Raw genomic sequence first — 72,089 nt, 5'->3', positions numbered from 1 at the left:
TGGGATTTAGTGTGGGAACATTTCGAAGAAGTATGGATGTGGACAAAGGGGAATTTTTGGAGAATAGATTTGTAAAGTAAGTTTATAGTAAAGAGAACGTTAATTCATGTATAAAACATAATAGTAAATAACTATGTGTATAAAAAAAACTTCAGCATATTAGATAATTACTTCGGTAAAAAGTGCAGTCGTTAGGTTTACTATTTTGCGATTAGTTATTGATGCAAAGCGCGGACTGACGCGGGCGAATGTTGTTTTGCTATTGGCTGTTGTGTAAACTGACCAATGGTAAAGCAATATTCTTCGCGCGCCTTTCTGTGGTGGTAGAGAGGAGTCGGAGCCTAGCCATGAAACAGTTCGGACGTGTGTAGTGGTAGTTCCGATGGAAATAATAAGTTGCCGGATCTAGCAGTGTTTCATACATCAAAAGTGTTGTAAAGTGACGGCATAATTATTCCGATGGGTGTGTAGAAATTTCGGAATTTTTAGGTGAATTTTGTGACGAGAAAAGACATAAATTCCACGTGGAGTATTGAGCAGGTCGTTGGCTAAAAACTGTGACTGCATTAGGTACCGACAGACTTAATCTTTGTCGAGAATTCTCAATCAAAAACAATCCGTATTTTTGTAGCTATTACGTTTTCGGAAAATGCAACACCATAAACTTGCTAACGTGAGTGAAAGGGATTGTTCAAATGGTTCAAATGGCTCTGAGCACTATGGGACTCAACTGCTGTGGTCATAAGTCCCCTAGAACTTAGAACTACTTAAACCTAACTAACCTAAGGACATCACACACATCCATACCCGAGGCAGGATTCGAACCTGCGACCGTAGCGGTCGTGCAGTTCCAGACTGTAGCGCCTTTAACCGCTCGGCCACTCCGGCCGGCGAAAGGGATTGTGAGTGACTGTGTTAAGACTAGCACGGGCTTGGAAGTGATACTTGTTCACTTAAGTTTCAGAATATATTAACTAAGGACAAAATTTCCAACCTTTCATTTCGTGTGAAAACTTTCTCCCCAAACGTAGATTAGTGACTGGTTCACGTCGAAGTACAGTAGGTTTTGCTCGGCTTCCCTACGGATGATCTGCTGAGACAATGTTCACAGGTTCGTCGTAAAGGGACGGAAAGAACCGCCCGGCCGCAGTTACCTTAATCCCTCATGTGCTGCCTTGGGTTACTTAACTTTGAGTTTGTATTAACATTTCGTCTGCTGGTAGTGGCAAGGCAGAGATAGGTTCACTCTGTAGGTTCATTAGTGCCAACATAAATTTGGGGTAAAGGCAGCGATGATGCACCTGTTTGCCAGGGGTAGTTTGGGGTTGGTAAAGCTTCCCCTCCTCTCCAGGGCGGAGGAGAACGACCGGTGAGGACTGCCGTGACAAGGGGACTCTGGGGGAAGCTTATGAACTGGGAGGACGGAATCGAGGGCGATCTTCTTCTTTGCCGCCAAATTATTTGTGGGATAAGGTATACTACGTTGTTATTAATCTGCTCTTTTGCAGGAGGAAGTAGTTATCATGTCGTTAGGACCATTAATCTTTTTGAGAAAATTTGCCTGTAAAATTAAAATTTTCAGTTAGGGTTTCTTTTCCAGAGGTGAGCATGGGGGCTCACGTTATCCATTTGTAGCAATGCAATCAGTTAGTGCCTTCAGCGTACGAGAGTAGCAGAAGTAACAAAAATCATGTAGTTCCAGTTTTAGCAGTAGTGTTTTGCTATTTTTAATTTCTTACTGATCTTGCTAAAGTAACACGGGGTCTTATACCCCGCCTAGTTAGCTTAACACGTGGTCGCAACTGATGATGAGAAATTTAGACGACGATTCCGTGTGAGACCTGTGTGTTTCGTGTGAGTTACTTAAGTCTCTAAGCGTGCGACGTAATACTTTGGCAAATTCATAAATTTTGTGCACCCATTCTTTGATTCATGTCTACCGCCATTCGCAAGCAGCAACCTAGACGAGGCTCCACGTCTTAACTAACTGGTAAATAATAGGTCGTGCGTCTGAATAATTGTATAGTGTGTTTTACTTTTAAAGAAATTGTTGTTTGTGTATACGAGAGATGTTTGTGTCTGCTTTGTTCCCCCGTTTTCCCGACAAGAATGTTTGTTATAATTTTGAGTAAGGGAACGGTGCTGAGAAGTAATGGAGAGAGCGACAATTCAGGAACCGAAGCGCGGTTCATTAATTCATAACGATTCGGTCCAAGTAACAACATGGGGTGCGAATTTCAATCACTGTCCCAGCAGACGGACTACAGATGCAGCAACGTAGATTCCTTCCCTTTCCCAGTGTATAATATTATAAACGCGACCAGATTTCTGATAGTATAAGCACCTTTAGTGCGAGAGAGTGCTGAATAGAGTTCTGATAATATGGGCACCTGCAGTGCTAGATAAGGTTATTCGTCTTTGCTTTGTTAATTGCTATTATGAGATCGCTTAAGTACCGAGTAAAAATTGGTTATAACATTTGTAAAGTTTCTGGGTAAATAATAAACATGTCATATGAATTTAATTTCATGGATTCAGTGATTGATCAATACAGCCCCATCCTCTGTAGAGAACAACGTTAGTACTAAACTGAAGTCATGATAATCGGGCTGGAATGAAAATTAACAAGGATAGAGAATATAGATCAGGTTAGAGCCTGGTAATTAGTGACTTGGCCACTAGGTTGCTTGAGCCCTCCCCCCCCCCCCCCTCATTATCCCTTGCGAAATCTTAATATGATAATCACCTAATCAATCAAATACTAACTTCGGGCCGGTCCCCTTTCAATGAATCCTTCCGACCATTGAACCAGGCGGGTAAGCAGCGTGTATATGAGATGCCTTGGCACACACGCAACCGGCACGCTCTAACATACACTGGGAGCGTGGACAAAGATAACAACGGAGAAGGTAACCATTCAAGGTGATAGACGAAAGATTTTGGACACTGTTTCGGCACGGTTCTATTTTGACTGGAGAACGATGCAGAAATCGACGCCGCTTGTAGATATTGCCGTTATTTCCCTTGAACAGCATGAGAACAACAAAAAAAGTACTAAGGCTATTCGGAAAGTAAGCTCCGATTGATAGCGAAATGGAAACCACTGTGATCATCAGAAATATTTTATCTGCAACAGTTAGCTACAGCATCCAGCCACTGCTGTACATAGTCACCACTCCGACTTAGACATTTGTCGTAGCGTTGTATCAAGTTTCCAATAGCCTCGTCATAGAAGGCAACCGCCTTTGCTTCCTATCATCTATAGCCCGTTGTCGATGCGAAAACGTTGTCTTCGTAGCCAGTAATTAATGTGAGCAGAGTTGAAACACAGAGGGAGCCAATTACCGGCTGTAGTGCGGGTGATCAAACAGTTCCCATCCAAAACGCTTCAGGAGCATTTTCATTGCCCCTGCAGACTGTGACCGAGAATTGTCACGAAGTAGGAACCGTATGACAGTTCTGTAATGCGGTCTGCATAACATCAGGCGAAATCTCTCACAAGGCCCTCGTACTTGGCGGGAGACACTATTTTCCACGAATCTTTATGTGCTCACCATGCGCTCAGAAGTGAAAAGAGGGAAATGATGCAACCGACAAGCATACTAGAGGTACTGTCGAACACATATGTGAAAAGCTTTATTAGATTTTCACAGTGGTTTCCATTTCTTGACCGATCGGAACTTACTTTCTGAACATTCCTCGTATCCCAGATTATAGCGACTGTTAACGGAAGTATTTTCCGTCAGGCTCAGCAGTATTACACCAGCAGATAGAGTCAATTACAATCAGTACTGTAGATGTGGGAAAATTCTGTAATGAATAAAAGCCTGTACCCAGATTCCAGACGGTGGCAAGTGACACCTCTAGCCTCTGCGTGCATACGCCTTGGTCTGTGACATCTTATTACACTTAAGAGGACAGTGTGACTCGTATCACCACAGCTTACAGTGACGCCAATCCAGAGAAAGAGACACTAGAAGCATGTTCAGTGTGGTCTTGACGAAGAAAATTAAACATTAATTAGGTCGATAACATAGGAAAGGAAGTACTAAATATAATAAGTGATGAACGAAATCAGTTAAAAAATTCTTACAAGAGTAAGGAGAAGATTGGTGAGAGTTCTACTACAACATCTGGGAATAGTTACTTAGGCGCTGGAAGAAGCGGTAGAGGGGAAATATGTGTAGAGGCAGCCATACACTACACTGGAATAGAGGGTGGCGGTTTTTGTAAACGTGAAAATAACAGCAGAAGGTAGGGAAAGATGGAGAGCAGAATCAGATCATTTGAGTGTCATGACTTGCAAAGGAAACAAGTTCTTTCCTAAAAATTATTAAAAACAAAATCTGCTTGACATGACACACAATTTATAGTGTTTTGATTTTGTTTAATAGAATTACGATTTGTCGTGACTTGTGTAATGAAATCCATATCGGTATAGCATTCCGTTCGTCGTTGCGAATTTGTTATTCTTCGTATACGGTTAGGTTTTGTACATCTTGTCATATACGGTATGTTTCAATATTGCTGTCACTGGCTGGCATAAAACTGCTACATGAAAAAGGAACTTACCGCTATCCTCCAGACCGGAGATACAGCTCACATCAGCGAGGGAAGGTAAATGGTCTAAACGACCCCCATAATTGTACCACCCAGACATGAGACACAGGGAAGGCGCGTTTTAAAACTAGTAGTTTCGCCGATGACATTGTAAGTCTGTCAGAGACAGCAAATGACCTGGAAGAGCAGTTGAAAGGAAGGGACAGTGTCTTGAAAGGAGGATATAAGATGAACATCAACAAAAGCAAAACGAGGATAATGGAATGTAGTGGAATTGAGTCGGGTGATGCTGAGGGAATTAGATTAGGTAATGAGACATTTAAAGTACTCGTAGTAAATGAGTTTTGGTATTTGGGGAGCAAAATAACTGATGATGGTCGAAGTAGAGAGGATATAAAATGTAGACTGTCAGTGGCAAGGAAAGCGTTTCTGAAGAAGAGAAATTTGTTAACATCACGTGTATATTTAAGTGTCAGCAAGTCAGTTCTGAAAGTACTTGTATGGAGTGTAGCCATGTATAGAAGTGCATCATGGACGATAAAAAGTTTGGACAAGAAGAGAATAGAAGCTTTCGAAATGTGGTGCTACAGAAGAATGCTGGAGATTAGATGGGTAGATCGCATAACTAATGAGGAGGTACTGAATAGAATTGGGGGGGAAGAGACATTTGTGGCACAACTTGACTGGAAGAAGGGATCAGTTGGCAGGACATGTTCTGAGGCATCAAGGGGTCACCAATTTAGTATTAGAGGTGGGTAAAAATCGTAGAGGGAGACCAAGAGATGAATAGAGTAAGCAGATTCAGAAGGATGTAGGTTGCAGTACGCACTGGGGGATGAAGAAGCTTGCACAGGATAGAGTAGCATGGAGGGCTGCATCAAACCAGTCTATGGACTGAAGACCGCAACAACAACAGTATAAGAAAAAGTCTGTGGAAGAAAGAGTGAACATGTCTAGAGATTGATTAGTTAGCAACAGGCTACGAAGTCCACTTATGCTAATGCCCACTAGTGAGCAGTACACGGGCCGTAACGGGTCTGTGCGGTAGGTATACACTGCATCGGTGCGCAGCCTTTTATACAGGTCGTGCAGCCAGTAATATTTCGTTCCTCGGCTGCAAGTTACACGTCACCGATTGCCGGTTCAGCAAGCCATACCAGATCAACAAGGACGGAGAGTCCCAGCAGCTGCGTTTACCAGGGGTGGCGGATAGCAGCGCGTCTCTCAGCTGGGTCCTGCAAGTCTTCGAATTGCTTCCGTCCCGCACAAGGAGACTGATCGTCTTGTGCTGCTGTTCATTCAGCGTTTTATTCGCATTCCATCAAAAATGGACAACACCTAGTGCAAGAAAGATGTCAGCTTCACTGAGGAATATACTTCACAAGTTCCGTTTCAGATTTAGTGCTGATAATGCATAACAATACAGTAGCCAAAACGTCTTCCATCACAAAATCGTAAGTTTTAAATTACACGATCCTATAACCGACTTCCATTCATTGCATTTTATTAGTCTAACTCACCTGTAGCTGCACCGTTATCGAGGAAACACTGTATGCTATTTTGTTATCGGACACGATACAGGTCCCGTGTTCGAGTCTCGGTCCTTCACACAGTTTTAATCTGCCAGGAAGTTTCATATCAGCGCACACTCCGCTGCAGAGTAAAATACTCATTCTGAAAACATCTCCCAGGCTGTGGTTAAGCCAAGTCTCCGCAATATCCTTTCTTTCAGAAGTGCTAGTTCTGCAAGGTTCGCAGGAGAGCTTCTGTAAAGTTTGGAAGGTAGGAGACGAGGTACTGGCAGAAGTAAAGCTGTGAGGACGGGACGTGAGTCGTGCTTGGGTAGCTCAGTTGGTAGAGCACTTGCCCGCGAAAGGCAAAGGTCCTGAGTTCGAGTCTCGGTCCGGCACATAGTTTTAGTCTACCAGGCAGTTTCACCAATTTAGTATTGGAGAGCAGAGTGGAGGATAAAAGTCGTAGAGGGAGACCAAGAGATGAATACACTAAGCAGATTCAGGAGGATGTACGTTGCAGTAAGTACTGGGAGATGAAGAAGCTTGGACAGGATAGAGTAGCATAGAAAGCTGCATCAAACCAGTCTCAGGACTGAAGATCACACAAACAACAACATCTCAGTCGCTCGAGGGGGAGGATCGCCGCTATCAAGTTTTTGCCCCTATTCGGAAATATCGTGGATGCGGCGCTATGTCGCGCGGCTAGAATCCATGCACTCTATAGGCACTGGCGGCGTGCGAGGCAAACTGCGCGACTTACTGGCTCACAGAGTAACTCTGAAGCGATTACTAACAAACCTGGATTAATCAGCTGCGTTGCTACACTGTTAAATCAGTAGAAAGAAATCTTACCCGTCTCATTCAACCCGTGGCGAGGTTAAAATTAACACTACTCCTGTAGCACTACTAAATACTCTGTAGTTTTGTTTTTACTCAATTTACAGCTATGAATGACATGAAGTGTTAGTGTTACTATAGGACTGTGTCTTCAAATGACGTGCTCGAGAGCTGCAAGCGGGTGCAAAGTAGGCACGGTCTCTAGCAAGCAGGCGGTAGTCATGGCGACCTCTCACGGGCAGCCTGTGATTCCGCGGACCTCGCCAAGCCGTTGCTTCCTGCCCGAACATGACGTCTTCCATTACGTGCCACTTATGGTTGTAGTACGACTGCGAGACAGTCTTACGTGTGGAGTTGGTAGTAAGTACTTCAGCTTGCTTCAGGTTTTCTTTATCCTACAGATCTATGGGGTTGACAAAAATATGGAAACACTACAAACACAGTAAATAATTAACAAAGATCTGTGCCATCACAAAAGAGTTCCATTTAACACGTTTTATGAGATGTCTGCTTCAAAACAGATGTTTCTTCGTTACCCTGCAAACAAAAGGAGCCACTGGAAGACCAGAGAAATGGTATCCCCCAAGGAAGTGTGTTAGCCCCTTTGTTGTGTAATATTTGTACTAATGACCAGCCAGTTAAACCTACCACAAGATCTTTGATTTACGCAGATGATACAGTATTTGTTGCCCAAGGGAGAACTTTTGAAGAGGTGGAGGGAAAACTAATAACCGGTCTTAAGACACTATCTGACTATCTTGATAGTAACTACCTGTAACCAAACCCTTCAAAGACACAAATGTGTGCATTCCACATACGGAACAGATGGGCCAGGAGGAAACTGAGCTTAACCTGGAGAGATCAATGGCTAATACACCGCGACGCTCCATAACATCTGTGAATAGAGTTAGACCTTTCCCTCACATTCAAAGACCGCTGCACAGAAGTAAGAATGAAAGTCCGTGCTAGTAAGAATATTATTCGAAAATCGACAAGCAACAGCTGGGGATCACATCCGAATGTCCTCCGCACATCTACGCTTTCTTTATGCTTCTCCGCTGCAGAATACGCAGCACCTGTGGGACAGGTCTACAGCCATGCAAAACATGCAAACATTGCCCTAAATGAAACAGGACGCATTGTGATAGGCTGCCTGCAGGCAACCCCGATAAACAAAATCTACTGTCTCTCGGGCGTAGCAAGTCCAGATATCCGAAAGAGAACAGCAGCTGAAACGGAAAGAAAGAAGCAGGAGACAGACTCAGGACATCCCCTGTTTGGACATGAACATCAGCCACCAGTACCGAAATCGAGAAAAAGTTTCCTGCAGACAACACAATCAATTCCGACACCATCTGCATTGCGTAGAATACAACTCTGACGTACTTCGTCATCAGAGGAATATTGGGATGACCCCCAAAGAAGAACTTACTGTAGGCCATGACCTCTTCCATCGAGATACTGGCGTATCTCGATGGAAGATAAACATGAAGAAATGGGGATACATCTCAAAGGACTAGCTATGTGAGTGTGATGAACCTGAAGACCACCACAATCTACTCAACCGCTGGGAAATAGCAGAGCATGTCTCGATGGACGATGGTCGCGAGTGATAAGACTGTTCGTAAGTGGAATTATGGGCACCGCGTGGAATATAATAACGTGTATATATTTCGTAATCCTTGTGTATATGTACATGCATCGTATTCAACAGCTCACGTATCCTATATTACGTTCAGGACACGTGTAAATAAAGAAATAAAACTTCAAACACAACACATTACCATGACTAAAACGGTGTAGGAAACCCGTTTGCACTCAAAACATATTCCAGTCGTCTCAGGACGGATAAATAAAGGTATGCAACGCCGGACAGAACACGAGAGGTGCTTACGCCTACACTATCCAGAAAAATCAGCGGTGGCAGAATACGCCTTAGAAAATGGACACCGAATTCTATTCGACGAAACATCTGTCGTAATGAGAACGAATGGCTTTTGGGATAGCGTCATAAAAGTTGCTATTGAAATAAAAACCTCTGAAAACACCATCAACAAGGACGGCGGTTTGTAGTTCAGCACAGCCTGGGACCCGGGTTCAGCGATGTTAAAACGGGCGCGACGGACGCGGGGTGAAAACATTACCACATATGGCGAGGAAGAGAGCACTAGTGACGTCAGAGCCAGCAATGCGGCTGTACAGCGACGCGGCCACGGCGACACAGCAGTCAGTCTTGCCATTTGACAGTGACTGAGGAGGGCTCGGTGGAAAGCTCCTGGGATTTTAGCCACCTGACGCGGCTGGAAGCGCGAGAAAATTTTACTAATTCACATCGCCGCGAAACCATGCATTCATACAAGAAGGACGCCTTTAAAATCATATGAATAATAGATAAACGTGCGCCGGATGTTCGGTGCTTTGTGTAACAAGGTTTTCTTCTTCAAGATTAGGAATCTGGCACCCCCCGAAAATGCCGCCCGGGGCAGATACCCCGGTCCCCCCCCCCCTCCCCCTTTCTAGATGCGGGCCTGGCGCGACACAACACATACAAGCTGCGAGAGCGGACGTTGGCCAGATGACCACACTAAAACGCAACCCCAAAGCCGCCGCTATCCACCGTGAGAGCGTAAGGGCGTATAAGGGTTGTGGCGCGCATAGGGACCGGCCGCACGCTGCGCTATTCTGCGTCGCACAGCGTGCGCGTACGTACCTGCGATTCCGCGGGCAGATAGAAAACCCCGCGCGACGCAGGCGATAAGCGACGGACGGGACCCGGCTAACGCCTGGCTGGGGAGCGGGTTGGTGGGAACACGACCGGGGCGGTATCGTTTTTACATCTGCTGCTACAGGACTCGGTGCACAGCAGACACGTCCCGGGGCGTTCAGACCTCTGCGGGGTAGCCCTCCATGGGCTCTTTCCAACCCCTCGAGACAGGAGTCAACACCTGGACACGTAGCAGGTCGAATCGAATGCATTTCAGCAGGGAACATTTCGTGATGTTATTAAACGGCAGAAACGTGATAACTACTCTGCATCTATTCTCTGCAAACCACCGGGAGGCGCATGGTATAGGGAATGTCCCATTATACAGGGTGAAAAGTATTAAGCCGACAAACTCTGGGAGGTTGTAGGGGACATCAAAACAAATATTTTTCCCTAATTTCATTTTTTCCTACGAGGATTATTTAAACCGCTGGGGGTCGTATTACGCTCTTCAGTTGATAGAGGCGGTATTACGATCTGCAGTTGTTAGAGGCCGTATTACGCTCTTCAGTTGTAGGCAACTGCTGTCCACCAGTGTAGTAGTGCATTGTCTCTGTTTACTAATGGAGCGATACACACTGATATGGTTGGTGCGTACTACATAGCGCACCACAATAGACGAGCTGCACAGCGGGTTTATCAACAACAATATCCTAATCGCCGTATCCCGCATCATACGACCTTTGATGCTGTGTACCAACGTCTGCGTGAGACCAGGTCATTCATTACCTTGACAGGGATGCCGTCACACGGTAAGAACGCTGCAATTTGAGGAAGCTGCGTGTGCGTCGATTCCTGAACCAACGGTTCCCAGAAACGTGGATTGGCAGAGGTGGTCCTGTACCATAGCCTGCTCGATCCCCAGATATGTCCCCTCTGGACTGTTTTGTATGGGGAGAGATGCGCAACCTTGTTTACGCAACTCCTGTTGCATCAGAAGAGGATCTGGTTGCCCAGATAGCAGCAGCAGCAGGAACAATTCAGGATACTCCTGGGGTTTTAACCCATGTCAGACAGAACATGATCCGACGGTGTAACCTTTGTTTACGTGTCAATGGAGGCATTTTTGAAAATCTACTGTAATTGAAATTGGGTTGTGTTAATGTGTTGTCTCTTGGTCTTAAAAAAAATGGAAAAGTGTTTGATGGTTTAATTAATTTGCCGTCAGAGAAATCTTCCTCTACCGGTTTAAATACTCCTCATAGGAAAAAATGACATTAGGGAAAAATATTTGTTTTGATGTCCCCTACAACCACCCAGAGTTTGTCGGTTTAAATACTTTTCACCCTGTACCAATTATATTAGGTTTCCTTCCCTATCCGTTCACATATGGAGATCTGGAAGAATGGTTATGAATGCCTGTTTCCGTGCAGTAATTATTCTAATCTTGTCCTGATGAATGGTTCAAATGGCCCTGAGCACTATGGGACTTAATATCTGAGGTCAGCAGTCCCCTAGAACTTAGAACTACTTAAACCTAACTAACCTAAGGACGTGACACACATCCATGCCCGAGGCAGGATTCGAACCTGCGACCGTAGCAGTCGCGCGGTTCCAGACTGTAGCGCCTAGAACCGCTCGGCCACTCCGGCCGGGCTGTCCTGATGACCCCTAAGCGAGCGATATGTTGGTGATTGTAGTATATTTCTAGAAACAACATTTAAAGGTTAAACTTTATTAATAGATTTTCTCGGTATATGAGGGTAATCCCAAAAGTAAGGTTCAAAATGGTTCAAATGGCTCTGAGCACTATGGGACTCAAATTCTCAGGTCATTAGTCCCCTAGAACTTAGAACTACTTAAACCTAACTAACATAAGGACAGCACACACATCCATGCCCGAGGCAGGATTCGAACCTGCGACCGCAGCGGTCTAGCGGTTCCAGACTGCAGCGCCAAAAGTAAGGTCTCCTATTTCTTTTTATAAGTACAGAACTCTGTTTGTGTGGCAGTTGGTCACACTGTTATGAAGAGTGCTTCACGCGCTGTGTGTAGACATTCGCACGCCGCGCTAAGGTGCTCAGTCTTAGCTTGGCAGTCGTTGACAATGGATCTCCCGTTGGATGTAACGGCAAAGTGCGAATTGCGCGCAGTTATTCGGTTTTTGAACGCAAAGGGCACTGCACCGATTGAAATCCGTCGCCAATTGACGGAAGTGTATGGCGAGTCGTGCATGGATGTCAAAAATATTCGTAAGTGATGTAGAGAGTTTGCAACTGGTCGGACCGAAATTCACGACGAACAAAGGAGCGGGAGACCGTCAATTCCTAAGGAGACAGTGTTGAAGGTTGAGCAAAGGCTGAGTGAAGATCGGCGGATCACCCTGGATGATCTCTGCACGTTGGTTCCTGAGGATTCCCCAAGCACTGCTCACAGAATTTTAACGAAAACATTGAACTACCGGAGGGTGTGCGCAAGATGGGTGCCACGCATGCTGACTAAGGACCACACGCGGCAACGAGTTGATGCTTCCCGCTAATTTCTTCACCGCCTTGCAGCCGAACAGGACCGCTTTTTGGACTCAATTGTCACGGATGACGAAACCTGGGCATACCACTTTACACCTGAGACCAAGCAAAATTCACGCCAGTGGCGGCATCCTTCTTCGCCAAAGCCGCGGAAATTCAAAATAACAGTCTGCCGGTAAAGTCATGACAGCCGTGTTTTGGGATCGGAAAGGGGTATTATTGGTCGACTTTATGCCCACTGGGACGACAATTAACGCTGACATGTACGGTGAGACTCTGAAAAAACTCAAACGGGCAATTCAGAACCGGAGAAGAATGTTGAGCAAGGGCGTACACATTGTCCTTGACAACGCTCGCCCACACATCGCTCGGCAAACCGTTGCTCTCCTGCAACATTTCAGTGGAACATAATCACCCACCCACCCTATAGTCCTGATTTGGCGCCCAGTGACTATCACCTGTTCCCTAGGTTAAAAGAACATTTGGCCGGAAAGCTATTCAGCTCCGACGACGAGGTGAAAGAAGAGGTTCATAACTTTCTGAACAGCATGGCGGCGAGCTGGTACGACCGGGCATACAAAAACTGCCACAGCGTCTACAAAAATACATCTACAGAAATGGTGATTATGTCGAAAAATAGCTAAATGTTCAAGCTGTAAACTGATGTAAACCACTGTAGAAATAAACAGGTCTATGTACTTATAAAAAAAATAGGGGACCATACTTTCAGGGTTACCTCGTAGTTTAGTCTGTTTTCAAGAATCTTACAGTTCAATTCCTTCAGTATGTCTGTGACACTCTCCCACGGATTAAACAAACCTGTGACCATTCGTGCTGACCTTCTCTGTGTACGTTCAATATCCCCTGTTAGACCCATTTGTTACGGGTCCCACACGCTCGAGCAATATTCTAGGATTTGTCGCACGAGTGGTTCGTAATCAGTCTGCTGTGTAAGCTGACCCCACCTCCCCAGTATTCCATCAATAAACCGGAGTCTACCTACTGCTTTATCCGCGGCTGATGCTAAGTGATCATTGAATTTGATATCCCTACAAAATATTACACCCAGGTATTTGTATGAGTCGGCCGATTAAAACAGTGACTCACTGATATTTTTGTCGTAGAATACTACTTCTTTTGGTTTTTGTAAGTGCACAGTTTCACATTTTTGAAGTTTACCCTCTTAATAACATATGACGTAGAAAGCAGCACAACCAGATTGGTCAGCAACAAAAGTCTCAGAAATGATGTTCTTACGAACTACAAATGTACACATTCTTAAAAGAAAAAGTGACATCGGCCCGTTCAAGATGGAGTGCTTATGTTAGACAAATGGAAGAGGGAACGATAGCTAAAGGAAAGCTTCACATAGATGTGAGAACAAGGAAGAGAGGGCTGGACCAAGTGGAGGAAAATACAGGAACAAGAGGAGTCAACTGGGACACAGTCCTGAGAAAACAGTGGTACATGGACAGACACATGTGGCGAGCGCTCCTAAACTACACCCAGCGACTGGAGTGGCAAATCAGTGGTGATCATGAGTTGTATGACAATGTTATCATCATCGTCTGCACTTCACGGAGTAGGCTGCATAGCCCATTCCGGAAATGGTCTTGCCCATGGAGGTCCGTTGTCTAGTGGGCTTGTACTTTCATGGCGATACCAGGCATGAAAATGTCAGTAGCCTATGCATGACAAGAAACAACGATTTCTACATCTGCATCAGCACTCCGCAAGCCACCTTATGGTATGTGGCGGAGAGTACTTTTGGAACAACTGATCTCCCTCCCCCCCCCCTCCCCCATTCTCTGTCCCACTCGCGAATGGTGAGTGCAAAGAATGATTGTCAGTTAAGTCTTTATATTCGCTCTAATTTTTTCTCAGACTTTCTCGTCGTGGTTACATTGCCAGACTCTTCATCGAAAGTGCTCTCTCTAAATTTCAATAGTAAACTTCTCCGTGATACACGACGCCTCTCTTGTAGTGTCTGCCAGAAGAGTTTATTGAGCATCTCGGTAACGCTCTTGCGCCGACTAAAGGATTCCGTGACAAAACGCACCGCTCTTCTTTGGATCTTTTCTACCTCTTTCGACAGTCCTACCTGCTAAGGGTCCCAGATTGATGAACAGTACTCAAGAATCGGTCGAACAAGCGCCTTATCAGCCACTCTTTTTGTGGATGACTTACATTTCCTTGAGATTCTTCCTATGGATCACTGTCTGGCATCACTGTCTTTAATGGGGTCATTCCACTTGAGGTCGCTCCGGATCGCTACTCCTAGATATTTTACAGTAGATACTGTTTCCAGCAGCATCAATGGTGTAGTTGTGCAGTAATGGACTTCTTTTCCTATGTATGCGCAATATGTTACATTTGTTGACGTTCAGGGTCAACTGCCAGAGCCTGTACCATTCATCAACCCTTTGTAGATCGTTCTCGAAATCGATGCTATCTTCTGGCGTTGCTGCTTTTTTATAGACAACCTCATCATCTGCGAACAGTCTTAAAGAGCTTCCCACACTTTCTACTATATCGTTCACACACATTGTAAACAATAACAGTCCTTTCACACTCCTTCGGGTATTCCGAAAGTTATCTTTACTTCTGTCGACTTTGCTCCGTTGCGAGCGACGTGTTGACCTCTGTCTGCAAGGAAATCTTGAATCCAGTCTCAGATTAGTCCGATACTCGGTAAGGTCGTACATTTCCACGGAACGGCACTATGGAACATAAAAGAACGTGTTCTGGCATAAATACAATAGTTGTTTACGTAATAGGTGGAACTTAATTCCCGTTAACTAATATGTTACCACGGCTACTGTTACAGCTTCAAAATCTAACGATGAAAATTAAAACATATTTTTTTCGGTACGGAAGAGATGCCGTATGTCTTCGAGGCTTTAAATTTAAAATTAAAATTTGTGTACCTCATAAGCGACTTGTAATGAAGTTGTGTGCTTATGGTATATCGTCTTAGTTACGCGACTGGGTATTTGATTTCCTGTCGGGGATGTCACAGCTCGTAGTAACTGTCAGAAAGCCATAGAGTAACACAGAAGTGATTTCTGGCGTCCTCCAAGGTAGTGTTATAGACCCTCTGCTACTCCATGTCCATATAAATGATTTAGGAGACAATCTGAGCAGTCGTCTTGGGTTCTTTGCAGATGCTGCTGTCATTTATCGTCCTGTAGCGTCATCAGAAGATCAAAACCAATTGCAGAACTGTTTAGATAAGATATGTGTACAGTGCGAAAAATGGCAATTGATACTAAATAATGAAAAGTGTGAGGTCATCCAGATGAGTGCTAAATGGAATCCGTTAGACTTCGGCTACACGAAAAATCAATGAAATTTAAAGGCCGTAATTTCAACTAAATACCTGCGAATTACAATTACGAACAACTTAAAATGAAAATAACACACAGAACATGTTGTAGGGAAGGCGAACCAAGGAGTGCGATTAATTGGCAGAACACTTGGAAGATGTACAGATCTACTAAGGAGACTCTCTGCTCTACGCTTGTCCGACCTCTTTTCGAGTACTTCTGCGCTTTGTGGGATCTCACCAGATAAGATTATCGGAGTACATCGAAAATGTTCAAAGGAGAGCAACACGTTTTGTACTATCGAGAAATAGGAGCGAGAGCGTCACGGACATGATACTGTGGTGTTTTTTTTTAATTTATATTTTCAAAAAATGGCTCTGAGCACTATGGACTTAACATCTGTGGTCATCAGTCCCCTAGAACTTAGAACTACTTACACCTAACTAACCTAAGGACATCACACACATCCATGCCCGAGGCAGGATTCGAACCTGCTACCGTAGCGGTCACGCGGTTCCAGACTGAAGCGCCTAGAACCGCAGGGCCACACCGGCCGGCAAATTTATATTTTGATTAAATTATTATTCTCTTGTGAAAATTCAGATATCTGGTGTGAGTTTTGCACCACTTGTTGACGGGAAGAGCAAAGACTTCTCAAAAACTTAAGTACTGTACGTGATAGTTTATATGTCACCTGAAATCGTTTGCAGAAGGGGTAGCGTTCTCAAGTTAAGAACAGAGTTCGCATTGCCACTTAATTTATTTGTGTCGTGATCATGTTCGATCACGACCTGATATGAGACATAGCAACTACGAACAGAGAAACCTAAGGGACCTGACAGAACTGGAAATTTTCTTTGCTATACTACACCACACATTAAAAGAAATTGGATTTAAATCACAAACAAGGTAAACAGCAATGCGCCTTCTGCCTTAACTACGATGTTTGGCGACATGCAGTCGGTCCCTGGTAGCTGTATGAAATCTATAAAAACACCGTTATTCCTGTTGCCATTAATAGGAAATGGAGAGCATAGAAATACTTTAAGTAATATGCAGGCACTACAGCATTTGAGAGCACAATAACCAATTTAATTACCTTAGTCAGTATTGCTAACAATAGGCTCTCAATTTTATATCTTGCTGGCTGTTTCTTTAAATAAAGTTCTTTACCATCTTCGACATTTCATCTTAGCTGCACACATAAATTCTTACATAGCACTGAACAATAGTAATATTTTATAATAACTAATTGGTGATTGCGGACTACGCCACATACGCGTCCGCCGTCCTTAAAAAATATATCAGACTGTGGTAACAGAAGAGGATTACAATTCTTCAGCTGTCAAAAAATAAGAAACACAAACTATCGCTATCGATAAAATTTATGAACGTATTCTGCGCCGTGGCGCGTAAGATATTCTTTGAAATATGAGGTGGTCGCTACAAAGCGACGATATAAGAAATTTTTACACAAATTGTGTGGCTTTTATGAGTGTACATGATTAGATTATCGAATGTAAGTTTATTTAAGCTATCGAAACAGATACTAATATTACACAAGAATTGGAGTGGATATAATAAAAGTTAGGGCGTTTCCCGTTACGGCGACATCTTCTCACAAAACTTCAGTCACCAACTTTCTCCTCCGAATGCGAAAATATTTTGTTGACGCCGACCTACAAGGGGAGAAACGATCATCACAATAAAATAAGGGAAAACAGAGCTCGCACGGAAACATACAGATGTTCGTTTTTTCCGCGCTCTGTTTGAGAGCGTGGAATAGTGGAGAATTATTGTGAAGGTGGTTCGATAAACGTTTCTGCCCAGGCACTTAAGTGTGATCTGCAGAGTATCCAAGTAGATGTAGATGTAGATGGAACCCTGTACCAGGCACTGAAGTGTGAGATGCTGAGCATCCACGTATATGTAGCTGTAGATGCAGATGTGAGACATGTTGTGTCTTAAATGTTCCAAAATTCATTCGATATTTTTTCTTTATCGAGCGTTACATGTCCCAGAACTACAATTTCGTCTTATTCGCCATACACGCTTTACAAAATAATAAAGTAATAAATCATGTGTGGGACACCCGACGTTTGAAGCACCAAAACCTCTACTGGGGTGAGGCCGTTTATTTTTTTCTTTATTTTTTTTTTATTTTTTTTTTTATTTTTTTTTTTTTTTAGATACTGCTGGTTATGAAGCGTCTGTTGACTGCACATGAAACATCTGCTTCACGCAATGAAGAGCTCTTTCCACTGAAAAATATCTGATTTATCAGTATCTGATGTGTACGTTGTGAATTGTGTAAATCGTTTCCATCTGCCTCAACTTCCCAGAGGCTATGAGCAGACAGTGTGCACAGACTGAGTTACGGCGAAAGAGTTTCCTGCGGTCGTAGTAAGCAGATGGCACGCCTAATTATGGAGCGACACGATCAGGGGTTGCTATCTGGCACTGAACGCCGACCGATTGAATTGGGCGTGCCTGTACACGCTCACGCCCCGCGGAGATCAGCCAGATAGGTTTAGGACGCCGAATCACCTGGTCGGAGCGCACAAGTTGAGGACCCGGGCAATGGCGCTGTAGAAGTAGGTTTGCAGCTGACGTGGACTGGCATCTGCGCTCGTTTTAAAGCACTATTTTCACACCTGCAGGCGGCCGAGACAGTACGAGCTGCTATCTGCTACGACACCTCTTGTGTGACGATGAAGCCGCTTTTTCACACAACATAGGAATTAAGTTGCTGCCGTACCGCTTCCATGATCGTGCGCAGAATGGCGTAGTGCAAAGGCACCGCAACAGTGTTGTAGAAACGCAACGCAGGGTTCAGATTATTGTGCGCACGTGGTGCTTATGGTTGCCCGTCGGTTCCCTAAACCACTTGCAGAGTAAGCCCAGATGGTTCCCAAGACGCAGTTACAGTTTTCTTGTTTTCCCATTGCTTGTCCGTCTGATTCCAGTTTGCTTCACACATTGTTTCAGAATACACTCACTGCTGAATAGCCCTTCGGGTTACCAGTCGTAGTCTGAGCAAATTGTGCTATCTTGGAGGAGACTTTCTTGTGAATATTTGTTATACTTTGCTCTGAGGCTTCCGTGAACAAACATGGTAGAAACAGACAGTTACTCAAGAGGGCGGAAATTAACAGATGCAGATACGACTGTGGCAGCAGTTATTACATCTATCTATATCCAGATCCCGCTGCAGCTACTGCCCGGTCTGGGTGCTGACGAGTCCTCTCCATTTGGCTCGGTCCTCCCACCACTTTTCTTCCTCCACTTGCTGCCAGGTCACACCTCTCCTTTCCACAGATATCATCACTCCAGTTTTCCATCGTGTTCTTGGGCGCCCTCTAGGTCTTTTTCTTTCCATCTTTAGTTCTTCCATAATTTTGGGGAGTCTCTGCCCACATATCCTCTTAACATGCCCGTACCATCTTAACCTCTTTTTTTCAATTTCTTCTCTCATACTTTCTTGTTTAAGGTCCTTTCTGATATCTACATTCCTTAATCTGTCCATTCTGCTCTGAGAAATTTCATTTCCCCTGCTTGCTGTCTGCTTCAGTCCCTTCCTGTCACTGTCCATGTTTCTCCTCCATAGGTGACAATAGGGAAGTAATATCTCTTATACATAAGGACTTTTGCTTTTTCTGAAACTTCCTTATTCCAAATCAGATGTTTCATTATTTGGTAGAAATTGCCTCCCCTCTGTAACCTCCTATTAATTTCGTTGTTTATTCTTCCATTACCAAATATTTCACTCCCTAAATAAGTGAAACTGTCTACCACTTTGAGGGGTTCTCCATTCAAAGTAATATTTCCGTTGATCCCTTTGTATCTTCCAAATACAATTACCTCTCTCTTATCTTTATTAAGTTATTAAGTTATTATAAACTTCTCAAATTATTTTTAATACAATAGCGTGAGTGTTTAGTCCAGGTCAGCTTTGCTGCCAGCTTTGAGTCACTGATCAAAACGTATTGCTTAAGGCAGCACGAGTATTTTCCAAGAAAGATGTAAGAACAACAATGTGCTGAATTTTATTACAAGAAACTGTAAGATTGATGGTATTTTAAACTCGTTTCGACCCATCGAATGTTGTTGCTATATGTAGTGGAAGGTGATGTGGCTGAATTAGCACATACATTTAAGTAAAATCGGCCTTGTCGGAATAAATCTGTGAAAATGTAATTCATATTACAAAGAAATCGGTGACGACGTATTTGACTACTCCGAATAAAACTTAGTGCATCTGCCAAATAACCGGCAACAGTACAGAGGCATTTTACTGTTAATTGCCGCCGTGGCAACATCACCGAAAACTACGAGGGCGTACTGAAAATTAATGTTTCCGAAATTTTTATGTGATAACTTTTTAGGCATTTTAGAGAACACAAACGTTATTGACATTCTCCATCCCTGTCCTCTATGTCTATATATTTATTTTTCAACGTAGTCACACTGGCAACAAACACATTTCTCCCAACGACAGACCACTTTGTTGATACCGTCAGTGTGGAATGTTTGACTTTGTTGGCGGTGCCACAATCTCACCTCCGCCTGCGACGCTTCATCACTATCAAAGGGAACTCCTCGAAGGTATTCTTTAAGTTCTGGAAACAAATCAGAATAGGATAGTGCGAAGTCGGGACTGTATAGAACAGGGGTTCCCAACAAAATTTTCTCGAGGACCCTCTCATCAACCATGATTAGTACCTTGTCATATCACAGTATCAAGTAACTAAAAATGCCAAATTAAGAGTCTTTTTATACGTTTTCTATTTTTGCTACTTAGAAAAAACACTGACATATTCATTTTTGAAAAATATTGAGCTTAAAACTGCTCGTGCAGGAAGCGGCCAAAACAAAAAATCTGGTATCATACGAAATATATTTAATGTATCTTTTTATTCTAATAGCATCTTGCGGACCCGGACCACCTGTCCGGAACCACTGGAATATAGAAGATGATCGTAGACGGTGAACCCAAGGCGTCCGGTTGTTGTTGCAGATGTCGCTGTGCTCGGTATGAGGTGTGGCACTGTCATGCTGAAGGACAACTCGATTACAGCACGCTGTTTTTCACGCAATGGCAGTTACGGTACACATCGCCATGTTATACCCTAAAATTGGAAGCTTTCTGGCTGCAGATGGCTCAAATGGCTCTGATCACTATGGGACTTAACATCTGAGGTCATCAGTCCCCTAGATCTTAGAACTCCTTAAACCTAACTAACGTAAGGACATCACACACTACGACCGTAGCGATCGCGCTGTTCCAGACTGAAGCTCTTAGAACCGCTCGGCCACACCTGCCGCGTCTGGCGGCAGAGGGCTGCAGATATGTAGACATGAAAAATAAAAATGTAGGATGTTGATAACAGTTAATAACAAGACTCACAACCTTGGCAGGATCTTGGTCGGGGCGAAACATCGTCGACCCCCCCCCCCCAAAAAAAACAGTTTTTCAGCTGACAAAAGCAAGGAGGAAAGCTCAGCAAATGCTACTACCCCAGGTGGGACCCCGACCGGTTAGCCGAGTGGTCTAGCGCACGGCTTACCGAAGTGGGAAGGAGCGCCTGGTCCCCAGCACAAATCCGCCTGGCGGACTTGTGTCGAGGTCCGGTGAACCGGCAAGTATGTGGATGGTTTTTAGGCGGTTTTCCATCTGCCTTGGCGAATGCGGGGTGGTTCCCCTTATTTCGCCTCAGCTGCATTATGTCGGCGATTGCTGCTCAAACAAGTTCTCCACGTACGCGTACACCACCATTACTCTTCCACGCAAACATAGGGGTTACACTCGTCTGGTGTGAGACGTTCTCTGAGGGGTCCACCGGGGGCCGAACCTCACAATAACCCTGGGTTCGGTGTGGGGCGGCGGAGGGGTGAAGTGGACTGGGGTAGTCGTCGTGCGGTTGTGGACCACTGCGGCTGCGGTGGGGACGGAGCCTTTACGTCGTTTCTAGGTCCCCGATTAACATACAACATACAACCCCAGGTCGTACCCAACCCACCGTCGTCTTGGACTACCCACGCACGCCTTCGGAGTCTGGGGAGCCTGCACCAACATGCTTTGAGGTATCGGAGACTCCTGCAAAGATCAAGCACAAACGCCCAAATTACTTTGCCACCTTTAATGTCAACTCACTTCTGAAGGATGGTAAACTAAAACAACTTACAGATACCCTGCAGCAACATAAGATACTAATTGCCACGAATCAAGAAACAAGATTCACAGAAGAACATACTTGTGAGTCAGAGGGCTAAAGAGTATTTAAAGGTAAAATTGGCAAGCGGCTTGTAAAAACTATTCCTCATCTTTGCACGGGGGTTACAGTCAACACAAAAATTCTGGATTCCATCATACACTTTAGTTCACCAAACAGCCGTGTATCTACTATTTTTTTCCGAAGCAAATGGTTCAAATGGCTCTGAGCACTGTGGGACTTAACATCTGAGATCATCAGTGCCCTAGAACTTAGAACTACTTAAACTTAGCTAACCTAAGGACATCACACACATACATGCCCGAGGCAGGATTCGAACCTGCGACCGTAGCAGTCGCGCGGTTCCGGACTGGAGCGCCTAGAACCGCTCGGCCACCGCGGCCGGCGCGACGCACAAACAAAGTTTACAGCATTGTGAATGTGCATGCACCTCCAACCAGGCAAACAAGAGAGATATGAAAGGAACAGGTGAATTTTGGGAAGAACTAGAAGACCTCCTATCCAAGATCCCAGACAAACACATCATCATCCTGGTCGGAGGTTTCAATGCGCAACTTGGCAAGGAGGGAAACTTTCAAGACATTGTTGGAAATTACCCAGCACATAAAAGAAACAACCGCAATGGAGAGAGCCTCGTGGAATTGTGTAAAACTTTTAACCTAGTCATGAAATCAGCAGAATGTTAAAGTTCTGAGGAATGCCAATCTGGGTTCAGATCACTATCATTCGAAGCTTAAAATTAAGCTAATTCCAAGAAATTCCAGCTAAAGACAGGCAAAGAAGATAGATTTGATACGAAAAGCTGATGTGCAATCGACAATTCACTTGTAAACTTGAATCGTGGGATCCAGAGCGGTGGGAAGAATGCAACAAGCCCTGGTCAGAACAGCAAAGGAAACTGTTCCGCTTCAGAAGCCGAAGAAGCATGCTTGGTGGAACAGTGATTGTGAGGCAGCAGTGAAGCAAAGACAGCATGCGTGGCAGAGACGGAATGCCAAGAAAAATGAAGCTAACAAAACTAACTTCCTGGATGCTAGAAAACACGCTGCAAAAATCATACGGCGAGTGAAGCGTACACTTGAGAAAATGCAGTTGGCACAAATGGAACAAGGCTTCCAGACAACAAATACACGAAACTTCTATAGAACTTTTAAGGCCAATCCCACCAAGTGCAATCCTCCAAGCCTACACTTCAAAGCTCCAAACGGGAAGCTAGCTCACAATGATAAAGACAACTGCCAGATAGTAGCTGATTACTTCACAGCTCTTCTGAACTGCCAAGCTCCGAACTCCACATTTCCCTTTACCGACTATGTAGAAGTACACCCAAATTCATCACCACCCACGAAAGAGGAAATCAATCTACTTATTCACTCGCTTAAAAACAACAAAGTACCAGGTGAAGATTCTATAGTTGCTGAGCTTTGGAAGTATGCGGGGGATAAGGCAGTAGATAAACTAACAGAAATTATCAGCCAGATTTGGGAAACTCAAAGACTTCCACATGGCTGGAATTCTGCTCTAATCCATCCTATTAATGAGAAAGGCAACAGAACAGATGTAAATAACTATCGTGGTATCTCTCTCATATCACAGCCTATAAGATTCTGTCGAAAGCTCTGCAAACTAGGACAGAAGAACAGCTAGACCCACAGCTTCGAGAGTATCAAGGAGGTTTCAGGAAGGGGCGATCAGGGGTCGAACAGATAATGAACCTCAAATCCATCCTTTTGTACCTGAAGCTCAGGAGTAAAAATTGTTGTAACCTTCGTGGATTTCAAAACGGCATATGACTCGATTGATCGTAAAACTGATCAAAATTCTAGAAGAACATCGCCTAGACAAGAAGACCAAAGCGATAACCCTACAAACACTAACTAACACAACCACAAAAGTGAAATTTGTAGGAGAAACATCAGAAGGTTTTGAAATAAAGACTGGAGTGAGGCAAGGAGATGTGCTCTCACCTCTGCTTTTCAACTGTGCCCTCGAGAAGGTGATTCGTCAGTGGCGCAAAGAACTGGAAAACCAAGGAATGAAAGATGGTGTTGGGCTGGTTACAATAAACAAAATCTTGAAATAGATTGTCTCGCTTTTGCAGATGATCTTGCAATTTTTTCTGATTCCATGGATACAGCTGAGAGATTAATGAGCTTACCGTACAAGCACAGGATACTGGCCTCCAAATTTCATTTGAGAAAACCCAGTTTTTAACGAACATAAGTTAACCACCAAGGAAGGGAGTTGTAGTGGGTCAAGGCAAAATTAAGCTAGCTGAAAAGTTTACATATCTCGCAGAATGGATAACAGCCACCTTATCAGAGAAAGAAGCCTTCATATCACGCATGGACAAAATGGAAATGGCATTCCATTTAACCAAAAATATCCACAACAAAAGATCAGTATTGTTCAATGCAAAGTTAAGGCATTACTGCAGTGTTATTCGTCCGGAGGTCTTGTACGCTTCTGAATGCCTAGTAATGAACAAAAACGGCCTAATAGAAAAACTGGAGGCCAAGGAAAGGAAGATTTTGAGACAGATCTTAGGTCCCATCAAAGAGAATGGGGAATATAGAAGATGTCATAATCATGAACTGTATTCCCACACAGAGAAGATAACCGATACCATCCGGAAAAGAAGGACTATGTTTGATGGACGTATGACCAGAAGACTCACCAGTCTTATGGTAACCTACTTTCAGGGGAAGGAAACAAAATGGGCCTGGTTGACAGAGGTGGAGAAAGATCTTAAAGAAGTGGAGGTCACCCATGACGACATCTTGGAGCGTGTCCCACTCAAGGAGAAACTTACGGCGTGGCAGGGTTTCCAAGAAAATCCAAAACTAAAAACAGGAAAGGCTTGGATCCAGGCGAGGAAGGAGCTACACCGAGAACAAACGCGGGAGCACTAGGCAAACATCAGACCACGTAAAGGAAGACAGTTGAAATAACGTGGTCCAAAGATGGCCTATACGAAATGAATGCCATCTTTGGAAATCTGTTAGGTCTTTCGTTGCACGTCGACCTCGGCATCTGAATGCAAATACTGGATTGATGCCTAGCCCGTAGTGAACACGCACAGTCCAGCGCGACACGTTCCCTACCTGCGTTGTTAACCGTGAAACACAACCATCCCATTACCAGCACTGTTCAGATTATTTTGCCTATTCCCTGTACGTGAATCGGGCCCGCGGGTCACCAAAAGTGAACCATGCCTACTTTAAAGATTTGGGAGTAGGAAGAGCGGAGAGTATTCTGAAGTATTCTGAAGTAGGTATGATTTGATGGTCGAATGTTGAAATGATCTACTCTGTTTACAAAAACATGTGATCGGTGAGCTTCAGTCTGGAACCGCAAGGCCGCTACGGTCGCAGGTTCGAATCCTGCCTCGGGCATGGATGTTTGTGATGTCCTCAGGTTAGTTAGGTTTAAGTAGTTCTCAGGTCTAGGGGACTAATGACCTCAGCAGTTGAGTCCCATAGTGCTCAGAGCCATTTGAACCATTTCAGTGAGCTTCTTCCACCCCGGACAAGCTGAACCCCGTGGCTTCGCACCAGAAGCAGATAGGAAGCCAGTGGGTCAGAGTGGAGGGAAAACCTGGCAGCGCCCGGTGCGAGCCGTCTGTCTGTCTGCATCTACATCTACATTTATACTCCGCCAGCCACCCAACGGTGTGTGGCGGAGGGCACTTTACGTGCCACTGTCATTACCGCCCTTTCCTGTTCCAGTCGCGTATGGTTCGCAGGAAGAACGACCGCCGGAAAGCCTCCGTGCGCGCTCGCATCTCTCTAATTTTAAATTCGTGATCTCCTCGGGAGGTATAAGTAGGGGGAAGCAATATATTCGATACCTCATCCAGGAACGCACCCTCTCGAAACCTGGACAGCAAGCTACACCGCGATGCAGAGCGCCTCTCGTGCAGGGTCTGCCACTTGAGTTTGAAACCTGCGTGTCTGTTGGCGCCCGCTCCCGCCGCCTGCAGCCTGCAGCGTGCGGCGGGAGGTCGTCCGCCCCCGGAGTGTATCGCGCCGCCCCCATCGCCCAGTCACGACACCCGGCCGGTAATTACAGAGCGAGAAGCGGCGCCCAATTGTTTACACTGGCCGTGGCCGCGGGGATGGCTATCTGCGAGGCGTGGCGCGGTCTGCCGGGACCTCGGCCGCCACCTCGCGGGCTCCCGGCCACGCAGCCGCGAGGCGCCGCACACTTTGCGGAGCGCCCGCTTTCTTTTGTCTAACAAGGGGAGGCTGCCAATTGTGACATTCAGATTCGATTCATACTGCGCATAATAAAAGCTCATGGCCAGAGGTGTAATGGGGCAAACCACCAAGATGCACTTCTCAGTCGTTGTCGAGAAAATCGACAGTTAAACCGTTGCGGTGAAACACTCTCGACGATTAATAATTCTCTACAGCGTCGTGGCGCAGCGGTAAGCGCTCGGGTTCGTAATCCGAAGGTCGCCGGATCGAATCTCGCGCTATGCAACCTTTTTTTTTTAGTATTTGTTTTTTATAATTCAAATATATATATATATATATATATATATATATATATATATATATATAATTCCCGGCAATCAGTTGCAACAATTATGCATATAATAAGTTGTTGAAAGTCGTTTGTCGTGGAAAAACTGGCGACATCATTGTGTTTTCCGCAAACAAAGTTGTATTTCACAAATGTTATTAATTGTCTTCATAATGTTAACCACGTATGGTTAACGGAAGACGCAGAAACGATATTCCGAAACGAATACGTATAGCGTAAGTCAAACGTTCGAATTAGAATAGAGACCCCACGAACACAAATTTGCTGTGGCAGGTATGAAATATAAACTCCGTTACTCGCTCGTTACACTTGAATGACAGATGTTGAATGGGCCGAAACGAGCCGCCGCATAACAGCGTAGTTGCCTGCTAACTTCGAAAGAAGGTAGATGCGGTCCCTAGCGCAACTTACAACATCGTCGAAAATCAGTGGGCCGCAGTGGTCTAGCGGTTCTAGGCGCGCAGTCCGGAACCGCGCGACTGCTACGGTCGCAGGTTCGAATCCTGCCTCGGGCATGGATGTGTGTGATGTCCTTAGGTTAGTTAGGTTTAAGTAGTTCTAAGTTCTAGGGGACTGATGACCACAGATGTTAAGTCCCATAGTGCTCAGAGCCATTTGAACCATTTGAAAATCAGTGCGGACGGGAGAGCTTTGGTACACCCTGTTAAAAAAAAACGGAAAAATGGAGGCGGTACAATTGGAGAGCGATCCGCTTTCACCAACATGCATAAGCAATTCATTAATACTATATATATATATATATATATATATATATATATATATATATATATATATTTGAATTACAAAAAAATAATAATAAAAAAATTGCATGGCGCGAGATTCGATCCGGCGACCTTCGGATTACGAACCCGAGCGCTTACCGCTGCGCCACGACGCTGTAGAAAGTTATTAATCGTCGAGAGTATTTCACCGCAACGGTTTCTTTTAACTCGATTTTCTCGACAACGGCTGAGAAGTGCATCTTGGTGCTTTGCCACATTACACCTCTGGCCATGAGCTTTTATTATGCCCAGTATGAATCGAATCTGAATTTCACAATTGGCGGCCTCCCCTTGTAAGTCGTCTTCCGCAATTGGCCCCACAGCCATCAAATCTCATAAACACTCCAAAGCTCCTGCGACTTACCACGTATCCAAAGACAATTACCCAAAACCACTAGTGAGAATACACTACTGGCCATTAAAAATGCTACACCACGAAGATGACGTGCTACAGACGCGAAATTTAACCGACAGGAAGAAGATGCTGTGATATGCAAACGATTAGCTTTTCAGAGCATTCACACAAGGTTGGCGCTGGTGGCGATGCCTACAACGTGCTGACATGAGGAAAGTTTCCAATCGATTTCTCATACACAATTGACCGGCGTTGCCTGGTGAAACGTTGATGTGATGCCTCGTGTAAGGAGGAGAAATGCGCACCATCACGTTTCCGACTTCGATAAAGGTGGGATTGTAGTCTATCGCGATTGCGGTTTATCGTATCGCGACATTGCTACTCGCGTTGGTCCAGATCCAATGACTGGTAGCAGAATATGGAATCGGTGGGTTCAGGGGGGTAATACGGAACGCCGTGCTGAATCCCAACGGCCTGGTATCACTAGCAGTCGAGATGACAGGCATATTATCCGCATGGCTGTAACTGATCGTGCAGCCACGTCTCGATCCCTCAGTCGACAGATGGGGACGTTTGCAGGACAACAACCATCTGCACGAACAGTTCGACGACTTTGCAGCAGCATGGGCTATCAGCTCGGAGACCATGGCTGCCGTCACCCTTGACGCTGCATTACAGACAGGAGCGCCTGCGATGGTGAACTCAACGACGAACCTGGGTGCACGAATGGCAAAACGTCATTTTTTCGGATAAATCCAGGTTGTGTTTACAGCATCGTGATGGTCGCATCCGTGTTTGGCGACATCGCGGTGAACGCACATTGGAAGCGTATATTCGTCATCGCCATACTGGCGTATCACCCAGTGTGATGGTATGGGGTGCCATTGGTTACACGTCTCAGTCATCTCTTGTTCGCATTGACGGCACTTTGAACAGTGGACGTTACATTTCAGATGTCTTACGACCCCTGGCTCTACCCTTCATTCGATCCCCGCGAAACCCTATATTTCAGCAGGATAATGCACTACCGCATGTTGCAGGTCCTGTACGGGCGTTTATGCATACAGAAAATGTCCGACTGCTGCCCTGGCCAGCACATTCTCCAGATGTCTCACCAAGTGAAAACGTCTGGTCAATGGTGGCCGAGCAACTGGCTCGTCACAATACGCCAGTCACTACTCTTGATGAACTGTGGTATCGTGTTGAAGCCGCGTGGGTAGCTGTACCTGTACACGCCATCCAAGCTCTGTTTGACTCAATGCCCGTTATTACGGCCAGAGGTGGTTGTTATGGGTACTGATTTCTCAGGATCTATGCACCCAAACTGCGTGAAAATGTAATGACATGTCAGTTCTAGTGTAATATATTTGTCCAATGAATACCCGTTTATCATCTGCATTTCTTCTTGGTGTAGCAATTTTAATGGCCAGTAGTGTATTTTCAAACAAGATGTGTAACTGGTGCGTGCTCTGTTTTCATGTAATGGAATTTCATACACAAGGACCAATATAAAGTCCATGAGACATTTAAAACTATCGCTACAGATGAAAGACCAACAATAACGTAACGAGTGATACAGTATGTGAAATACAGACTCAGTTTTTGGTACAATGCTTATACAGTAAATGCCAACACTTTGGGTTGGGCTTGACCATCACTATAATTGATATCGAGTAAAACAACAAGTTTTCTATTACTAGTCAGTGTTTATTTATACCCACAATGAATTTGACAGAGTTTAAACTTCCATTATCAGGCCGATTCGTATGTGTTAACACGACATGTGTGTGTTGTGTTACGACTTTGGGGTAAAATGATTCAAATGGCTCTGAGCACTATGGGACTCAACTGCTGTGGTCATAAGTCCCCTAGAACTTAGAACTACTTAAACCTAACTAACCTAAGGACATCACACACATCCATGTCCGAGGCAGGATTCGAACCTGCGACCGTAGCGGTCGTGCGGTTCCAGACTGTAGCGCCTCTAACCGCTCGGCCACTCCGGCCGGCGACTTTGGGGTAAACTACGGCACTGTCTAGTCGAGAAACTAAACTCTATTTCAGTAGATGGCTCTTTGGATGCCTTTAACTAAAAGTAAAATTGATAGTGAGTGTGAAAATGAAACAACTAAACTGGATGCCTCCAGTAATCACAGGCTTCTTTCTCTCTCGTAATAAACCGCATATAAACTGTCACATATAATCCTAACAACCCACAGCTCTGGAAAATTTTGCTGTCCCTCCTATGCCCTCGCAATCTAAAATATTCCATATATCTGTTTATATTATTACGAGTACGTCTGCCCGCCTATCTTTAACTTTGTATCAATGAATTATTTCAACACTGACTTAGTTATGCCGTGTAGCAGATGTAAGTTTGACAAACCCATAGCTCTACTGTATCCAAACCTTCGATCTGCGCCGGCCGAAGTGGCCGTGCGGTTAAAGGCGCTGCAGTTTGGAACCGCAAGACCGCTACGGTCGCAGGTTCGAATCCTGCCTCGGGCATGGATGTTTGTGATGTCCTTGGGTTAGTTAGGTTTAACTAGTTCTAAGTTCTAGGGGACTAATGACCTCAGCAGTTGAGTCCCATAGTGCTCAGAGCCATTTGAACCATTTAAACCTTCGATCTGCTTCTCGCACTCCTTTCATCCTCTATCTCTCAGTCCTTGCCAAAATTCATACAGTATAGGCTTTCACGGCCGGTGTTGTCTGCAGTTGAAACTTCCGGGCTGAGAGACCGTGGTCGATGTGTAAAATTTCCACCTAACGTTTCGTCTCCATCTGCGGGAGACATCTTCTGACGTTGTCCGGCTACTGCCAGTTGGAGAAGTTTAGGTACGATAATTATGTTGCAAACAATTTTTGCAAGGCCTTCTGTTGAAAGTTCCGGGCCGAGTGGTCGTGGTCGATGCGTAAAATTTCCACCTAACGTTTCGTTTTCCTAAGGTGTGGTGCTGCCCGCTCTTTCCACTTGCGCGTGGGTCGGCGCCTTATTGATGCTGTTTCGCGTCACTGCGCAGGCTAGTGTGCAGTCGATGCTTTAGGACTGAACATTCCTCCCCTCCGAAACACTCAGTTGCATGCTATGACCTAAAACAATCTGCGCAGGGGTTAGATTTATGTGATCCCCCGCAGTACGAATCGGCAGCAATAAATCTGTCTGTCGGAAACTTGGTGTTGCCATTGGCTACATAATACCTAAGTTGGTTCTCTCAGCTGCACCAGGACGAAGAATGTGGAGGAGGAGGAGGAAGAGTTTACCATGTGATGCGATAGTAAGGACAACGAATACCACTCCCACCTTTCTGCTGCAAGACAGTCCGCTGGACTGTACTGAGAAGTAGTAAACGCCGTACACTTAAACCACGTTCCATTCCATAGCAGCAGCTGTCATGGCTGTATGTCGGAGATCACTGAAACACTCGCACACCCCACTGACGTCCACATGCAGTGGCCCAGGCCAAATTTTGCACGCTGCTACTTGCTGTCTTGGACACCCGTCTCTGTGATCGCAGTGTGATGTTTGGTGCTTTTCAATAGATCACAGTGGACTCTGTCTTGCAACGGCATTTGTTGTTGTCCCTATCCTATCATGCACTAGGCCCTTCTTCCTCCTTCCAAATGTAACGGAGAGAATGAACTAGTAATTCTCTAGTGCTTTAAAAACCCGGTCGGACCATCGAATTCGGAATTGATCAATTTATTATTTCCGATAGTGATGTTGCAAGCATACATCTGTCCAAGCTCTCCCATAAATTACTTAAGGACATGGCGCTGTTGAGCTGAAATTTTAAATTCTCAACTATCTCCAACATAATTTATTTCCTGCCAAATGCCCTTACTGTGGCAGTACCCGCCGATAGGAGGTAGGGAAAAAATCTGGAAGGAGCAAGAATAGGATTTGGAATCTGGCGGTTGCAGGATCGAATCCCAGAATTTCCCACCACGTATACCAGTCCTAGTATCCACCAATAGCACGCAAGGAAAAACTGTCCCATACAGTGGGTATCGATGTAATTAATCTGTTAGTTTGATAGAGCGGGCGACCTATTTCCAAGATATCCACAGCCCAGCATCTGTTCAAAAAAAATGGTTCAAATGGCTCTAAGCACTATGCGACTTAACTTCAGAGGTCATCAGTCGCCTAGAACTTAGAACTAATTAAACCTAACTAACCTAAGGACCGCACACACATCCATGCCCGAGGCAGGATTCGAACCTGCGATGTAGCGGTCGCTCGGCTCCAGACTGTAGCGCCTAGAACCGCACGGCCACTCCGGCCGGCCTAGCATCTGTTCAGGACAAAGAAGGGATCAGTGTGGTTTCTCGTGGCACACAACAGACGCTACCTAGTTCTCATGGAATGCCTTTGTTCCATACACTATTGGTTTCTATAGCACCAGCCAAAGGGACGCCGGCATCTGATGCCTTTGTTCAGGGGGGTTAGCGTGGTCCGGCAGCTGCTGCGATGGCGGTGCATGGATCTGGCGGAGAGGCCCTGACCGCGGTTTCGACGCCCGCTGGTGACGCGGCTGCTACACGGCATTCATGACACTACCTGTCTTACGCCGCAAGTCTGGAGCAAGTGTTTTATTATGCACACTGCATGTAATCACATGCAATGTGCTTTTTATGTTGATGGAATTTCTTGTGTGATCGGCAAAAAACGACGCAAATTGTTTAAATATTCCACACACAAGATAGACACGAAGCCCACGCCTACTACAGTAGTACAAGTTTATATGCCAACTAGCTCTGCAGATGGCGAAGAAATTGAAGAAATGTATGATGAAAAAAAAGAAATTATTCAGATAGTGAAGGGAGACGAAAATTTAATAGTCATGGGTGACTGGAATTCGGTAGTAGTGAAAGAGAGATAAGGTAACGTAGTAGGTGAATATGGATTGGGGCTAAGAAATGAAAGAGGAAGTCGCCTGGTAGAATTTTGCACAGAGCACAACTTAATCATAGCTAACACTTGGTTCAAGAATCATAAAAGAGGGTTGTATACATGGACAAAGTCTGGAGATACTGACAGATTTAAGATAGATTATATAATGGTAAGACAGAGATTTAAGAACCAGGTTTTAAATTGTAAGACATTTCCAGGGGCAGATGTGGACTCTGACCACAATCTATTGGTTATGAACTGTAGATTAAAACTGAAGAAACTGCAAAAAGGTGGGAATTTAAGGAGATGGGACCTGGATAAACTGACCAAACCAGGGGTTGTACAGAGTTTCAGGGAGAGCGTAAGGGAACAAATGGCAGGAATGGGGGAATGAAATACAGTAGAAGAAGAATGTGTAGCTTTGAGGGATGAAGTAGTGAAGGCAGTAGAGGATCAAGTGGGTAAAAAGACGAGAGCTAGTAGAAATCCTTGGGTAACAGAAGAAATATTGAATTGATGAAAGGAGAAAATATAAAAATTCAGTAAATGAAGTAGGCAACGAGGAATACAAACGTCTCAAAAATGAGATCGACAGGAAGTGCAAAATGGCTAAGCAGGGAAGGCTAGAGGACAAATGTAAGGATGCAGGGGCTTATATCACGAGGGGTAAGATAGATACTGCCTACAGGAAAATTAAAGAGATCTTTGGAGAAAAGGGAACCACTTGTATGAATATCAAGAGCTCAGATGCAAACCCAGTTCTAAGCAAAGAAGGGATAGCAGAAAGGTGGAAGGAGTATATAGAGGGTCTATGCAAGGGCGATGTACTTGAGGACAATAGTATGGAAATGGAAGAGGATGTAGATAAGATGAAATGGGAGATGTGATACTGCGTGAAGAGTTTGACAGAGCACTGAAAGACCTGAGTCGAAACAAGGCCCCGGGAGTAGACAACATTCCATTAGATCTACTGATGGCCTTGGGAGAGTCAGTCCGGACAAAACTCTACCATCTGGTGAGCAAGATGTATGAGACAGGCGAAATACCCTCAGACTTCAAGAATAATATAATAATTCCAACCCCAAAGAAAGAAGGTGTTGACAGATGTGAAAATTACCGAACTATCAGTTTAATAAGTCACGACTGCAAAATACTAACGCGAATTCTTTACAGACGAATGGAAAAAGTAGTAGAAGCCGACCTTGGGGAAGATCAGTTTGGATTCCGTAGAAATATTGGAACACGTCAGGCAATACTGACCCTACGGCTTATCTTAGAAGCTAGATTAAGGAAAGGCAAACCTACGTTTCTAGCATTTGTGGACTTAGAGAAAGCTTTTGACAATGTTGACTGGAATACTCTCTTTCAAATTCTGAAGGAGGCAGGGGTAAAATACAGGGAGCGAAAGGCTATTTACAATTTGTACAGAAACCAGATGGCAGTTATAAGAGTCGAGGTACATGAAAGGGAAGCAGTGGTTGGGATGGGAACGAGACAGGGATGTAGCCTCTCCCCAATATTGTTCTATCTGCATATTGAGCAAGCAGTAAAGGAAACAAAAGAAAAATTTGGTGTAGGTATTAAAACCCATGGAGAAGAAATAAAAACTTTGAGGTTTGCCGAGGACATTGTAATTCTGTTAGAGACAGCAAAGGACTTGGAAGAGCAGTTGAATGGAATGGACAGTGTCTTGAAGGGAGGATATAAGGCGAACATCAACAAAAGCAAAACGAGGTTAATGGAATGTAGTCAAGTCGGGTGATGCTGAGGGAATTAGATTAGGAAATGAGACACTTATAGTAGTAAAGGAGTTTTGCTATTTGGGGAGCAAAATAACTGATGATGGTCGAAGTAGAGAGGATATAAAACGTAGACTGGCAATGGGAAGGAAAGCGTTTCTGAAGAAGAGAAATTTGTTAACATCGAGTATAGATTTAAGGGTCAGGAAGTCGCTTCTGAAAGTATCTGTATGTTGTGTAGCTATGTATGGAAGTGAAACATGGACGATAAATAGTTTGGACAGGAAGAGAATAGAAGCTTTCGAAATGTGGTGCTACAGAAGAATGCTAAAGATTAGATGGGTAGATCACATAACTAATGAGGAAGTACTGAATAGGATTGGGGAGAAGAGAAGTTTGTGGCACAACTTGACCAGAGGAAGGGATCGGTTGGTAGGACATGTTCTGAGGCATCAAGGGATCACCAATTTAGTATTGTAGGGCAGCGTGGAGGATAAAAATCGTAGAGGGAGACCAAGAGATGAGTACACCAAGCATATTCAGAAGGATGTAGCTTGCAGTAGGTACTGGGAGATGAAGAAGCTTGCACAGGATAGAGTAGTATGGAGAGCTGCATCAAACCAGTCTTAGGACTGAAGACCACAACAAAAACCTTTTTTCCCGCATTTTTTTTAACTAAGCAATATTCTGCAGTCTGAAATCCATTCGATAAGACATTTCTATCGATCAAAAGCGTGTCAATATTTCCAGAAGGGGTGTGGAACCGAGGAGCTGTGAGTTCGGATCCTAGTGGAAGCAGTAAGGATTTTGACATGCCTATGCAAGGAAAATCCATGACGTCATAAGAGTGAATGAACTATTTACCACCAATTCATTAATTCGCCAATTAATTTGATATTAAAACTGCGGCAGGGTTTTTGGGAGAGAGGAAGGCTGGGGATTTCGAAGGGGTGACATGGAAAACCGCTTAAAAGAACAATAGGTTAAGGAGAATTATTAATTTGGTAATCAAAGTGAACAGGGTGAGAACTGGACAGCAGGTTAAGGGGAGGGATAGGGGGGGGACATGGAGCAAAGCAATAGGTTAAGGGGGGATTATAAATTTGGCAACTATGCAGAGTGGGGTGATGCCCTCATTCCATCTTGAATAAATTTGACAACAAAGTAGAGTGAGATGAAGCCCTCTTCACCCTAATACCGCCATCATCAGCTGCAACATTTGGTGGTTCTGAAACTGAATAATCTGCATTAGATGACAGTCAGCAGCAACTGGAGGCGTAGGCGCAGATTGTACAAGAGACTTGTTAGAGACTACTTTAATGAGGAGAGCTGAAAAATTAAAAATAACTGTGCTGGTAGACTTCTACGTTATTTGATTTTCAAACAGCTGAGCAAAACTGAACATACTCAGACATTTCTCTCTTTACTTATTCTGATAGTCACTAAACTGATACACAATATTTTTAGCGCAACCCAATCTGACTTTCAATAATCCCTGCAAAAGAATGGCCCTGACTAACAATAACCTATACCTTTCATGAATCACTTACCTCACAAAAACCTTCGTTACTCGAACTACTGCAATACAGCGAGCGTCAATACTACCAGCTAAATAAAAGATTCTAACTACTGAAGGCACTACCTGCTGATAGGCACACTTAGCCACTGCGGCCGGCACTCGACAAGTGAAATGGCGGATATGATATTTTGCTATGGTTTAGCAAATGGACGCCTGTTAGCCCATGCTCTTTACGCTCAGAAATATCCACGGCGCAAAGTGCTTTTCCGGCGTCTAAGGGACGCCGGTACCCTAGCACATCAGAAGACTGACAGTGGAAGGCCCCGCACAGTTCGCTCGCCCGACCCGGTGGAGCTTCTGATACGTTCAGTGGAAGAAACCCCTGGGACCAGTGTTCGACGATTAGCAGCAGCGGTAGGCGTGTCTCACTTATATGGGGGGGGGGGGCGAGTACTTCATAAACAATTGCTGTAGCCATATCATTTAAAGCGCGTTCAGGCCCTAAGACCACAGGATCATCATGGCAGACGGCGGTTCTGTAATGGCTGTTCGCAGCCAACATTTTATTTACCGATGAGACAGGGTTCACAAGACACGGTGTTGTGAATTTTCCATAACTACCATGTATGGGCAAACGTTAATCCCCAAGCAGTTCAGGAAAGAGGGCATCAATACTGATTCTCATTCAACATATGGGCTGGCGTACTTGGCGATAGATTAGTGAGTGCTATCATAAAGGTTAACTAGAGTGCATTATCTGGAATTTCTAAGTAATGTATCGCCTAGCTTGCTGGAGGCTGTGCCACTGCAGCAACGAATACAAATGTGGTTATGGCATAAAGACGCACCAGCGCACTTTCGCCACAATGTGTGCGAATATCTGAAGCAGACATTTCCCACACCTTGGCCTGCTCGTTATCCAGACCTCAATGCCTTGCAAGCCGAAAACCGGTTAACAATAAAAGCAATATTGTAGAACAAAAGCAAACTGGTGCTTTTCAGACCTCAATCCCCTAGACTTTTGGTTATGGGGACACGTGGAAGAATTGGGCTACGCTACGCCAACCCACAACGTGCGGACACTACAAGCGGTGTCTTTAATGCGTGCCAGCAAAGCATGCGTCATTCTTTACGCCAGATGGCACAGAGACACGGTGTCATGAATGGGCGACACGTTGAAAACCTCCTGAAAACAAGTGTCTATGGCAGAAAATGCATTTCTGGACCCATGTTCGTTGGACATACGTTTCTTGTTTCAGTGATTGTATTCGAAACTTTTTTTAATACTTTGTATATGACGCAAATAGATTGAATAGCTGCTCCTTCACTTGTTGTAGTTCTGTGCAGCACTTTGAAGTCGAAACATATCCATCAGATGGCTAAACAGCTCTACGTGTCCCCATTTGTTTCAGTTATTTCGTTTCTTCCATGGTAGGCGGAATTAGTGTACTAATACAGTGTAAAAATGATAACTGTTAAATATTTTTAAATAACCGGTCTTCGTCGTGACATGTTTGAATAAATTAACTCTTTGGTTACGATCCAATGAGAGAGATGTGCCCCTCCTGGCAGCTGAAGCCAGAGTGCATAATCCTTGCTCTGCAGAGCGCCTTCTCACACCCACTGCATGAAGTCACATCTGCCGGTTACTGGCCTACTGATGAGTCCTAAGACTAGTAGTAGCGCGCTCCTGAAGTTACATAACAACATGAAATTCAGAAAACTGCTGGAAAGTTTAGATAGATGCCTACGTTATGAAAGCGATCCGTACATATTATGAAAGAAGTAATGCAACACATTTTTCTCTGGAAGCCGGTTGATTTTATTCAGGGCCCAGTACATCATATCACTCCCCACTGTTTTCGCTACAAAACCCTGTTTTTCAACGTAATCTCCTTGGTCGGAGGGCCTGTATGCCCGAATGATACCACCCTACTGGTCAACGTCGGAGCCAACGTCTTGCTGCGTCCGTAACCTCCCCATTATACACGTACTGCGGAGTGTAACCTTCACTGGGCCAAAGATACGGAAGTCTGAAGGTGCGAGATCAGGGTTGTACGGTGGATGAGGAAAAGCAGTCTAATATCGTGAACTCCTCTTGGGTGAACAGACTCATGTCAGGCCTGGCATTGTCATGGAGGTCTTTCATTGTTATCAGTCACCTCGAATAAGAGTGTGCGCACGTCCTAACAGCGAGGAGTCACAGCTGTGTGCGGGCAGCTACCACGTGACAAATCGAACAGGTTTGCGCGACTTTGACGATTATGACAGACACCTCGGCCAACGACTCACAGTGATTTCGTTCATTGTCGGGTCTGCAAGTGCCTGTGAACATCTGGATCCTCTGGTTCTCCACCAAAAGACACTCAGTGACAGCTCTCTTCTTGGAACGCACCTCCATTACGGACGCCATCTTGAAGACTACAGACAGCGACGTCATTTCATGAAACTATAGGGGCTGAAGTGGGAATATTCGACGATGGCCCACGACAAATGCCGCTTTTTTTTTCAACCGAAATTGGCTGAGAAAAAAAAAGTTGCATTACGTACTGAATACCCCTCGTATGTATGTCTACTCCACATCTAGTCCTAAGCCGCTGGACCCATTTCGACCAAACTTTCTACGCATATCACTGACTGTCAGTAAAGAACCAGTGTGGGGTAAGAACCACCAACCTATCAAAGGCATGGAAGTGTAGGTGTAAAATCAATGTGGCCCACAATGTGCAAATATCCATACTTTATTCATCCAGTATTTTGGAATGAAAGCACTTAGTCACTTGCAACAAACTATACACACAGTTTCAAACCATTACAGAAATTTGCTTCGCTGACTACAGAATGATACAAGCAAAAAACTTCATATTTTTATTAGATTTCCTCTATTCATGCAGTAAAACTGCTCCATGAAGTATGACGTTTTAATTTCTTACTTATTTACGACTAATTGATATCGTGGTACATTTTGCACACACAATTCACATATCATATAACAATGAATGTACCAGAAAAATGGTTCAAATGGCTCTGAGCACTATGGGACTCAACTATTGAGGTCATTAGTCCCCCAGAACTTAGAACTACTTAAACCTAACTAACCTAAGGACATCACACACATCCATGCCCGAGGCAGGATTCGAACCTGCGGTCGCGCGGTTCATGACCGAAGCGTCTAGAGCCGCTCGGTCACACCGGCCGTACCAGAAAAGCTATCTAATTTTACTTCATATAGTTCAGGAGATATGACGTCGTAAACACTGATGCGTGAAAAACTGCCGCATCATGCATGACGTATTTATTACTTCTTTGGTACTAAATCTGTTCGCAACAGCCGGCCAGAGTGGCCGAGCGGTTCTAGGCGCTTCAGTCCGGAACCGCGCGACCGCTACGCTCTCAGGTACGAATCCTGCCTCAGACATCGATGTGTGTGATGTCCTTAGGTTAGTTAGGTTAAAGTAGTTCTAAGTTCTAGGGGACTGATGACCACAGCAGTTAAGTCCCAGAGTGCTCAGAGCCATTTCTGTTCGCTACACATTTCGCATGCAGTGTCCACATATGAAGCTGACTGTTCCTACAAAACTGAATCACTGTACGACACATAATTCAGGAGGTATTACGTCATAAACCTTGAGCTGCAGTGGGAAATTCGCTGTAGATACTGGTAAAATACATGTACAAATACGTGTGAAATAGGTTATATATATATATATATATATAGACTACTTGCCATTAAAATTGCTACACCACTAAGATGACGCGCTACAGACGCGAAATTTAACCGACAGGAAGAAGATGCTGAGATATGCAAATGATTAGCTTTTCAAAGCATTCACAAAAGGTTGGCGCCGGTGCAGACACCTACAAAGTGCGAACATGGGGAAAATTTCCAACTGATTTCTCATACATAAACAGCAGTTGATCGGCGTCGCCTGGTGAAACGTTGATGCGAAGCCTCGTCTAAGGCGGAGAAATGCGTACCATCACGTATCCGACGTTGATAGAGGTCGGATTGTAGCCTATCGCGATTGCGGTTTATCGAATCGCGACATTGCTACTCGCGTTGGTCGAGATCCAATGACTGTTGGCAGAATATGGAATCGGTAGGTTCAGGAGGGTAATAAGGAACGCCGTGATGGATCCCAACTTCCTCGTATCAGTAGCAGTCAAGATGACAGGCATCTTATCCGCATGGCTGTAACGGATCGTGCAACCACGTCTCGATCCCTCAGTCAACAGATGGGGACGTTTGCAGAACAACAACCATCTGCACGAACAGTTCGACGACTTTGCAGCAGCATGGACTATCAGCTCCGAGACCGTGGCTGCGGTCAACCTTGACGCTGCATTACAGATAGGAGCGCCTGCGATGGTGTACTCAACGACGAACCTGCGTGCATGAATGGTAAAACGTCATTTTTTCTGATGAATCCAGGTTCTGTTTACAGCATCATGATGGTCGCATCCGTGTTTCGCGACACCGCAGTGAACGCACATCGGAAGCGTGTATTCGTCATCGCCATACTGGCATATCACCCGGCGTGATGGTATGGCTTGCCACTGGTTACACGTCTCGGTCACCTCTTGTTCGCACTGACGGCACTTTGAACAGTGGACGTTACATTTCAGATGTCTTACGACCCGTGGCTCTACCCTTCATTCGATCTCTCCGAAACCCTACATTTCAGCAGGATAATGCACGACCGCATGTTGCAGGTCCTGTACGGGCCTTTCTGGATACAGAAAATGTTCGACTGCTGCCCTGGCCAGCACATTCTCCAGATGTCTCACCAACTGAAAACGTCTGGTCAATGGTGGCCGAGCAACTGGCTCGTCACAATACGCCAGTCACTACTCTTGATGAACTGTGGTATCGTGCTGAAGCTGTATGGGCAGCTGTACCTGTACACGCCATCCTACCTCTATTTGACTCAATGCCTTGGCGTACTAAGGCCGTTATTACGGCCAGAGGTGGTTATTCTGGGTACTGATTTCTCAGAATCTATGCACCCAAATTGCATGAAAATGTAATGACATGTCAGTTCTAGCATAATATATTTGTCCAATGAATCCACGTTTTTCATCTGCATTTCTTCTTGGTGTAGCAATTTTAATGGCGAGTAGTGTATATACGTTGGCAAAGCCTTCCTCCTAAAGTCCCAGACTGCTTCAACGAAAGATAGTACTTATATTATTCATTGCACGAAAAGAAATGCTGTGGGCTTTGGAGCAACGTCTCACAGGGTTTGGGCTGATACAGTGCAGGGAGAAGGGGGAGGAGGAAATGGGCAGGCAGAGAGGCGTGGGAGATAGATGGGAAGGAGGAGGGGATGGACTGAGAGAGAGAGATAGGGGAATGGACGGAGTGGGATGAGGAGGAGTTGGTCAGAGGGAGAAGAGTAGATGGATTGAGAGGGTGGAGAGCATAGAGACTGGACAGGGGAGGAGATGGACAGTGACAAGGAGGAGGTGGAGGAGGAGCAGAATGAGGAGGAGTCAAGCCTAAAGAGGGGCAGCAGGAGATGGACAGGCAGAGAAGCGTGGGAGATGGAGTCAGATAGTGAGGAGGAGGGGATGGACTGAGAGAGAGGGATAGGGGAATGCACAGAGTGGGAAGAGGAGGAGTTGGACAGAGGGAGAAGAGTAGAAGGATTGAGAGGGTGGAGAGCATAGAGACAGATACTGGAAAAGGGAGGAGATGGACAGTGACAAGGAGGTGGTGGGGGAGGAGGAGGATGAGGAGGTGACAGGCTTAAAGAGGGGCAGCAGGAGATGGACATGCAGAGAGCCGTGGGAGATCGAGTCAGATAGGAAGGAGGAGGGGATGGACTGAGAGAGAGCGATAGGGGAGTGGACAGAGTGGGAAGAGGAGGAGTTGGACAGAGAGAGAAGAGTAGACAGATTGAGAGCGTGGAGAGCATAGAGACAGAGACTGGTAAGGGGAGGAGATGGACAGTGACAAGGAGGAGGTGGAGGAGGAGGAGGAGGAGGAGACAGGCCTAAAGAGGGGCAGCAGGAGATGGACATGCAGAGAGGCGTGGGAGATGGAGTCAGATAGGAAGGTGGAAGGGATGGACTGAGAGCGAGGGATAGAGGAGTGGACAGAGTGGGAAGAGGAGGAGTTAGACAGAGGGAGAAGAGTAGACAAATTGAGAGAGACAGAGACTGGAAAGGGGAGGAGATGGACAGTGACAAGGAGGAGGTGGAGGAGGAGGGGGATGAGGAGGACACAGGCCTAAAGAGGTGCAGCAGGAGATGGACAGGCAGAAAGGCATGGGAGATGGAGTCAGATAAGAAGGAGGAGGGGTGGACAGAGAGAGGGATAGGGGAGTGGACAGAGTGGGAACAGGAGGAGTTGCACAGAGGGACAAGAGTAGAAGGATTGAGAGGGTGGAGAGCATAGAGACAGATACTGGAAAGGGGAGGAGATGAACAGTGACAATCTGGAGGCAGAGCAGGAGGATAATGAGGAGGAGACAGGGCTAACCAGGGGCTGCAGGAGATGGATAGGCAGAGAGGCATGGCAGATAGAGTCAGATAGGAAGGAGGAGGTGATGGACTGAGAGAGAGGGATTGGGGAGTGGACAGAGTGGGAAGAGGAGGAGCTGGACAGTGGGAGAAGTGTAAAAGGATTGAGAGGGTGTAGAGCATAGAGACAGATACTGGAAAGGAGAGGAGATGGACAGTGACAAGGAGGAAGCGGAGGAGGAGGGGGATGAGGAGGAGACAAGCCTAACGAGGGGCAGCAGGAGATGGACAGGCAGAGAGGCGTGGGAGATGGAGTCATATAGGGAGGAGGAGGGGATGGGCTGAGAAAGAGGGATAAGGGAATGGACAGTGTGGGAAGAGGAGGAGTTGGACAGAGGGAAAAGAGTAGACGGTTTGAGAGGGTGGACAGCATAGAGAGAGAGACTGGAAAGGGGAGGAGATTTACAATGACAAGGAGGACGTGGAGGAGGAGGGGATGGGTAGGAGACAGGCCTAAAGAGGGCCTGCAGGAGATGGACAGGCAGAGGCGTGGAAGATGGAGTCAGATAGGAAGGAGGATGGGATGGACTGAGAGAGAGGGGTAGGGGAATGCACAGAGTGGGAAGAGGAGGAGTTGGACAGAGGGAGAAGAGTAGAAGGATTGAGAGGGTGGAGAGCATAGAGACAGATACTGGAAAAGGGAGGAGATGGACAGTGACAAGGAGGTGGTGGGGGAGGAGGAGGATGAGGAGGTGACAGGCTTAAAGAGGGGCAGCAGGAGATGGACATGCAGAGAGCCGTGGGAGATGGAGTCAGATAGGAAGGAGGAGGGGATGGACTGAGAGAGAGGGATAGGGGAGTGGACAGAGTGGGAAGAGGAGGAGTTGGACAGAGAGAGAAGAGTAGACAGATTGAGAGCATGGAGAGCATAGAGACAGAGACTGGTAAGGGGAGGAGATGGACAGTGACAAGGAGGAGGTGGAGGAGGAGGAGGAGGATGAGACAGGCCTAAAGAGAGGCAGCAGGAGATGGACATGCAGAGAGGCATGGGAGATGGAGTCAGGTAGGAAGGTGGAAGGGATGGACTGAGAGCGAGGGATAGAGGAGTGGACAGAGTGGGAAGAGGAGGAGTTGGACAGAGGGAGAAGAGTAGACAAATTGAGAGGGTGGAGATCATAGAGACTGGAAAGGGGAGGAGATGGACAGTGACAAGGAGGAGGCGGAGGAGGAGGAGAATGAGGAGGAGACAGGCCTAGGGGTAGCAGGAAATGGACCGGCAGGGAGGCATGGGAGATGGAGTCAGATAGGGAGGTGGGGGGGATGGACTGGGAGAGAGTGATAGGGGAGTGGAGAGAGTGGGAAGAGGAGGTGATGGACAGAGGGAGAAGAGTAGTCGGATTGAGAGAGACAGAGACTGGAAAGGGTAGGAGATGGACAGTGACAAGGAGGAGGTGGAGGAGGAGAGGGATGAGGAGGAGGCAGGTATAATGAGGATCAGCTGGAGATGGACAGACAGAGAGGGGAAGGAAGAGATCGATAGGGGAGAGGGGAGAGCAGTAGGTAGAGAGGGAGGTGGAAACCATCAGGGAGGGACAGAGATATGGGGTGTGGATGGGTGAAATGGACAGAGAAGAGGGTGTGGAGGGAGTGGTGGGATGTGGATGGAGGTATGCAGAGAAGGGCGAGTAGCGGATAGAAGGCTTGGAATAAATACATACCTGCGCAATGCCGGAAATTCAATTAGTTTACATAAAATGGGCATTTGAGGTACATATCATCCCACAGGCTCGACGAATTTGCGGCTGCTAACGGTAAGATTAGTGGCCACAAAACGTAAGAAACCTTGGAAACATGCAGGAAACGAAACCTGACGAGTCATGTTATAGCAGTGATTGCAAAATTCGGACAAGCTGACAAGGAAATTATCGTATGACTTTGCGCCCCCTCTGGCCAGGATGCGTTTATCGATTCGGTTGGGAAGGGTGTGATAAAGCCGTTTTATCCTTTCTTGAGGCAAGTTCTCCTGCAACAGCTGTTAGCTCTTGATATACTGGGTACAGGCACTGGAATGCAGTTGACTACCGATCTGCTCCAACACATCTTCTGTCGAGGACAGATAAGGGAATGTTGCTAGCCACTGGCTACATCATATAGACACTTCACAGAGGCCCGAGGATTGTGCCGTGTTGAAATATTACACCACGATACAGCTGAAGGGAAAGAATGGTTCAAATGGTTCTGAGCACTAAGGCGCTTAACTTCTAAGGTCATCAGTCCCCTAGAACTTAGAACTACTTAAACCTAACTAACCTAAGGACATGACACACATCCATGCCCGAGGCAGGATTCGAACCTGCGACCGTAGCGGTCGCGCGGTTCCAGACTGTAGCGCCTAGAACCGCTCGGCCACTTAGGCTGGCGAAGGACACAGGATGGCGTCAGAGTTCCCTCAAGCACTACCTACCGTGAGTAGGTATCACACCTGATCGCAGCCAACACCATGGCACCAGGACTCACATCACTGTGCCTCTCCATAACATTAGAAGAATGAGACCTCTCCTCAGCTCGCCGCCATATTCGCTGCCGACGGTTACCCGTATTAGTGCGGAACTGCGATTCGTAACTGAACGCAGTGCGGCGGCATTCCTAGCGGTCCATGCTTCACGGTCACGTCTACGCATGGGACGGTAACTGCCTAGTCCGACCGCTGCCAGTGTCCGACCAACGCTGCGGGATGACGCAGTATGTTGCAGGGAGTCCGTCAGCTGTTCTCGGACGGCAGCCGCAGACGTGAAGGGGTTGCGATGAACGGCGATCCTCTGCTCGTGGTGGTCAGTCGTGGTATAACGTTTCTAACTACGTCACTTGCTAATTCCCACGACTGTATCTGAACAGGTTAAGACAGTTTTATGAAAGTTTGCGGAGTCTGTAAGTATTTTATATGTTTCTCATTAGATCCTATTGCAGTTAACACGTAATGGAAAACTAATACCCTCCTCACTCTACACATTAACTTCTGACTGCCAGAGTAGCATCTCAGTACCCAAAAGCACCACAAGAACCACTAACTGAGTTAACAAACTTGGTGTCACAAGCTCTTTAGTTAAATCAGTTTCCAGAATTTAACGAATGTAGCTACGAAATCCTGTGATAAACAATAGTCAGTGCAGTACACATCCACATCCACCATCACTCTAAGAAAATAATATGTACAATAAAGCACATAAATGGATAAAATACACAAATACTGTAGCTATGAAATCCTGTGATAAACAATGGTCAGTGCAGTACACATCCACATCCACCATCACTCTAAGAAAATAATATGTACAATAAAGCACATAAATGGACAAAATACACAAATACTGTAGGCACTTCTGTACTGATGATTGCTCTGCTAAACTGTTAGGTATAGGACGTAGATGTCTGGGATATAACTTACAACCTCTATGTAAATTTGTTACAGAGAGTAAACGAACAGAATAGTTTTCCTGGGTGTGTGTTAACAGTTCGCTGTAGTAGAAATTTAGATCCCTCGTAATAACTAATGTTAAATAATATATGTACTACAAGTATGTAATACTTTGAACTATAGATGGAGTTAAATACATTGTAATCTTGATTAGTCGTTGAATGCAAATGTTTTTTAAAAACACTTCCATATAACTTCTCAGTTTAAAGTATCTGTCAGCTGAATGCAGTGTACTGTTATTGTTTCACAACAGACCCAACCTTTAAATTTGTAAGTGCAAGTAAATTGATATCGTCTTTGATATCATTTACTAATCACTGTTTGATGCAAGCTTCTGTCGGAATTTTGTTTCTGAGCGACACAGCTATGATATGGCGACTGACAACTGTGCAATGAATCATAGATGCTCCTACCTCGAGATGAACTGCAATGCGCTGGATATTCTCTGCCGTCAATGCGATGATATTGTTTCTGGCAGCCTGCAGGATCTCAGCAAGATACGATGTCTGTTTACCTAATTACATGAAAATCACAAAGCTGAGATAGAATATGCGAGGGCTCCGGTGTGTGTGTTTTTTTTCTAGGCCAAGCACGCAGTAAACGAGCTTATATGACTTCAAAACTTGAGAGACAGGTTGCATCAAGTCAGTATTGTGAACACAGAGATATTCAGTTTTCGCAAGGAGGACTTATTGATCGTATACGAATATTTGAGAAGCAAGCCGCCCGTTTATTGCTACTTTCAGATTAACTGTGTCGAAGCTTGCCCCTAAAGCTGTTGAGATAAAGTCTGAAACGAAATAGTCTACAGTTTAGTGAACCTCCGCCCATTCGCGACACACACAAGACGGATCCATCAAAACTTCTGAGTCGCACATTGAATTACTAAAGGCTTTAAATTTGCACATTAACTGTTCTTTCTACAAAAGTATATTGCCTTTTCCTCCGACAGTCAAAAACACCATCGACCGTCTTTACACTGCTTTGAGCTCCCTTGAACTTCTACGCTAGCCATTTGTCTGTTAAAATGTTACTGATTTTTTTATATTGATGGTATTTTCCTTAATGGACGCAAGCTTCCAGAAATATAAAAGCAATGTACATATATACACTGAAATAGTGTTACCAATCATATGACAGTATTAGATTATATGACAATTTCTTGTTACAATTTTATATAAATAAAAATCACAAAATAAATGAAACAGCTTAAAAGAATGAAAATGAAGAGAGTAATTACAATTTTATTATGCTTGCTACTAGATATTGATTTAGGGAGAGGCTCTTACAGAAATACCTATGGGGACTCATACATGTCCGACTCATTGGTGTTCCGGAAACTTAACGATGAGTATGCCCTCATGTTGCTCTGCCACTGTCACATGTGGATGCCCAAAAAATGTGAATGTTGTGGGATTCGACTGTCACATGCCGATCCCCCAAAAATGGGGATGTTGCAGGATTCGACTGTCAAAGTGGGATGTCCCAAAAATATGGATGGTGGAGGATTCGGCTGTCACACAGGGATGCCCCAAAACGTGGGTGTTGGAGGATTCGACCGTCACACAGTGATGCCCAAAAAATGTGGGTAGGGAGGATTCAACTGTTACACAGGGATGCCCCAAAAATGTGGTTGTTGGAGGATTCGACTCTCACACAGGCAGGCCCCAAAATGTGGATGTTGGAGGATTTGACTGTCACACAGGACTGCCCCAAAAATGTGAGTGTTGGAGGATTCGACTATCACATGTGGATGCTCGAAAAAAAATGTGGATCTTGGGGGATTCGACTGTCGCAATGGGATACCCCAAAATGTGGTTGTTGCAGGAGTCTACTGTCATAAAAGGATGCTCCAAAATAGGATGTTCCAGGATTTGGCCGTCACATGGGGATGCCCCAAAAATGTGGACGTCCGAGGATTCGACTGTCACATGGGGATGCCCTAAAATGTGGGTGTTGGAGGATTCGACTGTCACACAGGGTTGCCCAAAATATGTAGATGTTGGAAGATTCGACTGCCCCACAGGGATGCCCCAAAAATTTGGATATTGGAGGATTCGACTGTCACACGGGCATGCCCCAAAATGTGGATGTTGATGGATTCGACAGTCACAAGGAGATGCCCCAAAAATGTGGGTGTTGGAGAATTCGACGAATCGGCCAAATGTAGATCTAAAATATGGCCTCTCTCAAGCTCAAGATATTGTCAGTTGCTGATAACGCCGTCTCACACGATTATCTGACATCCCCGTCTCCTTGACAGTGATCACTCAACAAGTAACGTTGTTCACACATTTACAAACCCTACCAGGCGTGGTAAAGACACGAAACAGAAACAGGACTAATGCACTCTGGTGCCCGTCCTACAGAGAACTACAGTCCTAATAACTTACATACCCGCCAACGGTGTGTGCGCGTACCACTGACATCCGACCACGTCTTTGTGTTCTTCAGTTTCTTTGGCAAGCCCTAAACGTAAACGTTAGTCGGTTTGCTGCGAACGGCCCGAGGAAAATGGCAGCGTCGCCCGGAAGTCGGCGAAGGCGCGCTGCTGGAACCCCGAATTATACGGATATTAACCGTAGAAATGGACGCGCGAAGAACAGCTGGCGAGACACGCGAGCCGCGGGCTGCCAATTACCGCGGCGTTTGACACTCGAGGCGGGGGCGGAGGCGGGGGCGGCTACCGCGGCAGCAGCTCTCCCAAAACGACGGCGCGCGGAGTTGCGCCCGCGCGAGCGTGAACCGGAAACCCCCGGCACAGGAGCCGCCGCCGCCTTATAGGGCCCAGTCACGACAATTGGTTATAACCTCGGCGTGCGGCTTCGGCGGAACTACAATTACGAGTTTCGTAACGCCGTTTTCTCGGCGCTAAATAAGCGTTGGATGCGACGCTGGAGATAACAAATGTGATACAGAAGCCGATATGCAACGCTCTACGAATTGCTCACCTTACGTGACCAGATTACGCCAGAAGCGATTATCAGTACAACAACAGCTGAATCTAGCCACCTCACGAAAAGTTTCTGCAATATTTTCAAGTAAAACCAGAAAAAAATCGATGAAAAGAGGACCCAAAAGATATGCAAGAGCTGCCGCTTCTCACTTTTCAGTTTCCATAGTACGCGGACATTCCTGTCCCCCTCTTGGAGATTCCTGGAGACGATAGCTTTCCTGTCGTTTGTCAGCCATCTTTTGGAAGGCCGGTCTCACTTTGACTTCCCTCCGGGATCCATCACTGTGCCTTCTTTCACCATTAATCATTCATTCCTTCCAAAGAATCTTGCCTTAGTAACCACTCTGTCTCAGCTTTTAGACACCTACAGCCGAACTCCCATGTATAAACACCCCGTTGCTTTAGAAAAGAGTGAATGTCTTAAATATTAGACGTTAAGCAAACAAGACCCTTACACCTAGAAAAAAAATTAGAAATCTAAATTACAGGGTGATTCAAAAAGAATACCACAACTTTAAAAATGTGTATTTAATGAAAGAAACATAATATAACCTTCTGTTATACATCATTACAAAGAGTGTTTAAAAAGGTTTTTTTTCACTCAAAAACAAGTTCAGAGATGTTCAATATGGCCCCCTCCAGACACACGAGCAATATCAACCCGATACTCCAACTCGTTCCACACTCTCTGTAGCATATCAGGCGTAACAGTTTGGATAGCTGCTGTTATTTCTCGTTTCAAATCATCAATGGTGGCTGGGAGAGGTGGCCGAAACACCATATCCTTAACATACCCCCATAAGAAAAAATCACAGGGGGTAAGATCAGGGCTTCTTGGAGGCCAGTGATGACGTGCTCTGTCACGGGCTGCCTGGCGGCCGATCCATCGCCTCGGGTAGTTGACGTTCAGGTTTCATAACTGACCTTTTTCGTAGGACTCTCCATACAGTTGATTGTGGAATTTGCAGCTCTCTGCTAGCTCTGCGAGTCGATTTTCCTGGGCTGCGTGCTACATTTTCATCACTCGTTCTCGGCCGTCCAGAACTTTTCCCTTTGCACAAACACCCATTCTCTGTAAACTGTTTATACCAACGTTTAATACACCACCTATCAGGAGGTTTAACACCATACTTCGTTCGAAATGCACGTTGAACAACTGTCGTCGATTCACTTCTGCCGTACTCAATAACACAAAAAGCTTTCTGTTGAGCGGTCGCCATCTTAGCATCAACTGACGCTGACGCCTAGTCAACAGCGCCTCAAGCGAACAAATGTACAACTAAATGAAACTTTATAGCTCCCTTAATTCGCCGACAGATAGTGCTTAGCTCTGCCTTTTGTCGTTGCAGAGTTTTAAATTCCTAAAGTTGTGGTATTCTTTTTGAATCACCCTGTATATTTAATGTTTGTCGGAAGTCTCTAACACCCAAACCTCCAGATGTCGGACACAAGATAGGTACCAAACGTTGTACGTCGATAGGGTATCAACCAAAACACCGATTTAGTTCGTGCTGTGTGCTGTCTTCCAGTAGAAGATGCATAAACGATAAGTAAAAGTAACACCGGAGCTACGGAGCACTGGGAAAGGGTGTACTATACGTGAGTGACTGTACTGTAGATCTCGCGTGGCGGAGGAAGTAGAGCGTTCGGTCGTCGTACCAAAGATCCGACGTTAAGATCCCACTAATGCCAATTTTTTTTGTTTTAACTGTTTACGCGTGAAACCTTTTTCTTGGCATGTAAAAGGACTTTTCGGAGTTTGTAGCAATGTTCTTTTCACAGTTTGCTTTCACTTCGTTAGTTCTACGATATGTACGAGGGCAGTTCAATAAGTAATGCAACACATTTTTTCTCGGCCAATTTTGGTTGAAAAAACCGGAAATTTCTTGTGGAATATTTTCAAACATTCCCGCTTCGACTCGTATAGTTTCATTGACTTCCGACAGGTGGCAGCGCTGTACGGAGCTGTTAAAATGGCGTCTGTAACGGATGTGCGTTGCAAACAACGGGCAGTGATCGAGTTTCTTTTGGCGGAAAACCAGGGCATCTCAGATATTCATAGGCGCTTTGCAGAATGTCTACGGTGATCTGGCAGTGGACAAAAGCACAGTGAGTCGTTGGGCAAAGCGTGTGTCATCATCGCCGCAAGGTTAAGCAAGACTGTCTGATCTCCCGCGTGCGGGCCGGCTGTGACTCCTGCAATGGCGGAGCGTGCGAACACACTCGTTCGAGATGATCGACGGATCACCATCAAACAACTCAGTGCTCAACTTGACATCTCTGTTGGTAGTGCTGTCACAATTGCTCACCAGTTGGGACATTCAAAGATTTGTTCCAGCTGGGTCCCTCGTTGTCTAACCGAACACCATAAAGAGCAAAGGAGAACCATCTGTGCGGAATTGCTTGCTCGTCATGTGGCTGAGGGTGACAATTTCTTGTCAAAGATTGTTACAGGCGATGAAACATGGGTTCATCACTTCGAACCTGAAACAAAACGGCAATCAATGGAGTGGCGCCACACCCACTCCCCTACCAAGAAAAAGTTTAAAGCCATACCCTCAGCCGGTAAAGTCATGGTTACAGTCTTCTGGGACGCTGAAGGGGTTATTCAGTTCGATGTCCTTCCCCATGGTCAAACGATCAACTCTGAAGTGTATTGTGCTACTCTTCAGAAATTGAAGAAACGACTTCAGCGTGTTCGTAGGCACAAAAATCTGAACGAACTTCTCCTTCTTCATGACAACGCAAGACCTCACACAAGTCTTCGCACCCGAGAGGAGCTCACAGAACTTCAGTGGACTGTTCTTCCTCATGCACCCTACAACCCCGATCTCGCACCGTCGGATTTCCATATGTTTGGCCCAATGAAGGACGCAATCCGTGGGAGGCACTACGCGGATGATGAAGAAGTTATTGATGCAGTACGACGTTGGCTCCGACGTCGACCAGTGGAATGGTACCGTTCAGGCATACAGGCCCTCATTTCAAGGTGGCGTAAGGCCGTAGCATTGAATGGAGATTACGTTGAAAAATAGTGTTGTGTAGCTGAAAGATTGGGGAATAACCTGGTGTATTTCAATACTGAATAAAACTACCCCTGTTTCAGAAAAAAATGTGTTGCATTACTTATTGAACTGCCCTCGTATTTATTATTTTCTTTATTATTAATTATCATTACTAGTTATTACTTTCGCACGTGTGATGCAATTGTTTCTTTATCTTTATGCCCTCATTGCGATTTTAGCTCGGGACGAGGATCTTATGCTCTACCACCTTCTTTACGTAAGCAACATGTGTTAGTTACTCGCGGTTGTGCTTTTGACGTGCTCCGTAGTTCTGATATCACTTTCAATGGACGTTTCCGCCCGTTCTGTTGGACAATAGTAAATAGTACGAACTAAATCGGAGTTTTGGTTGATACGCTATCGACGTAAAACGTTTGGTACCGATCTGAATGTCCGACATATGTAAGTGCTCACTATCACAAATACTGCATCAACACAGCGTCGATATTTTGCAGCCTGTGATTTACTCTGACTCAGGATATAAATACTGTAGTACTGTATTAAACCTTTAACATATAGTTACACATCTTAATGAGAACAATATGGCAGCCTTTTTAAATCTGGTAAATAATTATATGAAACAGTGAAAATCAAATTTTTTACTCTCCCTAGAGGCTCTTAGACAGGCAACCCGCTACTGAGACGGTGTGGTTAATATTGAGACTGCAGCACTTCGTCTCCAGTAACCCATTTTCACGGATAACAGATGATCTGTTTTTCTCCACCTTCTTTCTTCCTTTTCTCTGTCACACACAGTGTGATTCACCTATGTTGTTCATCTCAGATACTTCCGGAAATTGCTTCACCAATGACGATGAAGTAAATATTCCAAAATCCTAATCAAGAACAGCTGCCAACATGAGTAACTTAGAAGTAGATACCCTCAGCGTAGTGGAACAGCTTGAATCGCATCATGAAGGCAGTTCTTCCGGTTCAAATAGTACAACATGACAGAATGGCGATGTACTTCCAACATGATGGATGTCCGGCACATAGCTCGCGTGCGGTTGAAGCGGTATTGAATAGCATATTTCATGAAGGTGGATTGGTCGTCGAAGCACCATACCATGGCCCACACGTTCACCGGATCTGACGTCCCCGGGTTTCTTTCTGTGGGAAAGTTGAAGGATATTTGCTGTCGTGATCCACCGACAACGACTGACAATATGCGTCAGCGCATTGTCAATGCATGTGCGAACATTACGGAAGGCGAAATACTCGCTGTTGAGAGGAATGTCGTTACACGTACTGCCAAATGCATTGAGGTTCATGGACATCATTTTGAGCATTTATTGCATTGATGTGTTACTTGCTGGTAATCACGCAGTAACAGCATGCATTCTCAGAAATGGTAAGTTCACAAAGGTACATGTATCACATTGGAACAACCGAAATACAATGTTCAAACGTACGTACGTTCTGTATTTCAATTTAAAAAAAACCTACCTGTTAGCAACTGCTTGGCCGGCCGAAGTGGCCGTGCGGTTCTAGGCGCTGCAGTCTGGAACCGCGAGACCGCTACGGTCGCAGGTTCGAATCCTGCCTCGGGCATGGATGTGTGTGATGTCCTTAGGTTAGTTAGGTTTAACTAGTTGTAAGTTCTAGGGGACTAATGACCTCAGAAGTTGAGTCCCGTAGTGCTCAGAACCATTTGAACCATTTGAACCAACTGTTTGTCTAAAATTGTGATCCATATGTTTGTGACTATTACAGCGCCATCTATCACAAAGCGAAAAACGTGGTCCAACTAAAACATTCATATTTCTTTACGTACTACACGAATATCTAATAAGAATGGGGATTCCTTTTTAAAAAACGCAGTTGATATCCGTTTGACCTATGGCAGCGCCATCTAGCGGGCCAACCATAGCGCCATCTGGTTTCTTCCTTCAAGCTAGACGAGATTCGTTCTTTGTAGTTTTTTTTCGTTCGATGCTTATTTCGTGAGATATTTGCCCCGGTCACTATCAATGGACCACCCTGTGTACAGATGTGGATGTGGAACATGGCTCACAACAGACCGAAAGACTGTCAAAATTGTGTTCAGCCTGACGCCTTACAAACAGGCCCCTCTTAAAGTACCATTCAGCTGTTAATGTGCTCGTGAAGCAAATCAACAGCGACCAAGTAGGCGCACAGCTTGTGATCACACTACTGAGACGTACGACAACAAACTGTTCTTGTTGGCGCTGTTTATGATGCATCCATAAACGGACTCATAAATGTCACCGCCGAGACGAGAGGACGTCTTTTGTCAGACTGCACGGTGGCGTGGCCGGCTTTCACGGTGACTCTAGCGCCCGTAGCGAAACGGCTGCGGTGTGGAGTGCAGCCGACGAGACGGAATTAGCGGTGCAGTTACCGGCTGCTACCAACGGTACCGCCACTCACCGCTCACAAAAGTGGCAGAAGTCGTGGCAGGAGCTGCTGGTTGTGCTTGTTGCGTAGTTCGACAGACCCGTCCCCAAGTGGTCTGTGACGATCTATCGAGACCCCCTTGTCGGGGTTCTGTATATTCCTCTGTCCACTGTCCACTGTCCTCTGTCCACTGTCACCACCCGACTCCATGTTGTCTTGTGCACTACGACCAGATAACAGGTATACTTGAAAAAAGAGACAGCATTGGTCGTATATTTTTTACTATTGCAAAATCGATTTTCTGTCACTGAGTGACCATCTTCAGTGCTATATTGTATAACTTAAATTGGGATGCACTGTTGTCACTAAGCTTACGGCAATCACATAGAGTCTATGTGATCCCAATTTAAGTTATACAATATAGCACTGAAGATGGTCACTCAGTGACAGAAAATCGATTTTGCAATAGTAAAAAATATACGACCAATGCTGTCTCTTTTTTCAAGTAATGGTAATGTTCCCACCAGTGGTAACGCCATGGTAGGATGGAACTAGCTTCCAACCTCTGATGACCTTACAATATAAGTAATTACATTTCCCCTGTGAGATACGTACTCATACAATAAGGGCCCTCGAGTCTACAAAGCATTTCTATACTTAAGGTGAAAGAATGTGGGTCATAATGACGCGGGATCCAATTATTATTATTCTCATGTCAGGAACATACACAAAACACAGTTTATAGAATTGTTGACAGATCAAGACAGTTTATACAATCGTTGATCATAATTTGGCCGTTTCCAATGCGTTTTCCGGTGCCTGGTGAATGTCCTCTTCTGTGCAGGTGGCCGAACACAGCAGACTCTGAAGCATATGTTGAACAGTCTGTTTTTCTCCGCAATCACAATGGGTTTTGTTTACTTCACTGTGTTCACTGACCTCAGCCTACTCAAGGATTCCCAGATTGGGCAATTCTCACCACGGCCAGGGGGTAAAGATTTTGAAAATCTTTTCCAACCAGGAGTGTGGGATGTCACAGACCTCCACAGTTGCAGCCTGTCTTCTTCACCGGTTGTTGTTAGTTTCTCCGATGTTCGGAGGAAACTTTTCCTTGACATTAGTCGTTGCGGGTTGGGTTGTTGCCCATGAATCGGATGCGTTTTTTCCTGCTCCTTTCGATGTTTCCCTGTTTGCTGTTTATTTGCAGTTCCTGCAAGGTGGTACAGTCATTCGACCGGAGTTGACTTCAAGCGCCTGTTGCACACTGAAGCGCCAAAGAAACTGGAATAGGCGTGCGTATTCAAACACAGGGATATGTAAACAGTCATAATACGGCGATGTGGTCGGTAACGCCTATATAAGACAGCAAGTTTCCGGTGCAGTTGCTAGATTGGTTACTCCTGTTACAATGGCAGATAATCAATATTTAAGTGAGTTTGAACGTGGTGTTACAGTCGGCGCAAGAGCGATGGGACACAAAATCTCCAAGGTAGCGAGCGATGAGTTGGGTATTTTCCCGTACAACCATTTCAAGAGTCTACTGTGAATATCAGGAATCCGGTAAACATCAGATCTCCGTTATCGCAGCGGGCGGAAAAAGGTCCTCCAACAACGGGACCAACGACGACCGAAGTGCAACGACAGAAGGGCAATGCATCCGCAAATTGCTGCAGATTTCAATGCTGGGCCATCAACAAGTGTCAGCTTGCGAAACATTCAACGAAACATCATCGATATGGGCTTTCGGATTTGAAGGGCCACTCGTGTACCCTTGATGACTGCACGGCACAAAGCTTTACTTCGCTCCTTGACCTGTCATCACCGACATTGGACTACTGATAACTACAAACATGTTGACTGGTCGGGAAGTCTCGTTTCAAATTGTATCGAGAGGATGGACGTGTACGGGTATGGAGACAAACTCAGAGTCCATGGATCCTACACGTCAACAGGAGACTGTCAAGCTGGTGGAAGCACTGTAATGATGTGGAGCGGGTGCAGTTGGAATTACATGGGACCCCTGATACGTCTAGATACAGCTCTGACCGGTGACACTTACGTAAGCATCCTGTCTGATCACCTGCATCCATTGGTGTCCATTGTGCATTCCCACGGACTTCGACAATTCCAGCAGGACAATGTGACATCCGACACGTCCAGAATTGTTACAGAGTGGCTCCAGGAACACTCTTCTTAGTTTAATCACTTCCACTGGCCACCAAACTCCCCAGACATGAACATCATTGAGCTCATCTAGGATGCTTTGCAATTTGCTGTTCAGAAGAGGTCTACACCCCCTCGTACTCTTACGGATTTATGGTCAGCCCTGCAGGATCCATGGTGTCAGCTCCCTCCAGCACTGCTTCGGACAGTAGTCGAGTCCATGCCACGTCGTGTTGCGGCACTTGGTCGTGCTCGCAGGGGCCCTACACGATATTAGGCAGATGTTCTAGTTTCTTTGGCTCTTCTGTGTATTTCTGCATGTGTGGTTTAGGCCAATACCCACACATCTAACGTCTCGGAATCCAATATTAAGAGACGAAGTATGGCGTCAAATCCACGTTGTTCCTAAGAGCTGTCTTGGGAAGGCTGCGCAAGCGTTTTCGCCATTGTTTACTCACACAGCGTCAGCTTGGCGCCGAACTCAGTGTAGACTATACACACATAGGGATGGCAGCGTCCAGAGAGCGCATGACTCAGGCCTCATACCGAGCGCGTGATAATAGCGCATGCGCCTCGTGATCTGCCAATATATGGCAATGTACGTCACAGGGAACTGTTTAGAAACTTGGAAACTTGGTGAGCGTTATAAAGAGTGGACCTGCCCTGAAGAGTGGGTGGCAGTTCGGTAGTCGGCTGGGTCGCTTCCCCTACGTCGGTCGTCGCCATACTGTGGACTTAGGCCAGCTGGAGAATGACGAGAGGGTAGCTTTAGACTCGGGTTCGTAAGATCGGAGGCAGCTGACTCGCAGAGCTGAATAAGACACAGACACCCGTAGTGTACAATGAGTTAGAGCAACTCCATTAAGTAGTGTCAAGACCGTACGTCTACTGAAGTTGGTTATTCAGAGTTTCATTGACCCTGAGTTTTCTTGAGAATTACACAGAGTTCTGTGTCTCTGAACAGCCATTCAGCTTGTAGGGTTCTTTGCAGGATGGAGTCCTGCAAGTTGCCCAAGCGAGAATCACTCTTCGATTGCATCGATCGAGGTAAGCCTTTGTCAGTTAGAGCGTGTCCTTATTACTCCCTCTCAAGACACGACAATACCTCTCCGGCTGTGGTATGATTCACTTTGTACACTCCTGGAAATTGAAATAAGAACACCGTGAATTCAGTGTCCCAGGAAGGGGAAACTTTATTGACACATTCCTGGGGTCAGATACATCACATGATCACACTGACAGAACCACAGGCACATAGACACAGGCAACAGAGCATGCACAATGTCGGCACTAGTACAGTGTATATCCACCTTTCGCAGCAATGCAGGCTGCTATTCTCCCATGGAGACGATCGTAGAGATGCTGGATGTAGTCCTGTGGAACGGCTTGCCATGCCATTTCCACCTGGCGCCTCAGTTGGACCAGCGTTTGTGCTGGACGTACAGACCGCGTGAGACGACGCTTCATCCAGTCCCAAACATGCTCAATGGGGGACAGATCCGGAGATCTTGCTGGCCAGGGTAGTTGACTTACACCTTCTAGAGCACGTTGGGTGGCACGGGATACATGCGGACGTGCATTGTCCTGTTGGAACAGCAAGTTCCCTTGTCGGTCTAGGAATGGTAGAACGATGGGTTCGATGACGGTTTGGATGTACCGTGCACTATTCAGTGTCCCCTCGACGATCACCAGTGGTGTACGGCCAGTGTAGGAGATCGCTCCCCACACCATGATGCCGGGTGTTGGCCCTTTGTGCCTCGGTCGTATGCAGTCCTGATTGTGGCGCTCACCTGCACGGCGCCAAACACGCATACGACCATCATTGGCACCAAGGCAGAAGCGACTCTCATCGCTGAAGACGACACGTCTCCATTCGTCCCTCCATTCACGCCTGTCGCGACACCACTGGGAGCGGGCTGCACGATGTTGGGGCGTGAGCGGAAGACGGCCTAACGGTGTGCGGGACCGTAGCCCAGCTTCATGGAGACGGTTGCGAATGGTCCTCGCTGATACCCCAGGAGCAACAGTGTCCCTAATTTGCTGGGAAGTGGCGGTGCGGTCCCCTACGGCACTGCGTAGGATCCTACGGTCTTGGCGTGCATCGTGCGTCGCTGCGGTCCGGTCCCAGGTCGACGGGCACGTGCACCTTCCGCCGACCACTGGCGACAACATCGATGTACTGTAGAGACCTCACGCCCCACGTGTTGAGCAATTCGGCGGTACGTCCACGCGGCCTCCCGCATGCCCACTATACGCCCTCGCTCAAAGTCCGTCAACTGCACATACGGTTCACGTCCACGCTGTCGCGGCATGCTACCAGTGTTAAAGACTGCGATGGAGCTCCGTATGCCACGGCAAACTGGCTGACACTGACGGCGGCGGTGCACAAATGCTGCGCAGCTAGCGCCATTCGACGGCCAACACCGCGGTTCCTGGTGTGTCCGCTGTGCCGTGCGTGTGATCATTGCTTGTACAGCCCTCTCGCAGTGTCCAGAGCAAGTATGGTGGGTCTGACACACCGGTGTCAATGTGTTTTTTTTTTCCATTTCCAGGAGTGTATTTGGATGCAGTCCCAATTTACAATATCTACAATGTTACATGCGGCGGTAGAGATGTGGAGAGTTTCAAATCACAGACTATTTTGTACTTCAATGTGCGAGATAAAAAACGTTTAGAACTCAAAGCGCTCTTGATAATTCTCCGTATAATCTTTGTATGTCCATCCTTGTAATAGGTGGTTACAAGGACTTCGGCTGTTCAATACGAAATAAAAATTATAACACCTGCAGCCATCTCTTTTGCATTTAATTTATTCACGCAGAGAGTTTCGGTGTTCCATTACACCATCTTTAGGCCCTTCGACAGGAATCCAATCTCGTGTACAGTAACAACAGGAGCCAATATTGGATAGACAGCCTCCGTAGATCTTTGGTTTACACGACACTATCGTTTGGTCAGTTCGTGAACGACAGTATATAACAAATTTTATGTGACAATTTGAGGTTAGACTGCCACATAAATACAGGGAACGAGTCGACGAACAGGAAGCGACAGCGGCAAGGAGGAAAGGAAGGAAGGTAGGAAGGCGGCTCATTGATTTGCAAAGTATGCAACTGGAATTGTTAGAATCGCAGTCCTGTACACATTACTGTAGTGAATCAGATGACAATATAGTTCCAAGTGTATCATGCAGTAAACTGTGATTAATGTTTATGTATTACTGCACTATTTGTAATGTTATGAAAGATTATGAAAATGAGAGCATAAAGGGAGAGTGTGAATCCCGGAGCTAGTGTACAGTAGCAAAGCTACCAGCAGGCTCAGCCTTCCCACTTAGGAAGCGCGAGTACGTCACGCAGCAGCCCCACGCGCGCTCACTCCTTGAAGCACTGCAAGAAGAAATTTCATTTACTCCAGAATACTGATGCACAAACTGGTGGTCGGAACAATGTTACCAAATTTCTAGTTCTGTAGCTGGCGATAATACTAATGATGCAAAGTTCTCCTATCAACAAAACGCAAATGATATAAATCGCTTTCTTGAGTGACACCACAATTATGGGCGTTTGTGATCTTTCCCACTTCTGACGGAAATTACAAGCTTTCAACCACTGTACTGCTGAACCAAATACAAGGGATCAGTTTCGGCAGTTATAGCCGTCAGTTTATCGACTCACTCGAAGGTGACATTATCCCAACCCACAGCCCATCTTTCCTGAAAGCAACACCATCCCTGGTCCTAGCATCCGCCAACCTCCTAGGACGCCTCACTGCAGGAGTCCTCGGTCCTATTGAAAGCGACCACCTACCCGTTCTCCTCACGACCTCCTACACACAACCTCATACCTGTGCAACCCATCCCCCATTCCATCCAAAAGTTATGTATGACTGCTCCCAAGCTAACTGGAATGCCTACCAGGCACCCATGGATACCCAGATTGGAAGCCGCCCTCAAACCCTCCTGCAACCCATTGTCATCTCTCATGCCACGGGCTTCTTGCCGCAGACCTTGCAGCATGCAATATATGACCACGACCTTAACAAGGTCATACGTCCTCGTCACCCTACTCTCCAGCACAAGCCCTACTCCTTCTCAAAGACTCTCAGCGCCTATACCACTTCTTCCTACCAACTCTTGTCCAGGATACACTCATTTACTGCCGCAAAATACAGGGACACACAAGGAACTTGCTTCATGCTAAAACAACGCCAGGACTGGCGTCAGACGTGCACCAGACTCAACGCTACTCTCCCTATTAACTCTTCCAAGTACAGAAAAGCAATCTGTCGACTCACTGGCAATAACTCCACCCCTCACTACCCATCCTCTACAACAGCCACCCCTTACCTGACAACCGGAGCAAACCTTATCACTTTGCATCCTATCTCTCTGACATCTTCTCCATCCCTGATGACACTTGATTTGATTACTCCTGTTCCCTACCATCCACAAACGTACTAACACTGCTGTTCGACACCTGACTCCCAGCTGCCTTACAGAAGATATCGACGTCGTGTTAAACAAACAGTATATAAAACAATTGAAAACATAGAACTGACTACATCTGCCGCAGACAAGAAGAGGAATACCGTGAAGAACATTGCTGCTAATGCCCTCGTCGACGGCCCCTGTGTATTTGGTGGATGTAGAATTAATTTTAGCATAGACCTTAATGATACATTCAGTCATGGTAATGGTTGGCTTACTGTAGCTATTGTACGAGGTGGTGCAGGAGTACCCAATGTTCCTGGCCTTGAAAGTTTTGTAGACAGAGACATTATTGCCTACCGTACCTATCATATGGCTGAATTGGCTAATAAACACTTTGGAAAATCAGCTTATTTGTCAACTTCTGCACTAACATTGTATACTCGTAACAGAAGGAAAATATCTGTAAATGAGTCTGTATTTATTTGGATTAAAGGACACATTAAAGAATACCCCCTCTTCTTTCCTGTTACCCTGGCAACCCTTTATACCACTATCCTCTCCACCGGTTACTAGCCTGAGGTGAGGAAAACCTCCAAAATCTTACTTTTGCCTTAGCCACAGACATCCATACTGATACTTACTCCTGCTGCCGCATCTGCCTTACTTCATTGTTCTGCAAGGCCTTCGAAACCATCCTCTACCGACAAATACATCAACATCTCAACCAAAACCACCTCCTTCCCATCAACCAGCGTTGCTTTTGTCCTCCCTTCTCTTCTGATGATCAGCTCCTGCATCGCACCCATCTCCTGTCACACCAGTTCAACACCTATAAATCCATTATATTTATCTCACACAACCTAGAGAATCCAACGGCCGTGTAGGCTTTCTCGCCTTCTTTTAAAACTCTAGACTTACACACTTCGATTTAATTATGCGTCCTTCGTCTCTAATCGCCCACCTTTTGACATCACTAACTCCCACGCCTTCCATCCCACTGCACTCTCTACTTTCCTCTTTCTCTTCTACATCATCCAATATGCCCAACCCACCTCCACCAGTCCACCTCCTTCAGTGTGTTGGTGACACTGCGTTCCTCGCTCTCTATCCTACGCTCCAGAAACCCCAACGATCCCTCCAAATGCATCTCAATCAATTTGCTGCCTGGTGTAACTAATGGCTGCTCAAGAGCACCCCTTCTAAAATCTAGGCAATAATTATAGGATGTACCACCTGCACCTTCCATCTCCATGACTTCTACGTTATCATTTACAACCATTCTATCCAGCTAACTAACACACTAAAATGTGCGGAAATGTGGAAATCTCACCTACTAACCATCCGACAGAAATCTCACAACAGACTAAAACTACGAGTACCAACTGGCCGAACTTGGGCATTCCACTGCTCACTGACCTCCACATCTATAAAGCCACGATGTGCCCCATGCTTTGTTATGCAAATGTTGCACAGATCTCCGCTCCACCCAAGTTCCACCAGTCCTTCCAGATCCTGGACCACCATGTTCTCCATCTCGCTTTCTGCGTTTGTTTACGTTCCCTCACAAGGATCCTGTATCAATTCATCAAATTCCCGCCTGTCCTCACTCACACTGCTCATTTACAAACAATCTACACCATCCACAAACTCAAGTCCAATAATCCTATCGTTTCCCCGCTACTTTCCACCCTTCATATTCTGCTATGCTTTTACCAACACATCCCACCAACCCTCCACCTACACACCATCCACATGTTCTCCCAAAGAAATTTAAAGCATATCCCCCTCCAAGATAATGAAATCCACTCCGACATATACCCATCTTACCAGCTATGGGTCCACCTCACTCCACCCACCTTAGCAAGTCTTCCTTTCCTAAACCTCACCACATTTCCTTATCCCATTTTTCCCATCTGCTTTTCTTTCCGCATCCCTTTTCGCAACAACTATTAGTTTCACCAGTTCCCCTCTCTGCTCCACCTTCTCTTCTGTCCAGACTGCCACAGTTACTCCATCGCTGCTATGCACCAGTCCTCTGTCCCTATGCCACTACATTCCTACCCTCGTCATCGACCAACGTTTTCCCTGTAGCACCCTAATGCAATGACAAGTCCTTCCAGTTTCTAGTGACAGGAAAGTGCTTCTTTTAAGTATCAGTGTTTCGGCAACATGTTTAAAATGTGCATTTACTGTGTTTCATTTTATCTTTTATTATTACTGTTTTTAATTATCATTGCAAGAAGTCGTCGTATATTTAAAAACTTCCATTTTATTTTTCGCCTTTAAGAAGTTTTAAATTCAATGTAAATATCTCCACTATCAGGCTTGGTTTTTGTCTCATTTAATTTATTATTGGAAATTGGCTGAAGAGCGGGTTGCCTATACCGCTGACAGCCCACTCTTCTGACTATATAACGATACAGAGAAACCAAAAAGCGGCTATAGAGATTTGCGCGATTTGGCCATTAAACTTCCAGCGTTTACTCTTTTGTATTTTGAAGACCTACTATCTCAAGGTATACAAACATGTTACGCCAATTCTATCGCATTATGTCACACTTCTTGCATGTAGCAGTCTATTTGGCTCTCACTTTCATTTCTTCATTTACAACTTTTGTCGTTTCCCACTTGAGTAACGTAGTGTAGCTCGTGAGTGTACCACTACTCTGTATAATTTAGATGCTAAATAGACCACTTAATTGTGGCAACCGGATTTAATGTACCCGGGACGTAAATTAGAAATAAGAGATGGTGCTATGTAAAAGAGCATTAATTACTGATGAATTAGTGACACAATGGTGCGTTACATTCTTTTTTTAAATTAATTAGTATGTTTAACACAACAATTTCGGAAGGAAAATGGAAAGGCTCGCGTTTAGTGTGCCATCGTTTTCTAAGCAGAATAGCACCTCTGTTGGAAAAGAAAGTATACGTCGGCTGTGTTCTTTTCAAACCAGCCATCCGGTGATACGCCAGAATTTATTTCAAGAAACCTTGAAAAACGTATAACTAAATGAGTGTGATTTAGAATCTGTCCCTCCCGAATGTCAACTCAGTCGTTCTACGAGGTTTTCGTAACTGAGCAGGTGTAACTGCTTTCTTTAACGTGCATGTCTTGCAACAATGATTTCCGAATATCGAGACGCCGCTGGTCTGAAAATTTTGCTGAGTTCTTTGCGTCATGATGTTCTGTAAATGACTGACATACCTTCAAAGAACGAAACTTTGTAACTGTAAAGCAGTCTTTGCAAAGAAAGCAAATTTCAGGCGTTACGAGTGTACTGAAAAGTTATGCCTCCGGATTTTTTACTTTGTTCTCTATAGCGGTTGGCCGGCCGGAGTGGCCGTGCGGTTCTAGGCGCTACAGTCTGGAGCCGAGCGACCGCTCCGGTCGCAGGTTCGAATCCTGCCTCGGGCATGGATGTATGTGATGTCCTTAGGTTAGTTAGGTTTAATTAGTTCTAAGTTCTAGGCGACTGATGACCTCAGAAGTTAAGTCGCATAGTGCTCAGAGCCATTTATAGCGGTTGAGGTATTACAGCTCATGCATATTACTCGGTCGAGTTTTCTGCTTCGATGACGCAAGTTGCGACCCTCTGCAGCTAGACGGCTCCAAATTGTAAACTGTAACATGAAAATGTGTAACGTAACTATGTTGGTGAGTGAGAAACAGCTTACCGTAATCGAGTTTATAACCACAGAAGAGTTCGTCCACACAAGGGGCGTCATCTACTTCAGCAGGACAATGTCAGAACACACACGAGCGCTGCAAGAATACACCTTCGAGCACTTCACTTTTGTAGTGGTGAAGCGGGCCAAACAGAGGACAGGCCATAGCTGCGTCAACGAAATCAAACATTCTACAGTGACAGTACCAACAACCTGGCCTCTCGTTGGGATGAATGTGTTCGTTGCCAGGGTAACCACATTGGGATATAAGTAAGTGATATGAGGAATATAGAAGTAGAATGTTAATAACGTTTCTTTTATTTAAAAATCTTTTAGAGTTTTCACACAGAAACAACTGGAGGCATTGCTTTTTATGCACGTCTTCGTAAATATCTTCTGCAGTAAGAAGCGACTGGTAGTGGTTTGCTTACTTCCTCAGACATTCGTAAAACGCCTGACACACTACAGGGAAGGTCACTCGGAAACTGAATCTTCCCTCTGACATATCCCAGCTGTTTTGTCTTATCCATCAGCGAACCATAAATCATGCCGCAGTGTCACACTATCCGTGCTTTCCTAATTCCTATTTACCTCCTTTTGCTCTCTTCCATCTCATCTGCTAACCTTATTTCTCGCTCTTCTCGGGATCACCTAGCTTCGTCTCTACTTTTAAGGTAACCTGTACTATTGCGATCTATATTACTGAGCAACTAACCCGGTTCTTGGTTCATGGTTCAAGGTTGACGACTGATGACCTCATCTGCGGTTTGCCTATGTAACGACTTCCAGGTGCAACAATAATTTGCTTTTCAAAATTTCAGGTAATCATTGGCCGAATTTAAAATTCATAAATTTAAAAGGCTGTCATAATCTAACCATTAAGACGAGTAATCTTATGTCAGACACAGTAGAAAAAGAAGTACAGTTAAAAACTGTTTACGTTTCTTGAGGCGGTATAACTCACCCCGCGCAGATAACGATACACTATTCACACAGTATTTGAGCGTCAAAGCACTTGGCGACTTTGTACGTAATTTCAAAACCTTTACTAAACTTTTCCTCGTTGACAGTCCCAAAAAATGATGAAAGGTAAAAAGCTCTATCGCACGCTACATTTTCGCTGTTCATACAGTAAAATTTCGTCAGGAATGACATCTTCATTTATTACTTCATTGCTTTATTCGGAACTCGTTTTTCAGATAGTATCCACATAAACCACTGAATGTACTCGAAAATTATATCACTGTGTGACACACAGTTCAGTAGAAATGCCGTCATAAACATTGAATCGCTTGAAAACCAGGTTTTACTGAAAACACGCAAATTGCCCAGACCGTCTCATTGCAGTGATTGGTAATGAGAGCACTTAGGGGCTTCCAGTAACCTTTAAACGTAATTTCATAACTTTTTCTCGCTTACACTCCAACAAAGTAATGTTAGGATAACATTTTATCGCATATTAATTAAGTTATTAACACATTAGCTCATCTGTAGAGCAAGCGAACGTTTCAAGCTGTTTCGTACATGGGAGTTCGATTTTTTAAAGAACCGTTGGCTAACTAATCAATTTCTGTAGAGATCACTACTCAAATTCGACAAGATTCCAAATGGTTCAGAAGGCTCTAAGCACTATGGGGCTTAACATCTGAGGTCATCAGTCCCCTACACTTCGAACTACTTAAACCTAACTAACCTAAGGACATCACACACATCCATGCCCGAGGCAAGATTCGAACCTGCGGCCGTAGCAACGGCGCGTCTCCGGACTGAAGCTCCTAGAGCCGCTCGGCCACAGCGGCCGGCAAGATTTAATGAGACAATTACCTAGTGGAACGTTTATATCTGAAATACCATACTTTATTATACTTGTTACTATTATTAGTATTACTATAACAGTAAACAGAACAAATGAGTTCCCTACGATGGATTTCGCATTTTATCACTATATGGACAGCTCCCAAGCGTCCAAGAGTGCGTGATGTAGCGGCGAATATTTGGTAAAGATACCAATAAATTGGCTTCTTGTAGTTGGTATATGGACATTTTAGGAATGCCGAGGGTACTGTAGTGCCGACTAACATCTTTTTTCACTACTCCAAGTGTGCAGAGAACCACTGATTTACGTGAGAGTCACTGCGGTTCGATTTTCAAGACTTCATATCTGGCAAGTTTTTCGAGTAGTTTCCCATGGATTCTACTATCACTTGGGATGGCAACGTCAGTGATCAACGTTTCCTTTTTCTGCACAGTTGTGATGTCTGGTTTATTGTGTTCCAGAATCCGATCTGTCTGAAGTCGGATGCCCAACAGTAATTTGGCATGTTCATTTTCGGCAACTTTTTCTGTTTTGTGGTCCCACTAGTTACTTGCCACTGGCCGATAACAATTTTTGCCTAAGGTCCAGCAGACCATTCGTGCCACATAATTGTGCCTCTGCTTGTAAACAGCCTTCGTGAAATTATTTCAACAGCTTAAGATATGGTCATCTTAAAGAAATTAATGCACGGCATTGTTTATTTTTCAGTCCCAGTTTTGTAGCGTAACTGGTTTAGGTGTGAATGGATCGTCTTCAGATCTCATGCAACAACATAGATTTAAATATGACCCAGGGAGGTCGAAACTAGTCATGGTGTAAAAACCTGTGATATGGGCAGTCCTTTTGCCAGTTTCTATGCAGAGTCTGCCCTTTGGGTCCTGATGATTTTTTTTTCCGCCGATGGTGACGTCGTTCCACTGCTTTGTTCCCGTTCAACAAAAATCAGACACTATTATACAGGGTGTTACAAAAAGGTACGGCCAAACTTTAAGGAAACATTCCTCACACACAAAGAAAGAAAATACGTTATGTGGACATGTGTCCGGAAACGCTTACTTTGCACGTTAGAGCTCATTTTATTACTTCTCTTCAAATCACATTAATCATGGAATGGAAACACACAGCAACAGAAAGTACCAGCGGGACTTCAAACACTTTGTTACAGGAAATGTTCAAAATGTCCTCCGTTAGCGAGGATACATGCATCCACCCTCCGTCGCATGGAATCCCTGATGCGCTGATGCAGCCCTGGAGAATGGCGTATTGTATCACAGCCGTCCACAATACGAGCACGAAGAGTCTCTACATTTGGTACCGGGGTTGCGTAGACAAGAGCTTTCAAATGCCCCCATAAATGTAAGTCAAGAGGGTTGAGGTCAGGAGAGCGTGGAGGCCATGGAATTGGTCCGCCTCTACCAATCCGTCGGTCACCGGATCTGTTGTTGAGAAGCGTACGAACACTTCGACTGAAATGTGCAGGAGCTCCATCGTGCATGAACCACATGTTGTTTGTAAAGGCATATGTTCTAGCAGCACAGGTAGAGTATCCCGTATGAAATCATGATAACGTGCTCCACTGAGCGTAGGTGGAAGAACATACTGACGAAACTAAAATGAGCTCTAACATGGAAATTAAGCGTCTCCGGACACATGTCCACATAACATCTTTTCTTTATTTGTGTGTGAGGAATGTTTCCTGAAAGTTTGGCCGTACCTTTTTGTAACACCCTGTATACTGCTCGTGTGTTACTTATATTGAAGTAACTTAATATGTATTATTATTATTATTGTTACTATTATGTACTTCTAATGATTAAGAGTATTGTGCTGTTGAAACTTTTACGGAGAAACTTGGAAACTTTGTGTGACAAAATCACTCAGATAAGATAGTTTATTATTACCATTGCTAGGATAGCTTTTACACTTTAGCAGTAGCATGAAATGTTATTTTTGTGTTTCTGCAAAAATCCAGTGTCCCAAACTATTACTAGCAGTATGAAGGTGAGAGCTATAAATTCCGATTACAGTGTCGCGCGTGTATTCTGATGTAGAACAGCCTTTGCAGCACTCTTTTGAATAGCAACGTAACTGTTAAATTACATTAGATTTGTGCGGTGCCGATTGCTCTAAACTGAATCTGATAATCTGTAAATTAAACTGGCTTTAAATAACACACATTAAGGCTTTCTCCTCAATCACCACATACTGGCCGACCGGTGTGCCCAGGCCGTTCTAGGCGCTTCAGTCTCGAACCGCGCGATCACTACGGTCGCAGGTTCGAATCCTGCCTCGGGCATGGATGTGTGTGATGTCCTTAGGTTAGTTAGGTTTAAGTATTTCTAAGTTCTGTGGGACTGATGTCCTCAGATGTTAAGTCCCATAGTGCTCAGAGTCATTTGAACCATTTTGAACCACATCCTGGTTGACTGTTGCGTATTGAATCTGTGTCCTGCTAGAAAAAATACCCATCGAATTATGTAAGACATTTACAAGCGAATGCTGTTTCTGTTTTGATCTTACGATTGATTCTTACGTTCGCAGTGGATAATTCTGATCTGCTATTTCTGCTTTACTCCATAATACGAAATACTTGTACGTTTCTGAAAGAAATCACTGCGCGACTATTTGGCTTATTATTTACCTTAAGCTGTTTTGCAAAAGGATTGCTTTGTTCCCCAAAAAATGCAATTAGCTGTTCACGCTACAGGGCAAGGCGTGACAGAATAGTTGTGGCAAGGTTTACTTTTAAACTGCAAGGAGAAACATAGTGAAATGTTCGCAAATGAATTGAAAAGATCGTATGGCATTTATTGACCGGGATTCGGGGTTCGGCAGCCGTATTTCAGGTCTTCTTTTTAAGTTGACGCAACTTCGGCGATTTGCGTGTCAATGATGATGAAGGACACACAACATCCACTCCCTTGCCGGGAATCGAACCCGGGCCCCCTTGCGTGGTAGGCGGTAACGCTACGCTGCGCTACGGAGGCGGACGGTAAAGCAATTAAAAAGATACTTTAAATTGAAACTGTTTTACGATGTTTTTAATGCCCCAGAAGTGAATCATATTAACATGAGAATAAGACCCTCCTTTAGCTCCGTCATAAACAACGGAAACTGATTCATATAAACAGTACTAAAGTTACGGAATTAACTCTTTGTTGTTCTTGTAACATACTTTTCACTGAACGCGAGAGTGAAGAATAGTTACAAAGGCTTTAAATACGTGATCGATAATTTGCCCATGAATCCAAACGTAGGTATTGTTGAACGAAACGCAGTCTTTACACTACAATGATCCACGGTTAGCACTTATAACAAATAAGAATTCCGACCATGTTATCTGTTTTCAAAAGTACTGCCCACCATGAAAGCAACTCAGAAACCAGAACTGAGAATAATTCTCAGTTATACCAGGGAGCATTTCAAACAAAAATAATCCTCTATTCGTGACGTTCGCCGTCAGGGATCCTCGCTTATCGACCACTTGGCACCCAGGACTGCACAAACGATACTCACGTTCGAACGGGCTCGAGATTTCCCGATAAGCCGCAGCATTCGATACAGTTCGACCTTGTTCGAACAATCATGTGATATTTGACTCGCGCTGCTAGAGTGCAGGAGATACTCAAGAGACTACGGATTAGCCGCATGAATACTTCGACTCTGCTTAAAATTTGACAATTTCGCGAAACACTGGAGGAAATAGCATTACGTTCTATTACTGGACAAACTCTAGTTGTGTTCGAACAAATTTAGGAGTACTCATACAGTACTAGTGTGTGAACGGATATATAAATATTTACGCTGACTTTTAAGAAAAGGAAACAAAGACGTAAATGTTGTCCTCCAAAAAGTGCTACTTGACTGAACCCAGTGTAATATTTTATTTGTTTATGAGAGGCGAAAAAATGAGCAATTCAATTCATGTTCACATATTAGAATAAGAGATAAAAGCTGTACTATTTCAATCAGTTTGGAAACAAGAAACATTCAGATGAAACAGTCAAGACAATTAATGAAGAATTAAATACCGAACTAACGAAATATATCATAATACAGTGACTGTAATTTTATTACCGTGAGAATGAATTACCGCAGCGAGACCTGTCTTGGAGATAGTAGCATTGGGTGTCGTTAGGTCATGGGACGAGCGAAACATCGAGAATTGGACACAATCGCGATTGCAATTCTTTATTTATTCACAATATTGCAGTGCCTGTGTTGTTAAAAAGAACGATGCTGTGTTCCTTCAGACGCGCATGCATGTACCCAAGTGTGAAATCTGGGTTCGAGTCCCTGTCGTCCACAAATTTTCAGTGTCTCATTTCCTTATACAGCTGTTGGTTGTTCGTATTCGCAACTACGAATACATTTGATATTCTTTATTTATTTGTTAGTGCCATTGTTAAGCGCCTTTATCCTAGAAGATATTTCAGTCAATGTTTTACAGTTATTTTTAACATTAAAGCCAATAGTGCAATAAAAACGCTGAGGGAGGTCGTTGTGACGGTTCCAACTAAAGTCACTAGATCGCATACCGATCAAAGGATCAAACAGAACCCGAGCTTTCCCGAACTGTGACGTAAACTGTTCGAACGGTTCGAATGGTGTTCAAACACAATTCTGCTCGGCGCAGTCTCTCGCAGCTGAATAACCGCGGCGTCATACGCCCCAATATAACCTCTGATAGACAAAGAGCAACATATCACTCACGTATTCAGGTAACAACAGACTATGAGATAATGGCAAATATTTCAAACAAGACGGCAATTTCTCGTGATATCGTTAGTGTGTAAGCAGTGAAACGTTTCTATATCTTCATCTTGCTAGCTGAAATAAGTACAAAATAAATAAATAAATTGCAAGCAACTAATATTACTTTGAAAAACAAAGTACACAGCGGTAAGCAGACTTTTACATAATATTCAACTTAAGATTTACAAAATTATTTGCTAGATGGCCCGGTGGCTGGACCCTAAAATACAGAGGGGTGAAGAAAGATGTAGACACTCTTTGAAAGTTAGTATCTTTGGAGCAAAATTACATATCGTTGTAATTTTGTGCGGTAACGCAGTCCATTGTTTTCTCAACAGATCTTCGCTCGTCTCTTTCACCACATGACGGTGCAGCAATGAATGCCCATATCGTTAACGTCGATATGAAGCAGGATTTTGGAACACATATTGTGTTCGAACATTATGAATTATCTCGAAGAAATCGGATTATTGACACACAGTCAACATGGGTTTAGAAAACATCGTTGCTGTGAAACTAGCTCTTTATTCACATGAAGTGCTGAGTGCTATTTACAAGGCATTTCAGATCGATTCAGTATTTCTGGATTTCCGGAAGGCTTTTGACACTGTACCACACAAGCGGCTCGTAGTGGAATTGCGTGCTTATGGAATATCGTCTCAGTTATGTGAATGGATTTGTGATTTCCTGTCAGAGAGGTCACAGTTCGTAGTAACTGACGGAAAGTCATCGACTAAAACAGAAGTGATTTCTGGCGTTCCCCAAGGTAGTGTTATAGGCCCTTTGCTGTTCCTTACCTATATAAACGATGTGGGAGACAATCTGAGCAGCCGTCTTCGGTTGTTTGCAGATGACGCTGTCGTTTATCGACTAATGAAGTCATCAGGAGATCAAAACAAACTGCAAAACGATTTAGAAAAGATATCTGAATAGTGCGAAAAGTGGCAGTCGACCCTAAATAACGAAAAGTGTGAGGTCATCAACATGAGTGCTGGAAGGAACTCGTTAAACTTCGGTTACACGATAAATCAGTCTAATCTAAAAGCCGTTAATTCAACTAAATACCTAATTATACAATTACGAAGTGGAAGGAACACATAAAAAATGTTGTGGGGAAGGCTAACCAAAGACTGCGTTTTATTGGCAGGACACATAGAAAATGTAACAGACCTACTAAGGAGACTGCCTACACTACGCTTGTCCGTCCTCTTTTAGAACACTGCTTGCGGTGTCGGATCCTTACCTGGTAGGACTGACGGAGTACATCGAAAAAGTTCAATGAAAGGCAGCACGTTTTGTATTATCGCGAAATATGGGGAGACAGTCACAGAAATGAAACAGGGTTTGGGCTGGATATCATTAAAAGAAAGGCGTTCTCACGAAATTCCAATCAACAAAT

Source organism: Schistocerca serialis, chromosome 5 (genome assembly GCF_023864345.2).
Source record: "Schistocerca serialis cubense isolate TAMUIC-IGC-003099 chromosome 5, iqSchSeri2.2, whole genome shotgun sequence".
NCBI classification, from domain to species: Eukaryota; Metazoa; Arthropoda; class Insecta; order Orthoptera; family Acrididae; genus Schistocerca; species Schistocerca serialis.
This window is presented reverse-complemented; position numbering follows the sequence as displayed.